This window comes from Schistosoma haematobium, chromosome ZW, assembly GCF_000699445.3.
Source record: "Schistosoma haematobium chromosome ZW, whole genome shotgun sequence".
In the NCBI taxonomy this organism is placed as follows: Eukaryota; Metazoa; Platyhelminthes; class Trematoda; order Strigeidida; family Schistosomatidae; genus Schistosoma; species Schistosoma haematobium.
Genome location: NC_067195.1, coordinates 5,681,833 through 5,753,921, shown reverse-complemented (window position 1 = coordinate 5,753,921; position 72,089 = coordinate 5,681,833). Strand labels below are relative to the sequence as shown.

The window sequence follows — 72,089 nt, the reverse complement described above, 5'->3', positions numbered from 1 at the left end:
TTCACCGTCAGCTAAAAACCGCCCTTATATCTCACTCAAACCCCAATCAGTGGACAGAATTCCTACCATTAGTTATGTTGGGAATACGAACATCTGTCAAAACTGACGCACAGTGTTCAGCTGCGGAACTGGTTTTCGGAACAACTCTGAGACTACCAGGTGAATTTATTAACCCCAATACTAACAGTCAAAAACTTAATTTAGGAAACTACGTAGATCAACTACGGGACCATATGTCCAAACTTAAGCCAATTAATACTCGCGAACAATCGCGTGCCGTATATGTACCTAAAGACCTAAGCAATTGCACGCACGTCTGGATAAGATGTGACAAAATAAAAGCACCACTTAGCCCTCCATTTGAAGGTCCTTTCAAAGTCGTCTCAAGAAAATCTAAATATTTCGTGATAGAAAAACACGGAAACATCGACACAGTAAGTATTGATAGGCTAAAGCCGGCTTATCTAGATCATGAACCACCATACGTGTCGTTAGATCGTTTAACTAACAAATCCATTACGGAATCGAAATGCAAAAACGATAAATCTTTACAAATGACTAAAACGGTTCGCTGGGCACATCCGATTAGCCAATCAAGGATGTTGACAGTTTCAGCTGCAGGATAAAATCTAACCACGTAGCTAATCAGACCCTGCATCTACTTAAAAATAACTTTTCTCCTCATTCCGCCTCACCTACAACTCACCAGACCTTTTGCCTTTGATATATAAGTGTTATGTTAAATTTTTTTAAATACTGGACACATAAGCTAGGTATTCCGAAACGATGGCTGCGGATTTTAATCAAATTCATACAACTAACACTGGCAAATACAACGAATTCAAAAAGCAACCCAGGCGAGTTTTATAATTTCTTTTTCTGGTTAATTAACTATGTTGGCTGTACTTCTTATATATCTATATACATTTTTCACGTAGACTGGCTATACATATATACCATATGAACTACTTCTAAAAGTTTTCGGTTGAGGATATGTTTAGTAGCTTGATACGATTAATACTACCATTAATAAGTAGTTTTCTAGACAAAACATTTTGGATTAAACCATAGTCAAGTACTTATTAAAGTTCTCATCATTTTTTTCATGTTTAAGAAACTTACGTAATGACTTAACCAGTTTCCCTGCAGCATGCTTTTTAGTGTGATCATATAACCCATCTTTATTGGCAATATTCAGAATTTTTTAATTTCTGACATTTAAGAATCAATAACCGTGAAGATATAGTACAGTGCGTTACTGTAAGGTTACTATGTTAGCCGCATTGATTCCACATACCTAATTTTAAACACAACTTATAAGGGAACTGTTAAGTAATCACAACATTGAACTAATATGAATATCACAGCTATGCTAACGTTAAACCAATTATTATTAGTGGTCCATACAAAATCCTGGAACTTAACACTAGCGTTATAAAAAAACATGTTATGTCAATAACTTATATATATATACTTTTTTTTTTCTCGTTGGTTTAATTATAACGTAAAATGGAAATCTACCACACTTGTAGTTTTTTTTCTATAGCATTATTATTAATAAAAACAAAGAACTTGTACTATTCCAATATGGCACTTTGACATATCAATCCGTCCTCCTGTTATCTTTCTCTCATACCTGAGCAACATATGGCCAACAAACATCGTATTGAAGGGGTTTTGGTGAACGAAAACACTAGCCCCACACGCACTCGAACCTCTGCCCTCCTGGATGCTAGACCGTGTGCCTAGCCATTAGACCACATCAAACCACGGGCGAATGACTGCAATCTTTCCTTTTACCGATTAATCATATATAATACTAATGAGTAATAGGACTTACACATTTCTAAGGTGCAGACAAATTCGTTACTTGGATGAATTGACGAAATATTGCTTCAATATACCATACATACTTAGATCAAACCAGAAAAGAGTATTTGACACAATTGTACTTAATCCTCATAATCTACACAATTTTTTCTCCTCCTTAACCGTATATTCTTTTCCGTTTTGTGGAGTACAACTATGCACCCTTGGTTACGTACCTGGTTATAAAAGGCGGTCGTCATAGGCCCAAGGTCATACAATTGATCGGGTTTGACAATGAGTCCAACTTCTAGCAAGTTTACACTTTTACATATATGCATTATAAAAAAGTATTTTTTTTTGTGTTCATACCTTTTCGTACATAAGATGGCTACACTATGTCTATTTTCTTCCAGAATACCAATCCTTTCTGGAGGCCAATCACTTACGTGGAACCGAACAATTATAAATTATATTTTTGTATTTCCATTTTGTATCTTATTATTTTTATGCAGGCAGTGGAGCAGTTCTTCAGGTGTGATTGGTTTTCACCATTACCTTTGAAGTAGATTCTTCTTTACGTTTTACTTGAGGGCGACTCAAGAGGCAGGTGAGTAAACACCTGATAGCCGGTCTGAGCACGGAAAAATCGTACCTCACCAACATGGTGTTGGGTAGCCCGCTCGCGGCACTTCCTCAGATATTCTTATTCCACATTCTCACACTCTCTTGAAAGCACGCAGTAAACCGTCAGCGATAGTTGTAGAATAGATCACATGCTACAAAATAAGATGACAAGCTAGTAAATGAAGAGACATCCATGGACTATCGTTGACAGCGTTAGTCGTCACTGATTGTAAGTCAAATAGTGAGCGAGTTGATAATTTTCCCTTGGGATGAGAAATAGAACTAAGGTGTTTTCGATAGATAGGTTAATCGAACCGACGTTCCTACGGAAGTCGATTCTAGGGGGAAGCTAATGTAACAGCTCAGGTTGGTTGGTTAAGAGTTGACCCCAAACAACCAAGCTTATGCCAAAACAGTATTGTTCAAGTATTCATTCACTTCCTTATTTTTTATAAGCGTTATATTCCCTATTATCTTGAATGTTGGGAGCCTTTGTTTGTCTGAACAGATAATCCCGCGCTCCACTGTGACTGCGCGAAGATCGAAATAAAGACATATTCACTACTTCTCTGGTTTCTTCTATCAATAGCACGAGGGTTACCTTAAGGCACGAAATACTTATTAGTGGTTTTCATTATTATTTTTACAGGTTTATAGAGATTATGTTCTAAGTTAACTAGTACTGCTGCAGCATGATTTGTAATGTAATCATATAACTCAATTTCATTGGCACCATTCAATTTTTTCAAGTATATTTTTGATATTTGATATTTTCTAATCAGCAATTATGAACGTGTTTTGAACCATCAAAAACCTAAAACATGCAAAACAGCACTACCTATTTTATTTTCCATAGCTAATCCCCAAATCAAAACTATTGATAAATGGTTTCTCGACAGTGCCACAAAGGTTTTTTACGATTTGACAAGTACGTAATATGAAATTAAGAACTAAAGCAGTCAATGACCTGACTAATAACTATTTACACAAATAGTGATGTTTTCTCACTGGCTAAAAGTTCATATCTTTATCGTAGAGATGGGTTAAGAGTTATACTCCCCTTGACTAAGACCTATACTCACATGGTTTGCACTCACTTTACCAACGTACGAACACCTATTTAATTGACGATATCGTACAGTACGTTGCCTGTAGGGTTACTTTATTAGCTGTTTTGATTTAACGTGTCTAATTTCAAACTCATTTTATAAGTGATCCGTTAGGTAATTAGAAAATTAAGTTCACGATATGACTCTCACGGCTACGCTCAGGTAAAACCACTTATTGTCAGTGGTCCATATGAAACTTTGGAACTTACCACTAGTGTTATGTAAAAATACCATACCGAATGACTGAGTTCAACATAGGTCGGTCCATTAAAGGTGACTTAACATCCACGGGTGTGAACTTATTCGAAAGGCACTCACTAATGACTCTATCAAAGGATTTTGACAAATAGATATATACTATTTTCACCTTCCTCTCTTCTATCAGACTTGAAGTTTTGTCTATCAAGTCCAGTGGACAGATTTGGGAACGGCCTTTTCGTGTCTGTAGGTAACCCTCGTTCTATTGATAGAACAAACCAGATCAGTAGTAAGTAGATCTTCATTTTCACGTTGGACAAGAACATAGTGGAACGGGAGTTTGCCTGTTCAAACATACAAATCCTTTCAATATTCAATATACGATAGTAGGAAATATAATGCCTATAAGAAATAAGGAAGTGAATGAATACTTTAGCTCTACTGTTTTGACATATACTTAGTTGTTTGAGGTCAACTCTTGACTAATAAACCTAAGTTGTTACAGCCTTTCCTGAAACTATGATGTAGTAATATAACGGAGTTATCAGATGACAGATGGTAGATTATAGATTCTACGACCTGTGACTGTATCAGAAAATTTTCCGGCTGGCATCGTATAAGGTCCGGTCGTGCACAGACAGATAGCGACACTATGAATCATCGTCGAACTATCAATTGGGTGGAACTCGTTACTATACACCAACTTCATTGACTATGAGAAGTCGTTTAACAGTGAAGAAAGGAAAACATTATGGAAACTTCTTTGACACTATGGAGTTCGTGGAAAGATATTCAATATTGCATAGAACTCACACCACGGACTACAGTGCAAAGTCGTGCATGGAGGACAGCTGACAGATGCATTCCAAGCGAGGACCGGAGTCACGCAAGGCCGTCTACTCTCTCCCTTCCTCTTTATCCTGTTGGTCGACTGGATTATGAAGGCCTCGACACGTGGAGAAAAAAACGGAATACAATGGACATCTCAGAACGAATTAGACAATTGATACTTCACAGATGACCTAGCCCTCCTATAACATGCATATGAACAAAGGCAGATTGAGACAACCAGTGTAGCAGCAGCTTCTGCATTAGTAGGCCTCGACGTACACAAAAGAAAAAGCAAGATCCTCAAATACACCACGAAGAACACCAACCCAATCACACGTGATGGGGAAATTCTGGAAGATGTGGAATTCTTCACGTACCTGGGAAGCATCATCAATGAACAAAAAGGATCGGATGCAGATGTCAAGGTAAGGATTAGCAAATCACGGACCATATTCCTATAACTGAAGTATCTATGGAACTCGAAACAACTGTCAACCAACACCAAAGTCAGAATCATCAATACGAAGGTCAAGACAGTTCTACTGTACGGAGCTGAAACATGGGGAACAACTACAACCACAATCACGAAGGCGAAAGTATTTATAAGTAGATATGTAGTGGCACCGGGCCCTGACTATACAGTCCTTAAAGTTGAACAGGAGACAACTAGAAAAATAGATATTCAACATTTAACGCGGAGAAAAAACCCAACGATGGGGAAGCCGAGAACAATGAGTTGAATTAATTCGGGTTGATCGGATGGAATGGCTCGGCCTTGCAGGAGTGGTACCTGTTGAATGTTGCCTTATATCTTTTTTTCATAACAAATATATTGTCCTATTTATAGCTCTAGTTTGTTCTCTATCATGTATTGGTGATTATTACGATGAGATGAGTTGGTGTAGACAATGATGTGACTTCCACATAAGATCTTATAGATCAAGCAGTTGCATCATTACAAATCCACAATTTTAAGATCAGATCTATTATTAAAGCAGTACTAATATCATAGTAGACTATAATTCTACAGATACTCAATATCCATTGGCCGGATACCATCAACAGCAGCCTTCTGTGGGAGAAAACATTGCAGCTTCCCTATGAAGAGGAAATCAGGAAAAGACGTTGGAAGGGAGTAGAGCATATATTGAGGAAATCATCATACTGTATCACGAAGCAAGCCCCAACTTATAATCCTGAAGGTAAGCGGAAATGTGGAAGGCCAAAGGACACATTACGTCAGGAAATAGAGGCAGATATGAAAAGTATGAGTAGCAACTGCAAAGAACTAAAAAGGATTGCCCAAGACAAGGTTGGATGGAGAGTGCTGGTGGACGGCCTATGCTCCTCCACAAGGAGTGACAGGCGTAAGTAACGTGTGAGATCATTGCTTCAGTCCCACTTGAAAACCGTGGTGATTTTTGATGAAGTTTTGTTCTCTGAGCTGGATAGTTTGGTCGTGTCGCTTTCATCGTTCTTCTGAACGATATCATCCACCTGAGCTACAAATGTTTTTCACCATATGGTGTTGTTTGTCATCTCCCATTAGTTTGGGACTACTACCCAGTTGAGATAATGTAATAATAGAAAACCACTGCGTTTACTCCGAAGTAAGACCGCTTTACTAAGTATAATGGAATGAACCATGTCCAGTCCCGAATGCATACTTGTTTCTGTACAGCACTTTTTAGCACACCACTTAAGTAATATGGTTCACTCTCAAGATTCTCAGCTAGTTTAAAAACACCGCTTTGTCGATGAAGGTTGTAAGTGACATTCAGGATGCTTATAATTCATGACACGGAAAATGTGCTTCGTCAGCTTCTCAGTTAGCCCATCAAGATCTGAAGTACGAGAAAGTCTGGCTTCGGCTTGTCGAATACGATTCCCATGAAGATACGGGACCTCAGGGTAGGAGATAAATCTGCCAATCAGCTTGCACGGCACTAGTGCGTCTTCCCTCAAGATATTTATGCAGTGGTTACTTGATTGTTTTAACTTGTAGCAGTCTTAATAAGTCGGTTAACGGCTAGCCCATAACCTCATCTCAGGATCAAAACATTCAATGTAAAATTCTTATTTGCTTCCTTCTTCCAATAATAGTAGCCATGATATCAGTAATTTATTCTCAAATACAAATATATTACAAAAAGAATGCCAGTTTACAGACAGGATCAAAATGTTACAGATACCACGGAATTTATTGTAGTAAGTTACTAAGTTGTTTTGCTATGTCATAAAGCATGCTGATCATAGGAACGAGAATAAATTGGTGTACATAAGAATGTAAATAAAGTTGTTGAAAATCGGAAGCTAAATATAAAAATTGGAGCGCTTTGTGGAGTCTGCCTTACGATGAACAAGTGGTGTACGACAATTAATGGAAGTATAGCCCAGGGGTGTCTATATCAAAACGTTATATGGCAGATGCATAATCTATCAATTAAAACATCAACTACAATGCATTAGCTTGTCTCTTCCGATTGTGTTTTCCAGATAACAAATTGGAAAGGGGTTATGATAAACACAACTGGAAATCTTTCTAAAATATTGCAGGTATTGATGAGGGCTTAGGATTGAAGTCATACGTTCTATATATGCGTTTCATAAGTATATTACCAGGGTGCTGAAAAAGAGGGGAAATTGAAGGACTTGAAGCAGAACAGGTGGTCACACTTTCTCAAATGTCGGTCCATGGGGTGGACTGATGGTGGTATTACTTTTAAAGCACACAATCTTTGAAGCAAGACATGATTACTAAGAAGATTTACATTCATCATATAACCCTTGGAGAAAATTAAAAATAGCTGACGCAAAACACTTGACAGAAACGGCAGGACTTGGCTATCCAAATTTAGTCACTCTATGTAACCTCTTCATCCTCACACTAAATACATTATTCTTTTACCTGACTGAATATGTTCTTAGAAGTACTTAGCAGTAACCATCAACTGTAACGATAAGATGAATCGGCACAGATTATGATGTGACCTTTGCATAAGCTCCGATAAGTTGGGTTTAGATCTATCATTCTTGTGGCACAGTGAAATGTGTTTATATTTACCTAGACCGAAATCGAGTAAAGAGCTAGTTTATTTAGTGTCTCGGAGTGGTCTTGAAGTTAATTTAACTCATGAATAGAGTGGTTCGTCATGTCCTTTTCACGTGACCCAACTCGTGACCCATTCCAAATGACAGAAATCTTACTTAGGAAGAGGTTTGTCGTACATTAAATCTACCATATTGTATTGTGATCAACGCAGCGTGATTTTTTAGTTTAATGTTGGCAAATTGTTGAAGTCTGGGATTGGATTACAGCAGTGTAGTTATTGGTGTGTGAGTTTGGAGTAACATGAAAGATGAAACTCAAACTTCCGTTACTAAAGCAGTGTAACGGAAAGAGAACGATGAAAATCCTGCCGCAGCATTTTTGTTGGACAGTACTGTCATTTATTTGTTTCTTCTCCCTGTCGTGTATTTTAACGTTTGTTCAGATCTCGTTTAACCACACCTTTTGCTCTTTAGTCTTTCGTGCCTTAAGGTAACCCTCGTGCTATTGATAGAAGAAACCAGACAAGTGGTGAATAGGTCTTTATTTGGATCTTCGCGCAGTCACAGTGGAGCGTAGGGTTATTTAATTAGACAAACAAAGCCCCTCAACATTCAATATAAGATAATAGGAAATATAACACTTATACAAAATAAGGAAGTGAATAAACATTTGAACTATATTGTTTTGGCATATGCTTCGTTGTTTGAAGTGAACTCTTAACCAACCAACCTAAGCTGTTACAAGTCTTCCACGTCTGAGCCTTTATTATGTGGTTTTGATTAAAGGATTATCTTTTGTCACCTAGTTTTCCACTGCATGTTGCCCACCTATTGACAGTAAGGTAGTGTTTGACTACGCACAAGGTCACAGCGTGTTTCAGCGGGTATCTGTTGACATTTTGACTGTCCGCTTGGGAGGATTTCTGGAATCCCTGCGGACAGACATTTGATCCTTTCTTGTTGGGAATATTTTTATTGATTCTCAGGTATCGTACCCTTTAGTACCAACTGTTTCTTTTGTTGCTTAGCGCGCTACTTTGAGTCGCAGAAACTTCTGACTGTATAGCGCTGGCTGTACCGTTTGAGGTATTTTGTACTTCTGATATAATTTGTTTTATTTCCTAAATTAGAATCGTTTAAATTGAGCACAGAGTTTATGTTTTGATATAATTTAATACGAGTATTTCAAAATCGCTTTGTGAGCTATACAGAAGAACTTAGTCTGGCCTATTTGAATAAATTTTGGTTCGTCAGTCCTGCGTCCAAATCGAATACTGGCGGTTCGGTCGTTACAGAGGTTCTAGCCCTTGTATGTTACATCGTGTGAAGAGGCTTTGATCGCGATCCATTCCTAGAGTCATTTTTATGTCACATCGGTTTTCAATGTGTAGCTTACATGAAGGCTATTAAGTAGAGATGGACAACATTCCATTACTGGGTGAACACATAATTTATATAATAAGAGCCTAAACTCACTCTGCCAGCAACTACCCACAATATGACCCATGAGTTTACGAGCCTTGTAGGTGGCCAACGTTATCTGTTCTTAAACATTTAGGTCATTCGAATATCTTAAGCCAAAGCCTAAGATTTAATCACATATGTATATTTGCGCAACATCCACTTCAAAATGGAGTCCCATAGTGCCACATCCTATATCAGTCCAAATGAGTTTGTTAATATTGAACTGGGTACTCACTGAGTATTTGCGGGTATATTGTTTCTAGAATGTTATCTTTAGCTGGTGATCTAAACAAACTAACAGAAGTGCTAGCCTCTTGATTATTAGAAATTAGTGCCACCATATCTCTTACAATGCACATCACTGAGTCGAATGCAAATGAGTACATAATGAATATTATTCAAGTGTTCTATATACATAGTTATTTAAGGAAAACGAAAAGTCAGAAAGTAAAAGCAGTAGCTACTGAAGACCTAATATCCCTTTGTCGTGTGAGCTGCTGTGGTGATTACGAGTATTTGAATTATAGTATGAACTAAGAGTCCCAGAAATAACGTAATAGGATCAAGAAGTACCAGATAACTACAAACGAATTTACTGTATTTAGAATTTGAAATCAAGCATTCAACAAGTGCAAAAGTATCATCAGTCCATTCAAACACCACAACTGCACACTTAATCGACAAGGAGCATATGGCGTTGTTTTCCGTACTTTTGTGGAAACCCAGATTAATGTATGCAACCCCATGGTACATGAGTGAAGGAGGACTGTAAACATTTCAGAGAAAGTTATTGAAGTTTTCGTCCACGATCTCTAAGACTACGTCTAATGATGGTCCAGTCTAACTAATCTTACTTTCACTTGTTGCCGGAAAATTATGTAGTCCCACGTAATCTTATCAACGGCCAAAAGTCTCTTTCTATGAAGGCATTAGCGTAAGGAGAATAAATTGAGTCAAAAAAATACTGCAGGTTTATACGTGTAATATTCTGGTGAACATGAACCTTTTTGATGGAGCTCATGATGTCTAGAAGTAGAAAATTCACAATTTTTTCCTAAATGCTTATTGGCATTCCTATCCAAAGTGTCGTTCGATTGGATCAAGAAGAAGGTGATGCTAAACCTTGACCAATGAAAACTATTCTCTGATAAACACAGATGGCGACTGTCGGATGTCTACTGAAACCCACACATGTCGATCTTTGAAGAGTTAGACTCGGTCTTCCTAATGTCAACGTCACTGAACACGCGTACAACAGGAGTCAGCCTGCTGGTTCCCGCTTCTTGAACTCCACTGAAGAACTCGGGTTCTTCGGTTTGAAGTCAGAAGTTCGGTTCACGGAAAGAGAGACACTTCCCTACATAGATAGTGTCTTTACTTACAGTGGATTCCGAGTTGATAACCTCTTGATTTTAGCTCGCCTATAACAGTGATCACGCATCCATAAACGTCAACGATATTTATGTGATCTAACTGAAACTCTCTAAGGAAATCAGGTATTGGAATTTAAGATGTTGGGATGTATCATCTCTAGAAGACCGTTAGCATCAAGTAAATTTGGAAACCTATCCTGTTTGGTTCAAATACTTGCTGGAATCCTCTCTCCACACGTTCCTGTGTTACTTACTTAATTACGTCTTTTACTCCTCATGAAGGAGCATAGGCCGCTCACCAGCATTCTCCATCCAACCCTGTCCTGGGCTATCTTTTACAGCTTCTTCCAGTTGTAACTCATCCTCTTCATATCTGCTTCTATTATCCGACGTAATGTATTCTTTGGCCTTCCTCTTTTTCGCTTCCCTTCAGGATTCCAAGTTAGGGCTTGCTTCGTGATGCAGTTTGATGATTTGCGTAATGTATGTCCTATCCATTTCCATCGTCTTTTCCTAATTTCTTCTTCAGCTGGAAGTTGGTTTGTTCTCTCCCACAGAAGGCTATTGCTGATGGTTGTTCTGAGTTCCATATGTTCTTCAGTTGTAGGAATGCGACCCTTGCTTTCCTGTGTACATGGAGATAAATAAATCCCCGAAATGAATAGTTCCATAAGTCCTCGGCATTGATACTGACCTCAATAGTTTTAATAAACACACTCTATCTGAAAGGGTTGGGTCGCGCATCCGCACCAGGTCACCACTGTGTACGCCGCGCCACGAACCTCTTTCAACTACTGTCCAGCTTGGCTCACGCACATTTTGACACGTCGACACCCGGAAAACATACTTTTGAAATCATTCGTTCCTGACTTCTGATTTTACTGGGTTTATATCCTTCGATTATAAAGGTGTTAAGGACAGCAGCGTTGTCAAACTCTGAATATCTGTGGAATCTTTACTCATAAATTATCATCAGTCTCGTTTTACCCCGATAGTATCAGGAGTTGGAGAGCGATAAGAATCGAAGGGGATAGTTAAAGGCTTCATAGTGACCAAGTGAAGTTATCTGACTGGTCTAGAACTAGGTAATTGTTGATATATACTTCCAACCGCGTTGTGACTAATATCGTTTATCAATGGGAATAATGTTATTACGTATTGACTTAGAAATCATTATCGTCTAAGGCTTAAAAACAACCACTCGATTGTGTATGATTTTTGATAAGTTTTTAGACACTCTCGTAAATATGTGGGGTATTTGGCCACTCGGATGTGACAACCTTCGTGACTTTTCAGTATGGGATTGTGGAGACTGTTAAATTTCACCAAGATCACCCATCGATATAAGTTGGAACGTCATCTAAAACCTGGAAGCACTGAAATGCTGTTTCGTCCTTGTCTTTGTCCGAGCAAATGACACTAACCTCACGATAAATATCGTCATAACGTAACCGGACCTCTAAAAAGTGAGCACTTCAAAGATTATTACACTTTAAGTGACCTACCGTTATCCTTATTAAGGAAGATTTAAATCAGCTAACGAGCTTTGTTTGAGCGTATGAAGGTCGGGCTTAAGCCAAGTGCGGTTTCTGTTTTTCGATAAGGATGAAGGCGGAGGACGAGACTAATAACAAGTTGGATATGAGCTTAGGTAAGATATTTCTATGCCAGGTGAATCGTTTTTTCAGTTAGCATTGGTTAAACTGGGCTATTTAAGTTGTAAACTGGGGACTAGAGTATCAAAGTAGAGTCAGGCTTGTGTTGCTCATAAAATTCGGTTACTACGTAATTATAAGACCCAATATTTTTCAAGTGCAAAATGTTGTTTCGGGATTGGTCGAAGCCTGAGTTAGTGATAGGGAGTGGATTAAGTGAGTGTATCGGCTTCTTCACTCCTCTTAGGTTACTCACCAGTTCTAATGAACTGGTGTCTGACAAAATCTTGGGATGGATTCAGCCCAATTGGCTTTTGCCAGCTTGGGTAACTTGTTGCAAAAATGAGATATCCGTCTGTCAACCAAAGGATGAGTTTACTACGTAGCAGTTCGCTCCATTCTGTGTGGAAGCCATTCAAAATCGATGATATCCGGAGGTTACTGGTATTCGATCATAGGTGTCCTCGAAGCATTGCTCTTGTATTTTACTACCACCATGCAAGTAATGGATAGATGAGGAATAGGGTGCTAAGTAAAGATAGCAGATAGATTAGCGAGGTACTAAATGCTCACCAACTGAGGTGGTCGGAACATGTGCTACGCCTGGGCGATGTTTTCGGGTACGAAAGTAGGCTGGAAGAAAGCCAAACGCGACCAAACCAAAAAATGGCATCAATCGTTAACAGTTGAACTGAGCCACGTCAACAGTTGTAGACCATCTAATTGAGATCTGTGTCGTCGTAATCAACGGTTAGATGCATTGAATGACGTGACTCAAAATTGTTTGGAATGGCGCAGGTTCGTCCACTATTCGTTTTTCTTCAGGTTCTAAGGTTCTAAATTCTTCGAAATTTTTTCATTAGTTTATATTTTATGTCGTTGATGTCTAATCTTTTATATTGCTACTCGTACTGTTACCAATTCTACAACTGGGATTTGCCCTAACAACTCATCTCTGTGCTAACGAGTTATGGCAACGTGAACAAATGTACATGCGTACCAGGGTTCACGTTGTGTTCGGCTGACTGGAAATATAACAACGATTCACCTAAGAAATGAGACGTAGTGAATTGAAGGAAAGTTATTGTCACTGATTAACTGGACAAGAGTAGTGTTTATTAAATATTTGATTTAAAGGCAGACAGCTTTCCAGTGAAGTAGATTTGCTTTTTGTAACATTTGTGCAAGAAAACGACGACAGGATTACCACTAACTGTTGTGATAAACTCCTAAGGCAACTAACTACGAACTCATGACCTTTAGGACTTCAGCCTTAGTTTCTTGATAAACTGACAGCTCCATGCCATATACAGCTGTTTTTTACTACAATTAATGATTGCTAATAAACAGGATGTGCTGCTCATTTCTAACAATAAAAAACACTAACATTGGTTTGTTATTATCACACGGTTTAAAGTTTTAGAGCTCTAATATCTTGTTCAAAATTCACTTCCAAACAAACCACAGCAACTATGAAATTTCATAAATTGTACCGTATGATGTTTCCAGACATAAGTGCTTAAATCTTGGCTTGGACAAGAATGAACTTACAAATTGGCATTCCTGCTTTTTTGGAATTCCAAGTGCTTAGTATATATATAGGTGAATGTTATGTATGTTCACCAAAAAGGGTTTATTGGTAACGTAGTTAATCGGCGTAACTTAATTATTTCAATTATAGCAATGAAACTTAACTAAACCAACGCATATGCTTGGTGACTCTATCGGGGCTTACAACTACAAGAATATTTATTTAGGATACTTTGTAGGAAACTTTTGGTTGCAGCACACTCTGGTCTACTTAGTGAATAAAGATACGCAAGTGTTGGGAGATTCATTGAAACTGTGCGTAGTGATAAATGCCAAACTTACATCGATTTTATCTTGTCCTCATTGAGTTAGTCAATATTGGACTTAATTCATTAGTCCACCCTGAACAATGCTTGAGAAACCCTTGATTGGTTTTCTGAGCCTTTTTGCCTATGTAGCTGTCACTGGAGCTCCTTTAAAATAAGTATTCTACTACCATTACATTTTTATTTTTTTACTCGAGACAAATTGGATACTTGTTACATTAAAATAACTAAAACGTCTCTTCGAACCCCAAGAGTAGCATTAGTAGTTTTATCGTCCTAGAAACGGGAGCACAAATCAGGTGCTCAAAAGCCAGTCATATACATATTTCTGGGAATATATGGTTTCAATTTTGAAAAACCACATCTATAGCCTAAAGAAATTCTATCGTTAGCATTGAAACCTAACAAGGCAAGAGAAAAAATCTATGATTTGTAATAAAAATCGCCTGGAGATTATCTATATGAGTGATTGCAGTATTAATTGGTTGATCATGTGTAATGATACGATGTGGCTGAATGATGACTACTACTAGCCAGAATTTGTTTCCTATCTAATTAAATAACATGCATATACAAGAATTATTAGCAGGAAGATAAACGACTAGATTATATCGGTTTTGTAGGTCAGTCACTCACCATTGAATTAAGACGTGATTGTTTGGCCTAATGCTTGCTGGTCATATCAAGAGTGCATCCTGTTCAGAAAATATTTCTTTAACATTTGAGCGGTTATGCAGATTAAACTGTATAAGTAGTCTGTCTAAACTTGTGGTCCAACTTAATGTTCCGTTTCATTTTCATTCATTTCAAATCCTTTAGCACCTAAGTTTCATCAAATAGCTTGTAGATTTTATTCCCGATCACCAAAAATCTCGAACAATTCGTCACTGAAGTTCGTTTCAAGATGGGTACACCGAATTATCACCGTGACGGAATAAATATTGATGAACCTATGGTTACTAACATAGCGCTGCCACTGAATGTCACTAATCCTTCGAAGGGAACGTTGATCGACATGGAGTTAAAGAACACTCAATTCAGAGAAACTAGTTTTTTCAGACTAAACTACTTTCACTGGGACCACTATAAATCTGACATTTTACAACTAGACTAGTATTAAGATGATTCCAAAAATGACTGAAATCGCCATAAGCCATCTTGGCTTTAACTATACGTAGATTGGTCCTATCACTCGTGCCACCACCAGCATTTACATAAATGCACAACTTTCCCGATGATTTTTCAAGGCTCCTCACCAAGGGAGAGCATAGTCACAGTTCCCTACCTATCTTGTAAAAACGCTTAGGACTTAAAAGATTCAGAGTACGTGCTATACCTACGGATGCTGATTGCCAACTGATTAAGCGCTACTTACATATCTTGTGTCATCACGCAGTAAGGTGAATCATCGGAGTTTTTCTTCAGGCAACAGACCCACACCACTACCACCTACACCCATCAGAGCTGTTTCCAGTATGTTACTGATGATAAAGTTGAAGAGAAATGGTGAGGTTGGTCAACTCTGTCTAATCTCACTGATAGAATGGGATAGTGGAGAGGTAGTTATATATCATCACTTCGTTTGAGTTGTTTTTTTATAAGGCTTTCAAGATACTAGTAGACTTCTCAGGCACATCCTTCTTCAGTAGGCGATCCCATAGAACGGTCCTGTTTAACGAATTGAAGGCGGCCCTGATGTCAAGAAACGCTACGATTGTTGGCCTGCAATAAGTTTGACGGTGTTCTAAAATTTGGCGGAGGGTGAAGATACGATTAACACATCCTCGACCAGAACCCAAACCAGCCTTCTCGTGGGTCAATCTTCCTCGGGTTTTGAACAATCTACAAAGTGTGACGGAAGCCGATTGTTTGGATGCAGTCGGAAATGGACTTATCCCCCCGATAATTTGTAAGTATAGGCACAACTATCGACTTATTCCACGATGTTAAAGCAGTCTGATAACCCGACATTAGTAAATAACTCAGTCTGTTCCCTAATCAGTAAGTCATCCACCATCTTTAAAAAGGGCCGGAGGTAAGTCATCTGGGTTTGGTGATTTGTGGCGCTTTAAGAGTTGGAGTTCTCTGTGCACTTTCGTTCCGTTAGGTAAATCAATCGTCACCGGACAGGTCAGCAACTAGTCCCACTTTTACTTTGCCGTTTAATGTTGCACCAGCCCAAACCAAAGCGGACGAAAATGTTACAGGACTACCGGGTAACCACATATGAAACAGACTTCTCGAATCGATTAATAGAGAGCAAACTGGTATTACTTCAGTAATTGTAAACACGAGCCTCGAGTGTACACCATACATTGATATCAAGACTTTCAGAAAACATACTTAAACCTTTTTGTTGTCCGATCTTCATCTGTGGGCAAATGTTGAAGGTGATCAGTCTCAATGGCACATGTGGTTTCAAGGAAGCTTATTCTGATTCTGTATTCCATAGTGACATTCAAACCGACCAATCAGTGACTTGGAGATCGTTCAGACAAGGTAGAACTCATCATAGAAGAGCAGCTGGTTTAGCTAAAAAAAAACAAAAGTATACACAAAATGGAGATGAAAAAGAAAAGTGAATTTATAATAAATTTGTTTTTAATCAGGCATTTGTAAATACCATTTGTATAGATGGCAAAGGCAAGCTGGAACACTTCAATATTAATCATCATCATACTCTCTGAAGACCCAAAACAAAACAGGAGACCACTTCGAGCCTATGACTTAAAGGTCTAATCCATTAGGCAGTAGTGTAACGTCAGGAGACGCAATCCCCTAATATTTGTCGGGTATGCTATGTTGTCCGGTGGTGGTATGACGTAAATAGAGGAAATGTTAAGCTTAGATTTTTTCGTCGAATATCATGGTGCATAACGTCCATGTTCAACAGGATGTGGGAACTTGTACCGATGTGCACATGTCCGAGATTCTACAGTGGATATGACTGACGACTAATTAATGCACAAATAATGCCTAAATTGTCTCCATTCATTCTATACTACTTGTTCGTGTGTTTTAGTGAACAAAAAAGTAAAGAACTTGTCATAATAAAAAAATAATGGTGTTCTAAGAATCAGAGTAGTTTATTCATGATCATTATCATAGTTACTTATATCTTCTCTTAGTGGTGTTCAACTTATTTCAACAATAAACAAAAGTCCCACTTGAAATCTGTCTTAGTTCGAATGAAGTTTGGTTACTCGTTAATAACCTAGTTTATACTGGATGTTGCAATTATAACATTGTCTAAACTTAATCATTAATTATACCAACTTCTCACGAATTGTCTTCCTCTTTTCTTGTAGATGAAATTATCAAATTGGATAAAAAAGAAGCTCGTAAAAATAGACGAGTTCAACAAACGCTAGCTATTCGTGGTAGACGCCAGAATGTTTCTCAGTATCAACAAAAACCTCGAATATCTGCTGCTGCAACTCGATTACGTGGTTTAAGGCAGAAGCGACTTTCTCGAATCAATCGTCCTATTCAGGGGTCTTCTCAACATCAAGTTTTAACGAAAAACAAACGTGTGTTCACTGTAAAAAATATCCGCTCAAGTAGATCGACGGCACAGGCAGTCCTTCGCCGAGCTCAGAGAACCGCCGCTGCCGCTGCTAGGACAGCTGCTGATGCCACTGCACTTCTTCAGCGCAATCGTATTCAGCGTCAGCAGTTGTTTAATGAACGAAGAAACATTCAACCAACCTCTCGCATTGGTGCGCACTGGTTCCTATAAATAATTTTGTTTATGATCATATTATTATTATTTTTTCAGTAATAAGTTCATAAAGTATTTGTCCCTAGAGGTTGGCACTTATTCAAGTGTTAGATTGACTGTGCAAGGTCACATGCATAAGCTTAATAATGATTGGGTTTATACGATACTGGATTAGCTTTTCTCGGATGAATCATTCTTCGTCGTTTCTATTCAGTAGTGTTCCTCAAATGATTCCTACAACTAATTTAATTGATGTATTCTCAGTGATATCCCCGAACATGAACGATTGGAAGCATTTATTTCTTCTTATAGCCTATGAAAGACGTCCCTCGAGACGAAGGAGCGCTCCTGCTTCAATAGTCGGTTCCCGAGGAGCTTACACTACACCTCAAGTCACTGGTCGTTCGTGGCAATCAGAGCAGCAATCACTTAATTTTCAAAGACGTCCACGTCGTAGATCCCTTCAGGTATTGGGATCACCTCAAGGTAAATTAACTTTTCGGTGCTTGCTTTTCATCATTTTTAATTACGGATTTCTAGGAGTATTTCCCGATGATGCTTATGTATCATACTACATAAAAACCTGAACACTAAGTAACATTTAGTAGCGTGTCTTGGCTTATCACTGACTATTTAAATTACAAGGAATTTCTGAACCGGCTTCGAGATACGACTTACGATTTCCATCTAATTCTTGTATAATAGATTAAATCGATGGCATGAAACGCCATATAATACTGATTTGGATTTTTTTCTGATGCTTCATATTAAGCTCTTGTTGCTCATACAGACTTATACAGATTATAGCATAAAAACATTTGTAGTTTTCTTGAAGGTGTTTTGTTCAATGGGTTGAGTTGTCAGATTTTGTAGTTTTAATTTGTCTTTCTAGACAATATCGTCAGTACAAACTTAGGAGAAAAGAGCTTTTATAATTTCTCCATCAGTAACTAACAGTTTATTCTGTCAATAGGGATTTTGACTTAGTATTACGTATAAGCGTATTGTCACAGCCCGTATTTATTTTGATGGTTTTGTTCCAGGATCTGAAATCAGACTTTATAGTTCATTATCATTGTTTTGATTAACCAATAGATTAGGTGTTTTTCGATGTCCATTGACCATTAAGTGTTAGGTTTCTGTATGGTTTCTATGTTGCTTCTGTTCACTACTTTATAACGTTTTCTTAGCTGATATTACTGTCCATAGTTTTCCACATGCATAAATATAGGTAAATATATGTCATGAGTTTGGTTATGGCAGCTTTTAATGTTCACACAAACAAAGATAGAAAACGAACACTGTGTGTTCTCTAAATTTTTATGGCATGCATATGATATTGATCTTGTTTTCTGTAGTGTATCATTTGTTTTGGATTATATAGATTATAGAAATTCCATGTGCTTGTTAGCTACAACCATTGTTAAAGACCGTGATTTGGCCGTGATACCTAAAACGTCTTGTATAAATAGTGGCTTCTACAGTCGATTTTATATGTTGTGATGAATTCCGTGTAGTATGGGTGCTCCGATGTTTATTTACTACCTTGAATACAAAAACTTGAGACTTAAGTATATTAGAAGCCAACTCACACAGAACGTTTAATTGTTGTAGTAACAACCCAATTCGCTGGATTCAAAAGTGTAGAAATTCTTTCAACGCCTTCAATTTGCTAAGAATTGGAATAATACCTGATGGTTATCTTTTAGAAGAATGAATACCTACAAAACCCGTGAAAATTGTTATTATGTGACCTATTACGAAACTCGAAGTCAGCTGTGAAAACTACTGAAAATTACAGCCGTTCCCTACTTATTCCCTACTTGAAGAACATATCAGAGATCAAGCTTAGTTTGATAGTATCGTAGTTTAATTTTCTCTCTCTGATGATCTTATAATTTCTATGGGATTTGATTAATGATCTTTTTCATATGGCATATAGGTAGAAGGACATCATTCCGTGGAGCCTTATCCCGAAATAATTCCTTACACAGCAACACCTTTGTTCGTAACCAAAGGTGGAGTCAACGAACGAATTTCCGAATTAATAGCCGAGGTCAACAGCGTAATGGTTATACGCTTACACCAACTGGTCGTCCAACCTCACGGGCTCGTAATGCAGAATATCTTGCTCAAGCTCGTGCCCTTATCCAAGCACAGAATGAAAACGCTCAGCGGTATGATCTTGACAGTCCAAATACAACAGTGTGGAACCCTAGAACCTACAGCGCACCACACAGAAACCTGAATTATTATGCCAAATATTGGGACAACTAATATAGTAATGGAAAATCTTTCATAAGTTCGTTTTCTTCATTAAAATGGCTTTTGATTGCTTTTAACAGTACGTTAAAGTATCCCACTTGTACTCACGTGTAAATGTACAATTTCTATCAAAAGCTAACTGTCATCAACAATAAAACTAACAGGCGCGCGTGTTTTTTATTGCCCTTGATATTCACAAACCCAACTCATTTCAGCTATATCTTTTGTATGTAAAACCAAAATTTTTAGAATTACTTACTGGTTAAATTTTGTACTTTATGTAAAATTTCAATCACCAAGCATTTCATTTGGATTATTGCACTGTAGTGATGTTATTTCTGAACTGGTTGCTTTTTAAATGTATCAGTAAATTTACACTGTTGTGCTGTAAGGAAGTTATAATTACAATTCCATATCAATCATTTACTTTTATTTATTTCGTAATGTTGGTCTGTGAGTGAGTGGCGGAATGATCTGCAGTCATTTAGCTACAACGTAGGACGAGGCACATATATGCGTCGGTCCAAGTTGTCACACCTCATTGGCACAACAAGGTGAACACCGAATTCATAGAAATAGCTACTTCAATGGTAGTAATATATAAAAGAAAGATTTTATATAATGATATAATACAGGAAGAAAGAATTAGTTCGTAGAAAGAAAGATATAAAGCAACTTTAATCCTACAGTTTAGCGGAAGACAGAGAGTGTATACACCCACGCCTTTGTGGTCGATTCTGAGCCATGTCACCAAGAGTCTCCAACCACTGGTTATGATAGTCATGTGGACCCCAACCAAGTAGTCTGCATCTACCAACATGGCTCATACTAGAAGTTAGTGACTTCAAAGACTGATGCCACGTTTTGGTTTGGCAGTCCCTAACTTTCTTCCAACCGTGTTCAACACTAGTCAGCAGCATTGCGCGTCGTGGTAATCGGTATTCAGGAATACGTAACACGTGGCCCAACGATCTGAGTCGGTGGAAATCTACAACCTCATCAACTGATTTACCATCATTCCCTAATACCCTGCGTCTAACCACACTACTAGTTACCCGGTGATGCGAGCAATATTTCTAAGACATCTGTGATCAAATACAAGCAACTTAATAGTATCCTCTACCTTTAATGACCACGTTTCGCAACCGTAAAGTGGAACAGAACGAACTGCCGCGCAGTATACACATCCTCTAATTAATACACAGATATCTCGCCTTCGCCATAGGTGGCGTAAGTTGGTAAAAATCAAACGGGCTTTCTGAACTCGTGCAGAGATTTCGTCAAACACCAACCCATTAGGGCTGATCAGACTTCCAAGGTAAGTGGATTTGTTGACGCGTTTGACTACTTCGCTCCCTATTCTTAGTTCAGATGTTGACGCAGGCCAGTCCTGGAGCAAAAACTTGCATTTAGTGGAGGAGAAGCGCATTCCAAACATCCTGTCATTGTTGCTCAGTGCTACCAAAAGACTACATTTTATCAGCGTCTTCGCCAAACAGGACTATGTCATCTGCGTATTCTAACTCGATAAGTGGACCTCTTGGTAAGAGATCGATGCCCGAAAGTTCAGTCGACGAGAACGCTATTTCCAGCAGTAGGTCTCAGATGAAATTAAACAGAAATTGAGATAGTGGACAGCACTGCCGGACACCACTTGAGGTTGCGAAGTCAGATGAAAGTTCGCCATAAGCTCTGACTCGACTGGTAGTGCTCGGGTAAGGTTTATGTACTTCTGAGGTACGCCTTTCAATAACAAACACTGACACAGAACCTCTCGTTCTGCAGAGTGAAATGCTGCTTTTAAGTCAAGAAAGATTATCAATTTCGGACGCCGAATAGTGAATATGTGGCTGATGCAACCACGACCAGGTCTGAAGCTAGCCCGATTTCTTCGTGTTTGCAGTCCACGAGTCTTTGTTAGGCGTCCGATGATTACAAAGGCTAGTATTTTAGATGATATGTTAGTCACACTAATCCCTTTATGTTTGTCACAGGATGTTTTTACCCCTCATATATTGGGACAATCAGTGATTGCGACCAGTCAGATGGGATTATGTCCAGTTTCCAGATTTTAGCTAAAATGTTAGTCAACCTAGTCGCTCAAACTGAACCTCGTTTCAGATTAGCTATAGCTTTTTCAACTTCAATTGAAATCGGGGGGCCTACTTCGATTTTCCATTCAGGATGTCTGGGAATGTTGGGTAGTTGTAGAGCAGCTGAACCGCTTCTTAAAGTGTTCCGCCGATTGTTCTAAACGTCCGGGTTGAGAGAGGATAAGTGTCGTCATTTTCAGAGATCATCTCACTCACTTGACTTCTTAATTCCAGTTTCTTTTATTGGTCCGGAAAGTTGTCTTGTGTTACCTACAGCCCCTGCCTTTTCCATCTCTTTTGCTTTCGTTGCCCACCACTGCTCACGGTGGCTTCTTAGACTTTTGGTTAACCTAGATCTGATTTGTTTTCCTCTTCGTCGTATTCAGAGCCTGATGGGATGAGTTTATGAGAATCTATCAGTGCAAGAGACTTAGTAGATAACCATTGGTTTGGTTCAAATCACTAGTAGATGTCGCTGCTGTTTCCACAGCTGCTCGTATATTTTTCCAAGCAACATCTGAATCAGCCTCATTTTCAGAACTGCTTAAGTGTGACCTCAGTCGTCCTCGCTACAAGTACTGTCTGAGCGTTTAGTTTTTTGAAGAAGTCCAGAACGTCTTCTGTAAAAATCATCTTTCACTTCATCCGGGCTACAGTCAGCGGGAGCATGCGCAGAAACGACAAAAAGGCAACGACGTGTGTCTCTATCCTTCTAACTTCTTACAGAGCCGTTTAGCTGAACAGCAGATAGTTGACTGTTAAGAGTGATCCATTCTATACCAACATCCGCCAGTCCACGAGAATTAGTCATCGGGTCGCCAGATAAACGGAGAGTATGTCTCGTCGGCTCTCCGTTTTGGCTAGGTGAGGTCAAGTGAATGACCACATTAGGATCCTGTATACGTGTTTCGGCGACACAGCATGCATCAATGGTACGAGATTCTAGGGTTTTAGCTAAGGAGACTTGCTGGCCGATTTGGAATAGGGTGCGTACGTTGAAGGCTGTAGTTTGAAGATAGGTCTCAGCAGACCTGAGACTGTTTCTCTCACACCGAATCGTTGGCCATGGTGACACTTGAGGAGGAAGTCAAAAGAGCAAGTACAGTGTTGAAAGTCGATGCAGGAGAAATAATAGGAATTGAAGAGGGAGATTGATTATGAATACAGTGATCTTGAGTGCTGTTAGAGGTATGAGGGTGGTTATCACTTCCCAGTTGCCCACACCGTGGAAGGGTTATTCTAGAGGTACCTGAAAAGGAAATTGGGTTAGAGGTGGCCTTGGTGACCTGAGAGCGTGACCACAGAACCCAAGGAACAACTGCCTGAAGTCGGCCACACACGACCTTTTTGTGAGTAGTTTCCGTGTTAGCTCCGTACTTGCTGGAACCTTACCGCCGGGGACGGGAATCTGTGGGGTAAGGCGAGGTGTGCATTTATAGGATGGACCTTTCCTAACCCCACTCTTCCTTGTGGGAAGACAGCATTGCTGTTATGCTGGATGTCTGAAGGAAACACCTTACTGCCAACACACCTCTGTACAGTCGCCAGTAGGACTTCGCTTTCGGAACTTGGGTTTGCTACTTTTAGTCTTACCACTCTTCAACCAACCTGTCTGACATGATAGGACCTTGAAGAATGATAGTTCCAACCAGTATAGCCCGATTGGTTCATAAAAATAGGTAAGACCGACCACCATGTCAAGGTAGCAACAACGGTCGGAATGTGTAGTCTAAATAAATTATTTTGTATATTTGACATATGTAACAGAATAAAAATGACACAATTAGTTATTTTGATTATATGCAACAGACTTTTAATCAATAAAGAGATCTTTATTTCGAACTTCACATGATAATGAACTCTTCGTATTTATATGTGTTTTAAAAGGAGAGAAAAAAAAGATGATGAATATTGACGTACATTGAATATCCATTTAACAAAGAATTAATCATTTAAACAATACTCTTAAGACAAATTAAAACTCGTACAATTAATAAAGAGGCTAAATTCAAGATTGAAATGTATATTATGTGTATTGATGTATGTATATACGACGTGTAAAAGAAAAATAACATGAACAGAGTGGTTATTATTATTATTTTATCAGAAAAAAACAAGATAACAGATTATTTTGTATAGGAATAAATGTCATAATGATTACCCACGAAAAAAAGAAACAAAACGGGAGAAGGATTATTATATATATATATATATATATATATATATATATATATATATATATATATATATATGAGTGGTATTAAATAAAAGACGAATCAGATAAACTTTAATTATATGTAAAGAACTTCCAAATTAGCTGTGATTTTCCTGTTGACACAAATTAGACCAAGGAAAGGATTAATTAATTGAAATGATTCTCATTAAGAAAACACTAAATGAAAAAAATGGTTATTATTTTTTTTTATTAAGTATCCATAAGTGATATATAGTTTCTGTATTGGTTACACATTGAAGTTACACTTTTAAATTAATATCTTTCTAATCTTTTCATTACTATTTCAAATAGTAGAATAGAGCCCGGCGAAATGAGTAACTGATAAATATAAGAAATGCACAATTCGTAGGGTTTTGTTGTATTGGCTTTTTCATTTGTTACATATCATTCTAAATGTTTTATTATTCTGTGGTTAGAATATAATCCTGTTAGAAAGATAGGTAGGTAGGTACACTAGAGGAAAATAGTGAAATAAATTGTTGAGTGTATTGTTTGAGTTTTCTTTTGCAATTATATATATATTTTAACCTTTTTCAGGCATTGGTTGCAAAGTGTGCCATTGTGCAATAGGTCGACGAGGATTGGCTAACATGTCTGACCAATGACGTAAACCCGCTCCTGTTTCATTGCAACCTAAAACAACTCGGCCAATTGCTTCTGATGTACCGATTCGATCATAATCTACCACGATCACAATCAATGTTACTTTCTGCAAATAAATAAATTAAGATGAAATGTAGCATGAAGTGATTCTCTGCAGAAAATACGTCTCTGATTTACTAATACCAGTACAATTCTAATGCATAGGAGGATGTTACATCTGAAAATGGCTTTAGTTGTTTCTTCATCAAAGTTAAAGTGTGACATTTTAGTTTTTACGTACGAGCTAGTTAAACTAATCAAGTGAAAGCACAGTATTGAACTCCGATCCCAGTAGCTCGTTGTAACTATAGGAAAAATCAGAGATTGCTACACGTGTATCTACGTTTTAAACAGTCGTCTGGCTTTCTGTTTCAGCATTTTCAAAAGTAAATAACCGACCCAGTACGACTAATACAATTCTGGATATCCTCTCAAGTGTCACCAAATAATCTAGTGGTTTTTCCTAAAGTTGTGAATTATGCTGGGAAATTTAGACACGGTGGTGTATAGTTCTAAGGTAGCTTGTCGGTTTATCAGATGAGAATAGTATGACATCAGAATAAAATTTAAAAGGTCTAATTCTGTTTCAATGTAAATAATGAGTCGTCCTTCAAGTCAGAATTTACGGGGGTTTCTGTGTGTCTCTAAAACAATGTTATGGTAAATATTTTCACAACTTATTGTAATGACGTTATTGATCACAGAACCAACAGGGTTTTCACTAATTGGTTTACTTTTAGTTATGTAGATGATCTAGTTAGACGACTTGGTTCAATGATTACAAGGTCATTATTCTTTTTTCTGGAAGGTTTGGACTTCCCTACTTCCCTGTTATACTGTTATTTGTAGTAATTAAATGTTATTTCAGATTGTGTATAAGCTTGGGACATTGTCTTGTGAAGTGGAGAATGATAAACAGCATACAAAAAAAACTCCTTCAGCATTAAAAAGGTTGATTTTTCTTGTTTAATAATTACTTACTTGGATTTGTTCAAATGGTACTTCAAATGCAAATGATTCATTGTAATAGGGATTTAATGTGCATTTCTTAATAGTAGTCTTCTTCTTTTTAATTCTCTTCCCTCCCAACATTAGAGAAAGTTTAACATATGGATCTACGAACAATAATGTTGGGATAAATGATTAATAAATTTAGTAATTCAATATTATAAAGAAAACAAAACACTTCAATATGGAACCATCATGAATGTGTTAACCAGCAACAGAGATTTCTCTGTTTTGATACCCATTTTAATTTAGCATCTATCCAAACATTATCAAGCAGTTTTTGAATTCAGGGAAAATATAATAGGATCTTATATAAAACAACGTTTTCTCACTAAAATGAAAACATAACTATTGATCTATATTGGTTTTAGAAAACATGCAATATCATCCCTGACTGCCTAAGATGTCAGTCATGATTGTAGATGCTCCAAGCAAAATCAAACGTTTAATAATTGACCTTAGTCAGTATAAATGTTCAAAGGTACAAGAAGAATCTATATTTTATTTCTATATGAAAATTTAACTGTCTCCTTATGAAGCCTATTTTACGTGAATAGATTATTTCGTGACCAGAGAACTATTTCCATGAGTTTATAATGTGTATCTAACAAAGTGATTGCATTCAAAAAGTTCGGTATGAGGTAAGAATCTCACTGAGAACTCAATCATTAGAGAGATCTGTTAAGATTCATCAAATCTATTAAACTGTCAAGTCTAATTACGCCTACCTATGTTAGTAAGATAGACATTTCAAATTATGTTTTTGTTTATTCACCAATAACTCACTGGGTTACTTTGGTTATCTCCACACAATTTAAGTTAAACACTCTACATATGATAAATAAATTAATATATTTGTGATATCCCAATGATTAGAAAAATTAGATTTTCCGACGTTTCGTGACTCAGTGTAAGTTCCTTCTTCAGAGAATATGTAACCAAATCAAGATGGATTTCCTGGAGTTCTATTGCGAAGCAGTGACCAGTATTCAACCGTGTCTGTTGTGAGGCAATCACTTTTGTTAGATTTAAATAGGTAGGATATTCTTTAGAGTGCAAGAGATACTCACATTTTGATGGAGTTTTGTTCTTTGAGCTGGATGGTTTGGTCGTGGAGCTTTCATCGTTCTTCTGAACGACATAATCAGCAAAAGCTTCAGAACAAGCTGTGAAACGCATATGGAGAAATTCGAACACTTCCCTTCTATCTGAAGTTTGTGCTGATAATGTTGTTTAGAAGAACGATGAAAGCTCCACGACCAAACTATCCAGCTCAGAGAACAAAAGTCCATCAAAATCATCCACCTGAGCTACAAATCTTATCCACCATCTCAGAGATACTCACATATTGTTAACTCATAGAAGTATTTCTCTGGTCAGCAAATCTAATTTTTCTACTCATTGGGATATTACAGATATATTAATTTATCTATAACAAGCTACCCAATACTTAATTTATTCGAAATGATCAAGTCAAACCTTGGTAATGATACCTATTTCACATGTGAATTTTAACTGCTTCAGTAAATGTTATCATAAATTGTAATTAACCACAATTATAGATTATATCATTTTAAAAAAATATAATTTTAACAAACGTTTATATTCGTTCGATGTAACTTAGCAACTGAATTGCTTATGTAGAATTTATTGTTGCTAAGATATGTCATTTTCTCATACTGAAAACAGAGAGAGGAAAAACTGTACCGCTATGTTTGAAGCGATTACGAGTTCACTTAGTCTACTAACGGAACAAAGGCTTGTGACCAAAGACCAATAAACTAGCTATTCTGTTGCATCTCAACCCCGTTAACTAGAGAGAAAAGTCGAAGTTCGAACGGGGAAGTATATTCCGCAAAAAGCCAGAAGCATGAGCGATAACAACAGGCACAAATCAAGACGTATATATGCAGCACAAAACCGTCCTTGGGACGCGTTACGAAATAGCATACTTAAAGACACAATGGACCAATAGAGTTTAAGATTCTCCCAAGTGGGAAATACGATATGAAGGTGAAAAGAGCGCTTTTGGCGCGAAGACAAAGAAATTCAAATTTCCAAAATAAAATTACAAAATTAGGACCTTTTCAATGTGAGTTCTGGGGATCTAACATCCCCAACATGTACTTGTCAGTAGTTTACCAGAAAATTTATCTTGATTTACATTACTAATTCACTGTATAACTGATTTGTTTTTGATTTGTCCTAATTGACCATTAGCGCTAAATGACCTACAATCGATTAATCTATTCAATACTGTGTTGAAGTTACTTTATTTCTCAAATAAAAAAAGAAGAAAAAAACCAAATTTATTATTTAAACTAACCAGATAATCCACCAACGTCCATTTTCTTGAGATTTTTAGCTTCCAAAATATTGATAGTTAATTTTCCAGCAGTTGGAACATAACGTAATGAGAAACAAATATCACCAAGACGATTTTCCTTCAAAACATGAAATATGAACCATTGTCAAATTATAAAGGACAGTAATAGTCTACTGATTTTCAATGTTTTATTTAGAAAGTGAAAAAAATAGTTCTTATTATTTTATAACAGTAATTACTTAGTAAGAAGGGGTTTTGTGGAGATTTTAGTAATTTCAATAGTTGAAACCAAGAGTCACTTGAAGCTAGACCACCATGGAAAACTTAGAAGCACTGGACTGCCGTTTCGTTCTATTATGGGACTCATCAGCAGTGCGCATCCACGATCCCACACTCAGGGCTCGAATCCAGAGCCTTCGGTCTCGCGCGCAAACGCTTAAACTCTAGACCAATGAACCGGTACCCAACGGTGTTAATGTACAATTTCAACCAATCCGCGATATTGCGCGACTGCCCACCATTGTCTTCAATGAGTCACTGCCTCACAACAGACACGGTTGAACTCCACTGGTCACTGCTTCTCACTAGAACTCCAGGAAGTCCACCTTGAAGTCAGTCACTAATGAGCACATGATAATGACGAGTATAGGGTTGTGGAAATTGTTGTGTATAGATTGATCCATTCACGATATCAATGTAAACATTTAGTTGTGATCAATCTGTCTGAAAGAATCATTACAGTTCATAGAAAAGAAGTACACTCTACGAATGAATTCAGATCATTCTGAAATCCATATGGGTTTATTATATTGAACAGTAAGTATGAATAAAGTTTGTCTAACTTAGAAAAAAGAAACGCGATAAAACCTAACAGAACTTATTGATTGTTGACTCAAATTATTCATCCAATATAATAAAATGTGAAGACTATGATGTGATGATTACAACTTGTATTTGAAATATAACTGTATATCTGAACAAGAAATTGATGTTATGCACGGTACTAAGCATTGCTTTTACTTTTGGAAATATCCTAAGTTTTGTTTTATAACCGGTGAATACCGACCCACTTGATGATGTTGAAGAAAGAGCTCTAACTATAAAAAAAACCCCACTCACGATCGAAAATGAAGGGGAACCCAAATCAGTGATGTCACTAACATTTTAGAAAATATGATCAACTTTAAGAAAAGTTATCATTGTCCCCACCTGCAAAATAAAACTTACCTAGTATGTGAAAAAATAATAGATATTTTAACAGCTATCATTGACTTGGAATAAGTAGTTGCTTCACAATACCGTTACAAGCCTACTAACCACCGTTTAAAGCCAATATTCTATTAAGTTTTATATTCTAAATAGAATATTTCTAATGGTTTATGCAACAACTGAAGCACTCAGAAATCTTTCAAATGACAGACATGATTAACTGTCTCTTAGCATTACCATTATAATGTTTGAACGTTAAAGTAGTTCTGGAAAAATCCTATTTTTTTATTTTTTGAACAAGAACAGGATTCACCAATGAACATTTCAGTTTAATTATGCCTGTTTAATCGAACTATTCGGAATAACCAAGTTCGATCAAAGAGCTGAAAGTTTTCCTAACATTCGATGTGATATGAATGATTGAGTGTAAACCGATCAAGAGTAACAGGTCTATATTACATAACTGAGGTAATAAAAAAAATTGCTTCGTGCACAAAACTACTGATCAGTGGTGCCAAAACTAAATGAATTGAACACAAACTCACCTTTTCATCATCGTCAGGAGGACTTAAATCACGCCATTCCTCAATTACGCGTGCCAAATCAACAGATCCAAGTGGTACTTGAATTTGACCTATTTGATCATGTTTCGAAAATCTGTCGAAATCATAAACATTGAACACTAAAGTTTTCCCCCCAACCTCGGCATATGGAACCTTAACAGAATGGGCAGAAACACAAAAATATTATATAAGAGACTAAGCTTTATTCGGTTACACGGAGCATTTAAGAATTATACCGTAGAAAAAATGACGTACTAACTGCCACTGATCGTATTTTCAAAAATATTCATTAAACACATTAAACAAAGGCAAATCATAAGCCTGAATAGAGTAGTACCCCACCATATAGATAATAGTTAACTAAAATCCTAATGTATTTTCGGCGACATTGCAACCAGGTGGAAGTGACAAGCGAATGAAGCAAAACTAAGCTGTAATCGTTTGATAGTCATTCCAAACAAAATTAAAAAGTAAAGCAAATACACCTTATAGGTAATTAAAAAAGCGACTCTCCACTTGTAATTCTTCCAAATAAAAAAAAACCTAAAGTTGAACTAAAAACTTCAGATGATTCAGGAAAACAAAAACAATTGATTAACTTCAAGACAAAGCTAGTTTAATCAACCCCATTAAAGCTAGTGCTCTTCATTGTCAGTAAAGAAATGTCAAAGTGAATAGATTTGGATAGAAGCTGAAGAAAGTTAAAAAAAGAAAAGACAAAAGACGTGGACTATGTCAGTGGCCCATTAAAATAAAGGAGAATAAATAAGATTCAAGGTGAAGGGAATCCCAATAAAGCATCAGATGAGCTTGTAATTCCGATTAGGTACACACAGTAAATCAGAATAACTTGTAGTTAATGAAAACCTATTCAATTGCTAATTAACTATTAATCTTTCTTTTTCAATAATAGATTTTATTTTATATCGCAAACTGGATTGAATTTAGCTAGGGAACCACTTTAAACGGAGAAACACTGAACAGCTCTTTTGTCTTAGTATGATACTTCTATGAAAATTCTAAAAAAAGTAGGTGTGTAATTTCTCTGTTTATTCTGGTTAGCGTTTTTCAGCAAGGTTGTTTTCTGTGGGGTGGGGTTGCTGACTACATGCGTAACCATCTTCCTTTACCCGGGCTTGGGACCGGCAGTAACCCTCGAAGAGCTACAGGCGGATGCTGGAACTTCTCTGAGACGACCATAACAGTCTCTCTAAATAATTGTTTAATCTTTCAGAAAGATCCTTGAACTGAACAGAAATATAAGCTTTAAAATTTAGGAGAATCACTATGTTCTTCATGCACCTGTTCTTATTATACTACAGTTGATTATTCAATATGATTTGACCTTGGGTAACTTATCGGCTAGTCGCGAAACACTGTCTAGTTATCACAATTGATTGATCACTGGGTGGTGATCAATGTCATGCTTGTCTAGTCCTTATTAGTGCAGATCGAATGCTATCGATCATGTTGCAATGTGGCCACCAGTCTAGGTGACTCGACACTGCGGGCACTATGTATTGAGATTTAGATGGTGGTTGGAGGTAGTCAACAGGAAACCCTGGACCCGGGTTTCGTGCTACTCGGCACTCGTCAGCAAGGTGTACCTGTAATCTTGAGGGAACTGGTGCTCCCTGGTGGATTCGATCTCGTGTCACCCAGCTTCACAGTCAGAGACGTTACCACTGAGCTATCCGAGCCGTGACTAACCTCCTGTAGGACTGAGATGTAATCACTAATAAGGACTGACAAGCATGACATTGATCACCACCCAGTGATCAATCAATTAGTGATTACATCTCAGTCCTACAGGAGGTTAGTCACGGCTCGGATAGCTCAGTGGTAACGTCTCTGACTGTGAAGCTGGGTGACACGAGATCGAATCCACCAGGGAGCACCAGTTCCCTCAAGATTACAGGTACACCTTGCTGACGAGTGCCGAGTAGCACGAAACCCGGGTCCAGGGTTTCCTGTTGACTATCTCCAACCACCATCTAAACTGTCTAGTTATAAAACAATTAGTATTACAAACAATGAGATAACAGCAAAATAACAGCTTTGATTTGAATAATTGATCCTTAAATACCAAAGTGACCCTCGTAGTAAAGAAAAATGTCAAGTTCACATACGTACATTGATAGGAGTCGAGCTAGTGTTGTGAGTTAATGTTGTCACCCTATAGAGTTTTCTTCACAAAATGACATCGGTTATAAAGCAAAGAGGTTAGAGTTAGGTATATCGAGTTAAACTGAAGTTTTGAATTAGGTTTACGAATTGAGTTCAGGATTTTGAGCACGAATTGACAGCAATGCTTTGTCACCCCTTCTATTTATAAACCTGATAAACTTATAGTTGAGATTTACAGTTGGAGTAAGAAAGGGAAAATATTATCTAGCTTCACTAAATACTCTTGATTATTCAACAAACCACATCAAGTACTTAAACAAACAAGTTTTCTTAGGAGAAGGTATAATTAGTTATTTGGCGTTAGCACCGTCTAAAATTCGGTTTTCGGATATATAAGAGATATTTTTATTTATTTCAAGCGTTTTAGGTACCAAATACTGCCAATTTTCACTTTGTTGATGTCGACATACACGTTATCCAACAACGAACTTTAAATTTCGCGCATAATTCATGAGGTATTATCTTAATTCTGATTGATCGACTGAAGGACATCAGTTAACAATACTTTTTCCATAATTATTTACACCTGTAGAAGCCTAATAAATATCACAGTTCCTAATAAATAACTCCCTAAATGCCCTGGTACGGCCGAGGGCGGAAGAGTCAGCTTTCGGTCTCCAAATGCTCTCACATGGCCACGCGTATACAACCACTCTCAGGGAAGTCCTACTCACTGCCTTCTCACCGCGGGGGTATCGTTTACGAAATTGAGAGGACAAAAAGAGAATGTACAGTGCTTTAACTGGGTTGGTGGACACGAAGAGTTCACCTAAGGGAGTTGGAATACCCTGATTCCAAACCACTGGTGCAGATGGGTTTCAGGATCCTAAGAAAACAAATAGCTTGTGAACCAATCGTTGGTTGCCGGCTACCATGAAAGTGCATCTCCCTACGTTGCTCCACTGTCTTGTGGATTAGGCATCGAGGTCAAAGGCTCAGGGTGTGGCCCTTTAAGAAAACCACCTGCTTCTGTTTAGGCACCTGGGCAATATCAAGGCCCTCACACAAATAGAATGAGTTATGTGGCGCTTATCTATTTGTTGCCTTCTTTTACCTATGTTTATATGTTTAAATAAATAATAATAAATAAACAGTTTACAGCATCATCTTAAAAGTGAATTCAAATAAATCACAGCAAGAAGAAAATGAATGAGTAAATCTGAAACATCTATCTACGAAAATATATTTTAGTTTAAATTAATGACCCTATCATTCTTTCAACATAATGACTATAAGTCCAGATGAATGCATATTACAATATCTATTCAAAATCATCCAGTTTGGATAGAGTATCCATGTAGTTACATATCGAAATGCTTAATTATAACACAACTAGGTGACCTAGAGAAAGTTGAATTTAATAATAAGAGTGTAACTAAGTAATAATTGCACATTTCTATTTTAGAACAAAAATGACCTTAATGTCTAATGAATCTCACTTAGTTAAGTAATATCATGATTTTAATAGCCTTTCCTAACCAAAGAAACACTTGAAAAATAGATAACAAGAAAGGTGTAATGCTTATTTCAAATAAATAAAAACAATCTTATTATCAGAGAAGGGTTTTTGTGGATATTATAGTAAGTTAATGGTTGAATTCATGAATTAATTGAAGCTAGACCACCATGAAAAACCTGGAAGCACTGCTGAGGAGTCCAATACTAGTACGAAACGGCTGTCCAGCTCTTTCAAATTATTCATAGTTGTCTAGCTTCAATTGACTCATGAATTCAATCATTAAATCTTATTATTAGTGAAAACAGAAAATGAAAAACTATTCCAACTGAACAAATTTTATTCATATAGTTATACGATATAATCACAGACAACAAATTGTATCTAAACTATCATTTATCACAGACCTATACTTCTGTCATTTATGAATGACTAATTTTTATGCGTAGGCAGTTTGTCAAATTGTATAAACTTTCAAATGATAGACTACATTTATTAAATTATCAGTTGTCCACTAGCTCTAACTCATTTCTCTTAGTTGGATTATTTCATAATATGCAGTCAAAGTGTCGAAAGTGAAAAACAAAGTATGTAGTCTATTTTAAAGGGAACTAAAATAAACCAATAAAATAGACTAATTAACAATGTACAGTAGTTTTATGTCACAAAAATATCCATTTTCTTTAATCAGAAAGCGTAACAAACATAAAATATTTCAAAAGAATTAAGTCAGATGCAGTTCGTTACATTTGTTAGCTAAATCTCTTGGGACCAATGACTAACAGACATTAACCCTCAAGTTAGCAAAACGATAAGGCAACTGTAGTGAAGGAGAACACAGGTGAGGACAACCGATTATATTTATCGTAAAATAGAAAAACCATACTCTGATAATTAATTTGCAAAATGTTCATTAATTGTCCCAGATTTCATTGTTCCTGCATTTCCATACCAATTACTTTCTGTTCCTGTTCTTTCCTCTTCGATCTTCTGCTGCCATACATTCTATTTTTGACTTGTGATATATACTACTTATTTCGATATAAGTAGCACACCACAGGATGTCTAATCATCACTTGAAATATTTATTCATCAATGTAAGAGGGACAGATAGAATCTATGTTTGTAGATTCCGCAGCGTGTTAAGTCTCATTCGCATATATCATGACTATTGTCAGTATACACCTTAAAAAAGCATCCACAAAACATTAAATTAAAGCTCACTATGATCAAAATACGATAAAAGAACCTTACTTTAAACACAAATGTTTCATTGAATACTGGATTTAATGTTTTTCGATGTACTTTAGTTTCATATTTCTTTTTCTTTTCAGGCAATAGAAACACTTTTACATATGGATCAGATGTTCCAGATAAATCCATTCCAGGCAAATCGGTTGCTTGTATTACACCAACTGTTAACTAAGTGATACAAGAAAAATTAACAAATAATCAATGAAGGATAAGAAGAAAAAACGATCAAGCTCTTAATCATTATTAAAGAAAAGAAATGCAGAATCAATAAAGTCTTTAATGTATACGAAAAGAATTGATAACACTACTCGTATGATTATTTAAGGAAGTAGTATTAAATGCTGATGAAAGATATGAAGATGCAGGTAATTGGCATTCTGAAGAGAAAGACATAACGGTATTTTGATGATGTACTTCACTATGAGTTTGTATTTTCCATCTCAACTTAACATAAATATTGGGGAGAACAAACGAACACTGTTTATGATTGAATAATTAATGATAAAAGTTTTGTAATAATACGGTTTTCAAGTTGGATAGATAGATGATTTTCCAATGAGTCCCTAGTTGTCAATCTAGACAGCATAATCAGTACAAAATTTAAAATCAAGAGGTAAGTAATGAAAATCTATTGGAAAGTTTCTTGATAGGGTTGATTAATAATCTGAAATGTGGTCAAATGTTTTAAGTAGTGATATTACTATTTCCTACATATATACTTCAAATCATTATGATGATGTCCTGATTTCAGAACTTGTTGCTCATTTACAGGATGGCTTATTCACAAATTAAAGTTCAGTAATCAAATACGAATAATGAAAAACGAAGTCTAATGAACGCCGCAATTTATAACTTCATAGTGTAGCAAGGCTAGCTGATCGAAAATCCCTTTATGCCGAACAATTTAAATCCCATGGAATCCATTACACAATCTGCTCATAGAACTCTCTGGGACATTAAAACATATAATAGAGCTGTTTAGCCTCCTCATATCTCACTCTCCCTTGTGTGTAATATAATTTCTGAATCAAATTGTCGGTGACTATAATTTATGGACGACCTTTGAGCGACGCTAAAGTGACCTTGAGAATGTTCACCTATATACTACGGCTAAATGAGGTTTATTTAGTATACGTCAAGCTACACGACTAAACTACAGTTTTGATTGAAGAACTGATAAAACTATATTTTAATAATGGCATTGATCGATTGTAGAACTGGCTGAGAGAACCTTCTCCACGTTGTTGGCTAATAAGAAAATGAAAATCCTTTGAACTTATTCACATTTTTAAAATGATCAATATACTTGTCGGGATTGACAATAGGTTCTTCCATCTTAAAATAAGACCAAGTTTGATGTAAACATCCGGTCACGTGATCCGAGTTAATTTTCCATTTGGTGACTTTATAAGGATGTAGTTGAGATCACATGGCCTTCACATTATGTTGTAAGTACAGTCGTCGGAGGATAGACAAAACTATTCTTGTGAACAAATATTCCAGATACAGAAAAACTGATTAAATGAAATGAACTACTATCTACCTAGTAGTATCTCATTATTTATTCTCGCATTATGATTCATTTGTTTAATGAACGTCTTGTAAGTAATAAATTATTATGTCTTCGTTGAACTTCACCTTGAGACAATCGATGATGATCCTCGTTATTTTATGTGTACACTATGACTTTGAGACTGATAACTCTAACTGGTTACTACAATATAGTTTTACTGAATAATTATACAGTCATAAATATATAATATCAGAAAGGGTTTTGGTGGAAATTGTAGTAATTTCATAGTTGAATTCATGAGTCAATTAAAGCTAGGCCACCATGGAAAACCTGAAAGCACTGGAAGCACCGGCTCATAAACTCAAATAAATATATATATCTGAAAATCATCGTAAATGAAATCATTTATCACGGATTAATATTGGTCCTTAAATTGTGAGTAGTGAATAATTGAGATTGTGCTGTCAAAGTTTCTGTAAGTCAAAAGAGACAATATGAAATTCCTGTGACACACAAGGTGAGCTGACTGATAATAATCAGTTTACAACCACTTACTGACAATCAAATATGAATCTCTTATACTACAATGTAGGTAAACGTACTTTATATTTCAAACAAATAATTCACATGAATAAATTACCTCTCCTTGGGTAAAATCGTAATCAATAGAATATTGTAGTTTGCCCAAATTGACTTCTTCCTTCTCTTGTACACCTTCATTATCTTCCATATTTGCTTCTAATTCATCTAGATCTCCCTAAAAGAAGGTGAATTGTGCGTAAGCGAACTTATTATCTTTCAATATATAACATTATGGATATTCATCTCAATGTGACAGAAATACCTAACTAAGAGGTTACAGTGTTTGAATGACCTTATAGACCGAAATAAATTGGATAATCAATCATTCAAAATACTACTTATAAACAACAAAAATAAGATAAGTGAACTAGAAAATAGTAAAACTATTGGGATATCTGGAATAAATCTGAACACTACCAGTACTAATTTCATAGAGAAATAAAGCTGTGAGAGGACTGGTGTTACGGAGTGCTAACCCTGAGTTGAATTGATTATTTACAATAACAGTTTACTTGACATGATGAAATCATTCTATCCTAAAATTCAATCTGTTGCAAATAGATTGTATTCGTATGTGTATTAATTGAGTTGATTCCAGTAAGCTTAATAAAAGCCTTTTTCTCTGAAAATTTAGACTTCTAAGAATTCCTTCGGATCGGTTCATGCTATGACAGCTACTCACAATCCTATTAATCTGCAATAAAGTATAAATTCCATTTAGAACTCACAATCGTTAGTAGAAAGATAATTTGAAAAAATCATCAAATAAGTGATAATCAGCAGACATTTGATCAATCTAACAGAATCGATAATAAGTGATTAAGAAATTAAAGCTAAACTCGATTTATTTGTTCAAAAGGAAATGGTTATTCACCTTTCCTTGCCCTAGTGATAAATATATCTTCGTTACATTTAAAAAAAATTCTTCTCAACTCTTTTTTTTCATTTTAAATATCACACATTGCAAGTAGCTGACGAGAACCGAAAGAACTAAAATGAATTCATGCCATTCTGCTAGGATCTTTGTTCTTGTTCTCTTCAAGATAATAAAGGGAATTATGTGTATGAAAGTTGAGGGTACCTTTAGCCAGTTGAAATAAAAGCTGCAATGAGAATTACACTATAATGTGCAGCATACAGCTACTAAATTATAAGAGAAAGGACCGAAAGCGTTGGATAAAACGCACCTTTTGTATATAGAAGAGGTTGTAAAGTACCTCTGCTTTAAATGATACATCTTTCGTTAGTTTTATAGATTTGAATTCTTCTTTGACCTACTGTAGTTTATTATATGGTTACGCAAAGAGAGACATACTCAATATCTAAAGAGATTCTTCCATAGATGTCCGCTAGAAAAATTCTGATTCTTCTCAACAAGGGAAGGTCCTGCGTTCGATCCCCTGTAGTGAGCTTGTGGATGCATACTACTGAGTCCCATATCAGGATGAAATAAATATCAAGTGATCCTTAGTTTCGATGATAGTCTAGCTAAGATCATTTCGTGATTTGAACAAGTAAAACGATTTAAGTTTAGATAGACCGACACTAATTTTACTGAATTTTTACAGTACAATTAGTGTATCACACAAACCCATGAAACCACAAACTGTTAGTAAGGTTTGTGTGGTGAGGTGCAGCATACCGGCTACGTCTGATGAATAATCCATGGTTTTGAGAAGTCAGAAAAGCTGACTTGAAATAAGGCAAAAAAGAGTAGGTGCATTTATTTATTATCTTTTTGCAAATCATAGATCTAATTTATCAATAACTTATCCAAACATCACCTTCTTTCGTTTTTCTAGAGAGAATTTCAAATTAGCTAGTTTCATATCAATGCTGTGAGCTAGGTTTCATCTAGCTCTATCTATTTGATAATCAAAAGCGCATCTATCTCATACAAGCTGGACAGAATAGTATAAAACCGTCCAACTATATGGAGATAGAGACTACATTTCCTAACGGAAAACATGTAGGCTTTAAACGACTTATTTATAGGTGACTACTTGAGTTACATCTCAAAATTCTCCCTATGATTAATCTATTTAGACAGCAACTGTTGATCAGTAAACAATATTCGCAAATCAAACAAAAGTCCGTCCATATAGTAAATGGGAAAAATATCAAAGATAGTATTGTATGATGGTCAAGATATATCGTAGATTAAGTGAAGGTTGACATGTATATTATCTGGGTTCCAACTCAATGGTCTAAAGGTATTGTGTTGGCCACCAAGACACGATCCATAGTATGGTCATGGGAATATTCCACTGAATCAGCTCCCAGAATATGAAAACATAACTACTGAATGTTCCTTATTTTTTTAGTGTTTCTTTACGGTGAAAACAAATTTTAATAAAAGAATTTTACAACAAGCCATCATAAACTATTTCTAACATCTATGTAAAACATAAATACTTTTGAACATTCAATTATTAACCAATGACTCATATTCCTACACCCATTACAATGAGATCAGTTGACTTGGTCATTCACAAACGATAGGTAATAAACAATTTCTTAAAGGTGACTTAAAAGCTCACTGAAACATTAAAAAAAGAAACAGCATTGATAGACATCAATAAATCTCACTTTATCTTTAGCTAAACCTTTGCCTAAAAGTTGTACACTTTTTATATCCGCTTTGCTTTTTTTCGCTCCACGATCCTTTTTCCGACGTTTGAATACGCATCGTTTACAAATACAAAACAATATTAATAAAACAAATAGGATCACACCAATAACCATAGCAATCACAGCTCCTGTTGGAACTAGAAAGAAAAAAGTGAAGCAGAAGGTAATTGATGAAGAGTGTCAAAAACAGATAACAAGTGTGAAAGTAAATTGTTTGGTCACCAATTTCATGCTAATCGAATTCAGTTCAGACAGTGTAAATATCTCAGTTTTGTAGTCAGTTCCAACAAAAATAGCTGAATAGCAATATCTCAGAATATGAAGCTGGATGATGAGTGTCTTAATCCCACATGGAGAATTAATTTCGTTAAAACTAAAGGCATGCCTAGCTGGCGAGTGCCAACTAACATGCGACTTATATCCGGAGTTGGCATCTGGCCGCCTACAATCATCTAGCATCAAAAGTATATGATTCAGAAGTGGATTTTCTACCGGATATTATTCATCAGTAAGGGTATATCCCAGCCAAGATTCAAAATCGCATTGCTCAACATACTAGCTAACCACGTTCCCACTACACACTTTGCTATATAAGTACATACTTCACTATGTATTACTGATAGTCTTTCTGGTGCCACAGATATTCAGCCATGGATACCTTCGAAACAGCCAAAATGTGGTTGAATCAGTAGGTGCTTAACGCTCAAGTTAGACCTAGGATGCAGAGTATAGTAGATAAGCTAACAGATAAGTAACTTAACCACCATCTAACAAGAGGGTTATAGCACATGCCTCATATTGCTAACATTTATCTTACAGTAAAAACACAGAATTCAACACTAGTGGTAGACAAATGTTTCGATAAAGTAATTCTCAGTTTACTTTCTTTTTCAAACTTTATCACTAGTCTGTCTACTCTCGTTGTAAATCACAAGTACCTCATGAAATTTTGTGAAGGAAAAGCACCAAGAGTTTGTAGAAGATATCAGGAAGACCTTAGTTAATTTTATTATGTCAAAGATCAGTAAAGATCTTATGTACAATTTCTCAGTCAATAAAGCTTGATGACTAACTTTCAGGTATCTCAGTGTTCGTGAAAGTGATTAGATCAACCTGACCGCAAAAACAATGTTGAATTTAACTTACCATGCATTTTTACTGCTAATTCTTTGATAAAATCATCCATCTTTTGCTTGAATTCTTCACCGGACCCTTCAACTGCAACATGATCGTCGGGGTCCACTCCATGATGTGCTTTTCCATGGATAGTGGGTGGTTCTGACTCCATTCTAAAATGTAAAACAGGACAATTTTTAAATGATTCCAAAGCATCACTTAGGATTTAACTAATTTTACAATGGAGTGAAATTTGTCCTGCAATCCAAAATACTTTAAAAATACAACACAACTATAACCACCCCAAAATTACTATCATCAGCATTAATACAACAACTGATGATTGTAATCACAGAACAAGAATTGTATATTGTTTTAACATAAAATTTCTTTGACTCTATAAATTTTGCGTTTCCTCAAGGCTATAGTAAGTTAAGCAAAGTTGGACAAGTAAAACTTATTGTTATATCCGAAGACTAAAAGAATGTTAACTTCCAGGAATAATTTAGGGACTATTATTATATGAATTTTTATTGTATAATTATTAAGTAACTAGATTATTATGTATAGATTTCTTTTATCATAGGCTTTCGATTGGCACATTAACTAGTGTTATATCATTTACTATATACTGTCTCCCCCATTCACGGCCACGCTTGGCTCGTTCATGCATAATGATTATTTTGATGTAGTTAGGTAAGCCTGAATACGAACTACATTTTTTTAAAATATAAAATAGCTGAGGCTGGCCAGAAAGACAGGAGCTGTCAGATCGTGAACCAACATGGACTTAGGAGTTGGCTCAAGGTGCCAGTTGGACGTATAATTGGTCAAATCAAAGATACGAAGTAGTACTAATCGGGATTCTGATTGGTGGTTTTGTCACAGAAAGACATAACACTTTTAAGGTGCACAAGTGATGGAAATCTTATATTTTTTCTCTTATTAAGTCGCCTTTGATCAATATGAAACAAACACTTCAAAAAATAATACGCGGTCAGAAAGCTTCCGTAGTGTTTTAAGCTGAATATCATCGATAGAAAATTGAGCAGCATTTTATGCAAGTCTTTCTTATACTCGCGACTGCAGAAGCTGATAAGTAGTGAAGTTATCGGAAATATTATACTTAAAGCTGTTTTTTTCTTTACATAATACCATAAGAGGAATACTGACTGATATAACCTATTCTAACTCAGTCCATTCAAACAATAACATGCTATAAAAGACTAGTGTGAGAATATAAAGAGAGAATATACTGTAAATTCACTAAAAATGTGTTTCAATAAGAACTCAACCTCAAGAAACATCTTCAATATAGGCTGCAAATGACGGGAATAGAGATTCAAGGCTTGTTCAAATGAGTATCACATTGAATTGTAACAAATCTTATGGTAACAAACACAAAGTAATGAGGAAATCGGCTTTTGAATGGAAAGAAGAAAAAACACTGAACTTTAATATTCATTGGACTACGAATTTGTTCAATGAAAGTCTATCGATAAACACTGCTGAGTTCCATATCGGATACGACAACTATCCGATGCCCTTCAATATCCTGAATTAAGTCAATTTGCAATGATACCCAACTAAAATATTCTTTCATTTATTTATTTCATGAAGATCACAGATAAAATTCAAATAAATTGGTTCCAAATCATAAAGGACTGTATTATAATTGCGCTTGAAAAGGTTAAAAGCATTGGGAATATTTGAATTTCATAATTTGTGAGCCAAGAACATCGAAAGCTGAATACAGAAAAAGTAGGAAAATACCACTTCACTGTCATATAAGGAATTTACAATAAAACTACAAAGAGTGGCATTTATTCAATTAAGCTTTATTATATGTTCAAGGTTTCTAAGTTATAGAGATTGTGATTCTAGTTTACACTTTAATTGATTGTAAGTTTGAACAATCTAAAATTGTCTTCATCAAGTTATACAATAGAAAATGTAGTAACTGATATATCCGGAAGAAGGATAAGTGAATGATAACTGCTAGGAATTATTTATGGACTGTTATTATATATATTCTGATTGTATAACTATTAAGTAACTATATTGTATCTATATTCATTTTCTTATTATTATAAGCTTCCATTTAACCTATTTATTACTATTATACAATTAACTATTCTTAAGTTATTCCTAACCTATTAATTACAGTCTCTCACAATCACAGCCACATTTTGGTTTGATCTTGTATAATTGTTATTTTCTATTTTATGGTACGATGTGATCTGATTTGTTTGTATATAAACTGCGTGTGTTTGGAATGTATGATTCATATGGCGGAGGCTGATATTGGTGCACTGGAGTGAACCGACTGTGTTAAGCAAGAAGTTACTATCTCAGCGGACCAATAAGAACTCAGTGTTGACTCTACGTTGCTCGTACTGGTTTATGCATCATTGGTCTAGTGAATAAATCGGTGTTCTAATTGGCGATAAGCCACGTGATATATTCGAAGGGTTATAGGGACATAAAAGTAATTGTTTAGTTTTTTCAATTATTCAATAAACGTCGAAATAAGAATTTTCGTTATCCTATTTATGTTTAATTGGTCTTCAATCACAAATAAAACCAATGTTAAAAGATGTGAACGAAATTAACAGTTAAGATAGATAGTGACTAGCAGTGAAATACAGTTTGACGCGCACTTTATCCTATTCGAGACTCGTCAGCTGGATGTGCCTGCATCTCAGAGTTGATGTTCAACCTGGGACTCGAACCCAGTATCGTTCGTTTCAAACACCATAGCGTTATCCACTTAGGACGAAATGCGCGTCCTGGATTCCACTACTAGCCACTATCCATCTTTGTTTATAAAGCTTGTTACTTAAGGAAATATCGAGATAGTTCGCATAGGACGCACATATGCCAACAAGAGACAGATCAATTGTAGTCCTAAATAACAATGAGAAGATACAAGTAAACAATATCAAGTGAATTTAAATTAATAGTTAGTTAAATTTAGTGTATATATCTAAAGTAAAACTTTAACAAGAGAGAAGTTGAAAAATGATAAAATCCTACTGATACTTAGTGAAAACATTATAGATTTAAGTATGAAGATATGATTGGAATCATGATAATGTGGATGGTACAGGTAATGTTCTTCATTAAAGTAAACAGTTGAAACAGTTATGTCAACGTACTGTATGATATTATCAAGTCAGATAAAAAAAGTGAGTACTTCAACGTATTATTTAAATCGACATTTATAAGTTTTCTGTTAATTAACAAACAGAAGACTATTTAAAAAAAGACAACAACAAAAAAAGAAAAGTCTACACTCCTACTATGATAGTAAGATTCGTGTTATATATGTACAGGGATGGCTAACGGTGAATTCAAGTAAGCTCAGACAAGCTATAAAAAAGCCAAAGACAATCCATCAAATCATCATTTGAAAGAGCATTCCAGGATTCTGACGTGTAGCATACAGATTGGACAAACGCTAAAGACCATCGCATATGGACTGGATGACTGTAATCAAGATATCGCTTTTATTAAAAATGACAAATACTTGAGTGTATTGTAACATAACTGAAAGCTAATTATGTAAACCTGTACCATTTTGATTATGGTTGTAGTGGCTCTCCAAATTTCAGCTCCGTACAGTAAAACTGTATTGACGTTCGTATTGAAAATTCTAACTTTGATATTAGTTGACAGACAGTTGTTTTGAGTCCCATATATTATTCAACTGTAGGAATACTGTCCTCACTTTGCCAATCTGGGCATTCACATCAGCATCAGTTCCTCCACGTTCATCGATGGTGCTACCCAGATACGTGAATGTTTCCACCTCTTCCAAAGTTTCCCCATCAAGTGTGATTGAGTTGGTGTTCTCCGTGTTGTATTTGAGGATCTTGGTTTTCCCCTTGTGTATGTTGAGGTCTACTGATGAATAGGTTTTCACTACACTGGCTGTTTTCACCCGCCTTTAGCTCTTATCGAACTACTGCCGGTATCGAGCAGAACAGAGAAACTCAAGGCACAAGCTGAATACACAGAAGCAAGCAAGCAAGTGGAGAGGAGCATTAGAGCCGACAAGAAGAAATATGTGAAACACCTAGCAAGGATAGCAGGAGAAGATACAAGGGAATGGAGTATGAAACAACTATATGACACAACGCAGAAACTGGAGGGAAAATATGGTGAACCGGAAAGATCGGTCAGAAACAAAGAAGGTAAGTCAATCACCGAGATCCAAGAACAGCGGAACAGACAGATAAAGCACTTTGAAGAGTTATTAGGTAGGCCAGTTCGACTGAACCCACTGAACATCGAAACAGCACACACATACCTTTCTATAGATTTCACCCCGATAACAATCGAATAAACCGTCATGACCGCCAGACAAATCAAGTGTGGAAAAGCAGCACGACCAGACAACATACCACCCAAGCACTGAAGTTAGACACAGAAGTAAATGCAAACATAATCCACGTTCTGTTTAGAGGAATTTAGGAGGAAGGAGAGTTGCCGACAAACTGAAAACAAGGATAACTCATAAAGATATCTAAGAAAGACCTGACCAAGTAAGAGATCTATAAAGACATCACACTACTATCGGTATCAGGAAAAGTCTTCAACTGTGCCATTGAACCTAACGAAAGATTCAGTAGACACCCAAATTCAACATCAACAGACCGGGTTCTGTAAGGATCGGTCGTTCACAGACCAAACTGAGATACTAAGGACCACCGTTGAACAATCAGTTGGATGGAATTTGTCACTACATATCAACTTCTTTGACTGTGAGAAAGCATTTGACAGTGTGGATAGGTGACGTTATTTGGCATTATGGTGTACATGACAAAATCGTCACCATAATATGGGATTCATACTACGGACTACACTGAAAAGGTTTGCATGTAGGACAGCTGACAGATGCATTTCAAGTGAAGACCGGAGTCATACGAGGCTGCCTACTCTCTCCCTTTGTCTTTCTTCTAATGGCTAACTGGATTATGAAGACCTTGACATCTGACACGGAGCAGGGAATAAAATGGACAGGTTGGATGCAACTAGACTATTTGGACTTCTCAGATGACCTGCCCCATCTATACCATACACATCAACAAATGCAAGTCAAGACAACTATCGTAGTAGAAACTTTTGCGTCAGTAGACCACAACATACACAAGGGGAAAACCAAGATCCTCAAATACAACACGGAGAACACCAACTCAATCACACTTGATGGGGAAACTTTGGAAGAGGTGGAAACATTCACGTATCTGGGTAGCACCATCGATGAACGTGGAGGAACTGATGCTGATGTGAATGCTCAGATTGGCAAAGTGAGGACAGTATTCCTACAGTTGAATAATATATGGGACTCAAAACAACTGTCTGTCAACTAATATCAAAGTTAGAATTTTCAATACGAACGTCAATACAGTTTTACTGTACGGAGCTGAAATTTGGAGAGCCACTACAACCATAATCAAAATGGTACAGGTTTTCATAAACAGTTTTCTACGCAATATACTCAATGTCGTTTTACCGGATACCATAGTCTACAGCCTACTGTAAGAGAAAAGAAACCAACTTCCATCTGAAGAGGAATCTGGGCAAGGAATTGTTGAGTGGATAGGACATACATAGTGGAAATCATGGAACTTCATCACAGAGCAAGCGCTAACTTTGAATCCTGAGAATAAACGAAAAATAAGATAACAAAGAAACACTGCATCGAGAATTGGAAGCAGTCATGATAAAGGTGAATAGGAACTGGAAACAAGTGGAAAAAATCGATGAGGACAAAGTTGGATGGAGAATATTGGTAGGAGGCCTATGCTTCTTCATGAGGGTTAAGGGACGTAATGAAGTTTATCGATGTCATTTTATTTGAGAGTAAAGTAAATAATTTGAAATTTAATCAAACACTACTGAAAGTTTTCGAAATCCGTAAACTCATTATTCACTACTTTGTATTACATGAAACAATATCACTTTTTGTGAAACGTTGTTCGTCAAAAAGACTCTGTATTCCAGGGAAGAAAACTGGATTATAGAGTTCAAAATCTATCAGGTTAATAGAAATGATAATTAATAATATTTCTTCAATAATAGCTTTGACAAATAATGGTTACATTTACTCAGCAAATTTTTTATATGCAACAGAACGATGCATATGTAAGCCTTCAGACTGTTCATAATTTATGATGAGATCTTTCATAGTATGGCGACAACACTTCATTCAGATGAGATCAGGAATAAGTACTAAAGTTTAACAACATCAATGTATTCACTGATTGATTGCAAATGTCCTTCATCCTACTTTGTTACTTTTCTCCACGATTTCGCATATGACTACAGTTCATTTCATTAATCTACACAGCCAATTAATCATGAAACTGTCAATGTCTTATTTTAATTGCATTTTTAAACATTTATATTTCATTTAATAGTTGACATCATGAGTCAATTGAAGCTAGACCACCATGGAAAACCTGGGAGCACTGGACGGCCATTTCGTTCTAGTATGGGACTCCTTGGCAGTAATCGATCTCATTAATAAATTCATCTTATTTCCCTGAGTTTATGTCTTAAGTTTTGTTCAAAATTTAAGAAAGTAATTAAATGAATAAAATGTATCAATAACCATATAGAAGAAAGACAATATAAACTATCATACTCTATCCATTAACAATTCAATAGGAAACTTTTGAGTACACTACAAACATCTTCATATCTAAAAGTTCTTTACTTATATAATCAATAATAGTATCCTTTCTCAACTGTTTTATTATTGGCTAATGAAGTATGTGCCTCTCTCCGCTACCATTCATTTATCATATTGTCAATATTTGAAACTATGACCGTTAGTTAATTAACAAGATAAAAATTAGTTACTTATCACGGTTTATTATATAAAATACTTATTTAGTCATTAAAACAAAATAATTAAAAACAGTCTTTGAGTTTAAAATACTTTCAGAATTTAGTTACTAAGAGATTGCAATTAATAAGACATTGTACATAAAGGTTTATTGTATGAATACTTGTGCATTTTTACGTATTTGGGCAGCATCATTGATGAACACGGTGGATCTGATGCGGATGTGAAGGCGCGGATCGGCGAAGCAAGAACAGCATATTTACAACTGAGGAACATCTGGAACTCAAAGTAACTGTCAACCAACACCAAAGTCAAGATTTTCAATACAAATGTCAAGACAGTTCTACTGTATGGGGCAGAAACCTGGAGAACAACGAAAGCCATCATCCAGAAAATACAGGTGTTTATTAACAATTGTCTACGCAAAATACTTCGGATCCGTTGGCCGGACACTATTAGCAACAACGTACTGTGGGAGAGAACAAACCAGATCCCAGCGGAGGAAGAAATCAGGAAGAAGCGCTGGAAGTGAATAGGACACACATTGAGGAAAACACCCAACTGCGTCACAAGATAAGCCCTCACATGGAATCCTCAAGGCCAAAGGAGGAGAGGAAGACTAAAGAACACATTACGCCGAGAAATGGAAATAGACATGAGAAAAATGAACAAGAATTGGATGGAACTAGAGAAGAAGGCCCAGGACAGAGTGGGTTGGAGAATGCTGGTCGGCGGCCTATGCTCCATTGGGAGTAACAGGTGTAAGTAAGTAAGTAAGTAAGTACTTGTGCATTAAAATGTTGATTTCATCAATATGAATTTCATTAGTTTGTGACCAGAATTAAGATTTAAAGAACAAGTTTTTTTATGTATTATACATTAGCTGTGTTTACTTTCATCCAAGTATATTGACATTACTGATAAGATTGAAACATATGATTGATCAGAATGTAAATAGATTCTTAGATTCTACCTATTTAATGTTACTGAATAAGAATTAAAAGGAAGAGGCTTATCCATTTCGTCGATCATGAAGGAAAACACAATGCATAGTGACAATCAACTTTGAGGCTTTTAACTAACTACCCTAGACTAAAGAGGTTTATTCATAAAGCACTATTTACTATCAACCTATTTCCCTAATATAACACATTATGCTTAACTTAATTCTTGATTCGAATCTCTAAGACAAATTCTGTAGTAAGTGTGTTTACAAATTTCATTCGACCTATTTATAAGAAAGAGTTTTAAGAAAGTTTTTTAGAAGGAAAGGTAACTGTAGTTTGTCTAGAATTATAAGCAAAGATGGATAGTGGCTAGCAGTGGAATGCAGTTTGATGTGTGTTTCATCCTATTTAAGACTCTCCAGCTGGATGTACGTGCATTTCAGAGTTGATGTTCACTCCGGGACTCGAACCCAGTACCGTCCGCTTCAAACACCATCACCTTATCCATTTAGCTACTGAATCTTGATAGCCATTTCCTTGTGCAATGGGGTGAAGTTTAATTCACTTGGTATTGTTTTACTTGAATCTTCCCATTGTTGTTTTAGGACTACAATTGATCAGTCTCTTGTTGTAATATGTGCGTCTTGTGCGTCTTGCCTCGATATAGGACGAAACGCGCGTTAAACTGAATTCCACTGCTAGCCACTATCCATCTTTGCTTATAATGCTTGTACATTAAGGCAATATCGAGGTAAACGCACAGTATGCACATATGCCAATAAGAGACTGATCAATTTCACTCCTAAAACATCAATGGGAAGATTCAAGTAAAACAATACCAAGTGAATTGTCTAGAATTTTTAAATGTGATTTTAACCAGAGTTATCATGTATTGTTGTTCACCGTAAAATGTTGTTGTAATCACTGGGATGATCAATTTTAATCAGAAACACATTAGTTTTCAAGATGTCTACTGATCTACATATGTTTTTTATGCTTCAGGGTTTAATTTCTTGCTATTTACATTCACAATTGTATTTCAAGTTTATATGAATTATATAGTCCTTGTCAATATAAACATTACGAAGCAGAATTTTTTATGAAGTAAAGAATTTTACAACAGTCAATTAGAAATTTACAACAGAAGAGGTATCATGTTCCATGAAAATTGAATTAAGAAACGGTTAAAACCTAAAAGATTCACAGGTTTGTGATAGGGGCTTTGTGTCTAGTAATATCTTAGACTTATGACTATATTAAAGATGGATACGAATTGTGATAATAAGAGACTATCAACTCGACATTCAACCTATGACCTATCCTTAATTCATTGGACTAATGAACACAGCTATCATCCGCGTAAACATAATACAATGTTCAAACGTGATAACTGTACCCCGACACAAACAAACAAAAAAATGTTTTCAAGTGAACGGTGTTGATATCTGAAATGTTATCAAAATGGTCTTCTAAGTGAATGCTAAATTCAGTTCCTAAGCTCTTCCATTAACCCCCAGGCTAAATCAACGTAGCGACTAAAACACGAGGGAAAAGGCGTGAAATATGAAAGAAACGCTTCATTTTAAGGTTCGTTTATGCACAAAAAATCAAGGGTATTTATAGCATTTTAGATGACCTTGGGTTTTCTGAAAATTCTGGGACTCTATTAAGCATATTAGCAGTATAAGTAATCACCCAATCAGAAACGTGACATGTGATTTTTCACTTTCTAGATGTTTTTGGCAAAACTTCTATTGAATGCTGATTGAATAATATGCTTCTCAGAGTTTCCAGAGCCTCTTTTGGCTTTCCTCGGGGAATTCTCTGGATCTTATCCACAAGGGCGATAACATGACTATTCTGAGTAGAGTACAGACATATAACTAAAAGCTACGTTTGTTATGCAAAGATTGAAATTTCATTCTATCAACTCATTTTAAGAAGAAAAAGAAATTTGAGAGCCCGGTTATTGCTTTTTCCAAGAACTATTGTGTCTGGCAGGAGTACAGCAAAGGGGTAAGCTGAAAACAACCTCAATGGAGTTTTAGACAATTCTTAGCCAGTCAAAAAACAGCTTTGTAAATGGATAATTTTCGGCAAAGAAAATAATGGCGTTACAAAGTGTAAACATATTTACACAATCACTTTTATCCTATTGTGACAAAAACTATTTTTGTTGACATTTTAAACGTTCTGAGCATTATGCAAAGGTACTCACACTTCTTATTATGCGTGGTACTTGAATATTGTCACACTCTGGATGTTGATTGGCCTGTCAGCATACCATACTTTCATCGTGTATCTATTAGTGTTAAGTTGCATAATATGACATGAAAGAATAGTTTATACATTACTTTTAAAGGAATAAGTGGATAACTCTGCTAGAAAGTAGTAAACAATTAATATTCTTCACATTTTACATTAAATATACTGCTAGATTATTCGAAATTTCGGTGTAAAAGGGTTTGATTTGGTTGGATCGAACTCAGCGACACACTTGTTTGGTGGATGATCGCAGTTATTCAATAAAAAGATCTAAGTTAAGCTGTTTGCTTGTCATTTACTAAGATAATGTATAGATGACCTAACTGCCAGTAATAGATTTGGTATTCGAATCGAAAACGTCCGTTACCAGGCCTAAATATATCCCTGAGAGGTTATTTCAATGATACCACAAGTAGAGTTGTTTAATGTGATTTCTTTTTTTAGATGTATTATGACTCTTCGGGTTACAACTAACTTTTATCAATAATATGCTATGACCTTGTATTTTGTCGGGGACCCTAATTCACTGAGTAACAAACTTTATAAACGAAGGTTCAATGAAGTGGTATTTTGGTGAATGGTTAAATTTGTATGTTAAATTTGAAATAGAGTGATCTCAGTAGAACATGACAGTTGCTTCGTCCCAGTGTAGGACTCCTCAACAGTGGGCATCTGCGGCCTCATCGGAAATAGAGACCAGGACTTTAACGTCTTGAAATGAACCACCATAAAATACACTCAGTTGTCGTCCAAATGGAATCAGTCTGATATAAATACAACTTACGAAATATATACTGGATTTAAAGGACTTCTGGTTTGTATTTCAGGTCAAATACTTATAAAAGTACCCAGATATTCACCAGTTTATATAACAAACAGCTTGAAGAAAGTTGATCGGATTATTATCTTAATAGGCACAGGCCCAGCTGAACATCTGACTAACCGTTAGTAATTTTCATTTTTCTAGTCCCAAAAAACAATGAGTGACTCTCAAGTCTATTCATCACTAAATAACATAATTACGAAAATCAGTATTTGTAGTCATTAGTGCTCATTGATTACTTATCATTCACTATTTCTTAAATCCAACTTAAGTTTAGTGTTATTATGAAATGCAATTCCGGTAAAGCAGTTTTTAATTGGGTTAGTGAAACGTACCATTTTATTTTTATACGTTATGGGAATTCTAAACTATTCCTAGTTTACATATGAAACGTGTTGTCGCCTATATTACTGATTAATTTTCAGTCAGTTGGCGCACTTCTGAGGAGTCTCACATTAAGACGAAACGGCCGTCCAGTGCTCCTAAGATTTCAGCAGTGATGTAATATTGATCGGTTTATGATTTCAATAAAACCCTATTTGAATTAGACTCAGAAAGATATCAAAACGCTATTAATTCCCTCGAGATCAATCCGTGAAAAACAAAGTGTAAGTCAAACAAGTTTTAAAGCTATAAAACATACTGTAGAATATTTTACGACACTGACTCTTTCAGATTATCCTGTAGTATTCATCATGTTAGATGGAAGCAATAAGTTTTAGTTGACTGATTAGATTTTGAATCGCTACACGTTCAAATGGTCAAAATATCTGTAACACCTGTCAACTTATCTTTGATAGCAAAATGTCATCTTGACTAATATAAATTTTATAAAAAAAACGGTGAGACTGTGGTGTGCACTATTGATGTCGACAGATATAAGTAATATGTATCACCAATGAAAAGTAGAATGCCTGACTGCAGAAGGTTGAGAAAACCGAAGAGAAGAGAACGAGAATAGAGAGTGATTGATATGAAGACAAAGGAACAAAAAAGTCAGAGACAGTTGATTAATATTTCACAAATGAAGTGTTTACTGTATGGTTTTCAGATTCTACCAAGATATCCTGTAATGTTATATTCAAATACGCTTGATTGTCCTCGCCTGTGTTCTCGCTACCTCATAACGATAATTATTATCAGAATAAATTTAAATTTTTTATCAAACATTACTCTGTAATTATTTACCGTGAGACTATAATTTGAAGATGACCTTTGAGCGATGTCGAAGTAACCTTGAAAACGTCCACCTACTAACTAAGACTAAATGAGGGTTATAAACCATTGTGAGGAATTAGAATGACGATTTACAGTTGATTGTTAGGGTTAGGAATTAGATTTAAGGTTTTCATCACGAACTGATGTTAGATAAAAGGCCGAAACGCTATTTAGCCAAGTGAATGACTTTCGCGCTAAAATTCATGACCTACTATCTTATATCTGATTGACTTGTCCATAAATCAGTCTCCTCGATCAAATCGCCAAAAGTACCACAACGACAAAATTAAATCTACATTCTAAGTCATTTTTTCTTTAGATTTGATTTAGATTATTTCAAATCAGTTAAGTAAAAATATCGAGTAAAGATTATAATTAGGGGTTTGAAAAAATGGGTTTCCCTAATTTATAACAACTAATGACAAATGAGTTACACTAGTTGCTACAAGATGGAATGTCGACAAAATTATTGAAGATATAATCAATCATAATCTTCTACTGATAGTTTGAAATAATTTTTTTAATTCAAACAGTTGAGATCATGAGTCAATTGAAGCTAGACCACCATGGAAAACCTGAAGCACTGGATGTCCGTTTCGTCCTAGTGTGGGACTCCTCAGTGGTAGTACGCATCCACTATCCCGCCTCGCGGGATTCGAACCCAGGACCTATCGGCCTCGCGCGCGAGCGTTTAACCACTAGACCACTGAACCGGCCGGCATCCAACGGTATTAATTTCTAACTTCAACTAATCCACGAAATTGAGCGACATATCCACCACTGTGATCAGTAAGTTACTATCTCACAACTGACCCTTACTAATGTTTTTAAACAGAATTCGGAATAAAAAAAACACCTTCACCTCAAATGTTCGATTTCTGATCATTATTTAAAGGTGAAATATTCTAATATACAAGTGATAACAAGGTAAACAGATTGAAAATGTTATGGCGATTATTTAAATTCATTCAGCTGAAATGGCTGAGAATAACTGTTGGAAGAAGAAAGAATAATCGGAATAGTTAAGGCTTGATAATGTTTGAAAAACAAGTTTAATATATACAAATAAAGTAGATGAAGTCATAACACGTAATAATGATCAAATAATTATTCATAATTGATACCCAAGATTAATTTAAAGTTTCAGTTAACATTAAGTACTCAAATAGCTAGGATAAACTAAAATATCGGTTGTCTAATCATTTCATAATGAAAATTAGAGTATAAAATTATATATTAATGTATTCACACTATAATCCTGGTTCATTTTTTTCAAACAACAATTAAAATAAACTAATTCACAACCACAAAAGATACAATTATCATATAGAATTAACCTCTACCACTATGGGATTTGAATCGATAACTGCATTTCTATGCTGGTATGGTACGACAACTCGAACTGATGTACGTACGTACGAAGTTCTATGTTGTTACTGACTGACTGAGAGATTATAGTAAAAAAAGAACTAGCCAAATTAACCTACAACATTCAAAATGTTGAAACGTTAAACTTTATTTAAGATTAACTTCAATATTGTTAAACAATTTTTAGTCAATTTAGTGTTTCATAGATTTATTCCCAAAATTTATTACGGATCACATACATGGATTTAAATACTTATTCACCAAGTCTTTTTTTACTGAAATTACTTTTTGTTTTGTTCCTTACTATGAAGGCAACCAAAACAAACCATCTTTATACCTAATAAACAATTTCTTTGTCTTTTTCGAAAACAAACAAACAATCATTATTTCGATTAGGCAATTTTATGAGAATTTCATCCAAGTTTCAAGATATTTTTACACAACATAAATGTATGAGAACTATTCAACTTTTGATACATACATAACTGCTACATGTGAAATCAAACTTAGGATATAAACAGAATGGGTTTTGTGGAGATTTTAGAAATTTCACAAATTGAAATCATGAGTCAGTTGAAGCTAGACCACCATTGAAAACCTGGAAGCACTGGACGGCCGTTTCGTCCTAATATGGGACTCCTCAGCAGGATATAAAGGTTTCATAATGAGTAATATATATTAAGATCATGAATAACCACTGATGAAGTGTCTCGCAATAGAATGAAAAAGAAAAAGAAACTATTCAATGCTTCTAAGTTTTCCATGATGATCTTGTCTCAATTAAATCATGATCTCAACTATTTAAATCATTAATAAAATATCCACTAAATAAAACCCCTTATTCTATACAATTAATCAATATAAATTAAACTTACGGTGATACAGTTTCTTCTGGCATTTTGTCAATGAATTAATCGGTTGTTTATTTATCCTAATTAATACATTAAAATATGTTCCGTTGATGAATTCAAATAATAATGAAAACTAAATGTGAATTTATTGTTTGCGATTTGAAAAACTTTTTTTTTTTTGTTGTTGTTGGTGTTGGTGGTGGTGATGTTGTCGGCTGTGGTGTTTTTGTTGCTGAGGGAAACACACTAATGTAAATCTATTAAGTTTATTATAAAATTATAAAAATTTACATTAAATTTTCGGATAATTTTAAATCACTTAACTAAATGTAAAATATAAAATTTCATTTATCATTTGCCCAGCCCAATTTTAATCAATACAACCAATCAAAATAAACTATTTATTTGAAAGGTATGAATATTTTTATTAGAACTAATATTAGAATGAAGAGAGTTAATCGATACAATGGGTCATATCTTTGAGTTGTTGTTCTTTCTGTATGTGTTTTTTGTTGTTGTTGTTGTTGAAGTTTATCACTCTTTCATTCTTATAGTAACAGTCTCTCGTTTTGTAATCGTCTATAAAACTAATCAATAAAATTTTTTTCCTTCTCTCTCTCTCTCTCTCTCTCCCTATATAGATATATACATGTTTTTACGTCTATCCTGTGAATGAATTCAACTCATAGGGGAAATTTCTATTAATGATTGAGTGGGAGGCTTATTCAATATGATAACATATCTGCCCTGATTATTTTGATTAGCTGACAGGATCAGTTTTCTTTTAATAAAAAAAAAGAATGTCTTTAATAGTTGATTTTATGAGTTGATTAAAGTTAGACTACTATTGGAAAGCTGGAAGTAATAGATAGGCGTTTTTTCCTAGTATGAGATTGGTGAGCTACGCGTAACCACGATCCTCCATACGGAATTCGAACCCAGGACATTCAGTTTCGCGTGAGAATGTTCAACCTGAGCCGGTATCCAACGGTGTTAATGTTTAACTTCAATCAATCCACGATATTGTGCCACCATTCACTATTGTCTTCATTGGGTAATTGCCTCATAACAGACATGGTTGAACTCTATTGGTCACTGATTCTTACCAGAACTCCAGGAAATACTTCTTGAATACAGTCATTAGTGAGCATCATGGTTTTCTATGGGGGTCAAGCTTTAATCGACTCATGAATTCAAATATTAAATTACTAAAATCTCCACGAAACCTCCGACCCGATAAAAATGTCTCACTGAAGACAATGGTGTACGATGGCGCAACTTCGTGGATTGGTTGAAGCTAGACATTAACACCGTTGGATGCCGGCTCAGTGGTCTAATGGTTAAGCGCTCGCGCGCGAGACTGATAGGTCCTGGGGTTCGAATCTCGCGGGCGGGGCAAGATCTTGGATGCGGACTGCTGAGGAGTCCCATACTGGGACGAAACGGCCGTCCAGTGCTCCCAGGTTTTCCATGGTGATCATGATTTCAACTATTGAAAAATGTCTTTCCTAAGATAATAAGAAAGAAATCTACTACTGTTAACATTAAAATAAGTATTATAATAAAAATAAAAGAAGATTCAGTGGAGAAAATTTTCTTTTCGACGAAATCATTTATTTAAGTTGTACATTCGTATTTATAGTTGGATGGTAAATATATATGTCTATAGAAGGATATCTGTCATATCTGTCAAGTGAACAATTATCTTTTTATAATTCTGATCCGTAAATTATTTCCATCCTTCTGTTTTTCGCTTTATCCCCCTCTCCTAATTATTATGCAACCTTATTTAGTATTTGAAGTCGCGAATCACTTTATACTCCAATCTTTTCTATCCTTCTATAGACATATATTAGCAATACAACTATAAATACAAGTGTACAACTTAAGCAAATGATTTCATCGAAAAGGAAATCCTCTTCACTGAATTCTCCTTATTTTGATTCAGTGACACAATGGGTAATCTTAAGCATTTAAATACAGTAATGTTTTGCTGATATGACTGCTGATAATTGATATTATTAAAACAACAAGTGTATTTTTAATGGAACCAAAAACGAATTCATTGTTTTTCTAGTTCATGCATGCATTGAATATTTAGTCTATTTGTTTAGTCAAGATGGTGATTGGAGGTAGTCAACAGGAAACCCTGGGTCAAGTCCTTCTCAGTGCAGATCGAATGCTATCGATCAAGTTGCAATGTGGCCACTAGTCTAGGTGACTCAAAATTGCGTGCACTATGTTGAGATAAGATGGTGGTTGGAGGTAGTCAACGGGAAACCCTGGACCCGGGTTTCGTGCTACTTGGCACTCGTCAGCAAGGTGTACCTGTAATCTTGAGGGAACTGGTGCTCCCTGATGGATTCGATCCCCTATCACCCAGCTCCACAGTCAGACGCGACTGACCCCCTTTGGGACTGAAATGTATTCACAATTGATTGATCACTGGGTGGTGATCAATGTAATGTGTGTCAAGTCCTTCTTAGTGCACCAGTTCCCTCAAGAGTACAAGCAAACCTTACTGACGAGTGCCAAGTAGCACGAAACCCGGGTCTAGAGTTTCCTGTTGACTACCTCCAACCACTATCTTTTTTCAACATAGTGCACGTAGTGTTGAGTCACTTAGACTGGTGGCCACATTGCAACTTGATCGATAGTATGCGATCTGCACTAAGAAGGACTTGATGCACATGACATTGATCATCACCCAGTGACCAATCAATTGAATTTTATTTGTTTATCTGACAATAGATGAAAGTCACATTTAACCTTTCAATTACCTTCGACGGTTATATTTTTTATTTCGTCAAGTTAGGTTAGTAAAACTAACGATAAGTAGAAGTAGCATTTATCCCAACAGTTACATTTCAAACGGCAATTTTTTTAGTTGGATATCTGGAACTATATTGTAAAGGATGTAACCACTGATGGAAGATACCCAGTCAGGAGAAACCTCGATGATAAAAGAGTGTAATAATTTTACTCGTCACTCGCTGTTTTTTTGATGATTTTTATGTACACAAGCTGAAGAGCAGTGACTAGTTTATATAGGGAAATACCACGGCAAATTAATCTCTTCATAATTTAAGATATCATCAGCTCATTAGTCGTTACTTGCGTTACTGCGAGAGTATCCATGATTTTTTAGAATTGTCCATATTTCTAGCGATCAAGCCTATTTACCTCCCGTGTCTACAGTTTTCAAATCAACTATATGCTTATCACTATATTCTAAAATCTTCTTCATAGAAATAAGTATTATATCTCTGACTTTAAGTATATCATCTTTTAAAGCTATCTAACCTAACTAAAATAACCTATTTATGTTGTCATTGCTTATGGGTATACCCAAGATGTTAGGAATAATAATCGAGATTGTGCTCATCCCCTTAAATCTAAAGAAGGTTAGCTAAGCTAGTTACAGATAACTCAGTACAGTTCTTGTTTTCCTTATTTTTATTCTGTAAAACTTATCCGATTCAATTCACTTGGTATTGTTTACTTGAATCTTCCTAATGATGTTTGGGAATGTAATTGATCAGTCTGTTATCGGCATATGTGCATACTGTGCGTATTGCCTTGATATTGCCTTAGTTTACAAGCATTTTAGGCAAAGATGGATAGTGGCTAGCAGTAAATCCAGGACGCGCGTTTCGTCCTACCTGGGACTCGTCAGCTGGATGTGCCTGCATCTCAGAGTTGGTGTTCAATCTGAGACTGTGTTCGGTCTCGATGACCTTGTAGATTTGCTTTGTTCTACAGACATTCTACTAGAACTGTGAACACGATCCTGGTGACCCCAGAGTCTATGTGAAGGCTATAGTCAGAACAAGGACAACTTGGGTTTAAACTTTATCTGTTCCTAGACGTAAACACAATTCGATGAGTACAATAATTAGTAATTTTCTCAAATCTCCTGGATTCAGCGAGTGACTAATAGTGTGGTTAGATGCAGTGTATTAGGGAATGATGGTAAATCAGTTGATGACGTTGTAGATTTCCACCGACTCAGATCGTTGGGCCACGTGTTACGTATTCCTGAATACCGATTACCACGACGCGCAATGCTGCTGACTAGTGTTGAACACGGTTGGAAGAAAGTTAGGGACTGCCAAACCAAAACGTGGCATCAGTCTTTGAAGTCACTAACTTCTAGTCTGAGTCATGTTGGTAGATGCAGACTACTTGGTTGGGGTCCACATGACTATCATAACCAGTGGTTGGAGACTCTTGGTGACATGGCTCAGAATCGACCACAAAGGCGTGGGTGTATACACTCTCTGTCTTCCGCTAAACTGTAGGATTAAAGTTGCTTTATATCTTTCTTTCTACGAACTAATTCTTTCTCCCTGTATCATATCATTATATAAAATCTTTCTTTTATATATTACTACCATTGAAGTAACTATTTCTATGAATTTGGTGTTCACGGAATTCCCCACAACATATAAAATCGACTGTAAAAGCCACTATTTATACAAGACGTTTTAGGTATCACAGCCAAATCACGGTCTTTAACAATGGTTGTAGTTAATAAGCACATGGAATTTCTATAATCTATATAATCCAAAACAAATGATACACTACCGAAAACAAGATCAATATCATATGCATGCCATAAAAATTTAGAGAACACACAGTGTTCGTTTTCTATCTTTGTTTGTGTGAACATTAAAAGCTGCCATAACCCAACTCATGACATATATTTACCTATATTTATGCATGTGGAAAACTATGGACAGTAATATCAGCTAAGAAAACGTTATAAAGTAGTGAACAGAAGCAACATAGAAACCATACAGAAACCTAACACTTAATGGTCAATGGACATCGAAAAACACCTAATCTATTGGTTAATCAAAACAATGATAATGAACTATAAAGTCTGATTTCAGATCCTGGAACAAAACCATCAAAATAAATACGGGCTGTGACAATACGCTTATACGTAATACTAAGTCAAAATCCCTATTGACAGAATAAACTGTTAGTTACTGATGGAGAAATTATAAAAGCTCTTTTCTCCTAAGTTTGTACTGACGATATTGTCTAGAAAGACAAATTAAAACTACAAAATCTGACAACTCAACCCATTGAACAAAACATCATCTTGTTTTGCTGATGAGGTGTGGCAACTTGAACCGATGTACATATGTACCTTGTTCTGCGTTGCAGCTGACTAACTGACTGATAGTTAAACGAATTATAGTCATTTAGTGGAACATAGAAACATACCGACAGTATTGCGTGTCCTATTTAAGTGAATAAAATTCATGAGTCACACTAATATAATAGGATAATAATGTCCTTCAATTTGCAGGTCACATGCATGAGGGGTAGTCTACAGGCACATCCTACCAGATTGACGTGGTGGGAGCTTAAGCAAACATTTGATTGGTTAGTTATAGACATAACTAACATACTCCATAATGACTATTATCATGTGCTTATTGGTGACTAACTTAAGAGGAAGATTCCTGAGTTCTAACCAGAAACGTTGACCAGCATAGGTAACCATGTGAGATGTGAGAAAGGTACCTACCGAACACAATGAAAGATATTCACGTAATATGGTGAATTGATTGACATTAACACCGTGGTCTAGGGCTTAAATATTATCGAGCAGGATTCAAAGTCCTAGGTTAGATTACCGCGTGAGCGGTTGTGCATGAGCACAGTACTCAATAAGAGAGGTATTCATATTTAGTAAAACTCAAATGTAACTGAAATGAACTAAACAATGAATATAAGAGTTGAAAGATCTAACAATAGAACATATATTTATTTATTCATTTATTGATAAGTATTAGAATGAAAGATAAATTTAGAATTTAGTGAAAAAAAGAAGTAGGATAAAAATATATTACGGCTATTTTGTTACACAAGACATACGGAATAGATAAGCATATAGTGGAAAAAAAGAAACTATTGAATGGAGAAATAAAGCCATGAACTAATCCAATTAAGAACTAAAGTGAAATAATGTAGTATTAAGAATAACAATATTATGTTAATGATTGAATTAAAGAACTTTTGGTTACCTAATTTTTACAACTTATGGATTTGTGCTCCTATCAATGTATAACGTAATGATACCACCAATTAGAGAACAGTGATTTATCAACCGGACCAGTGACACATAAAACCTGTACGAGCAGTCTAGAGTCTTTATTGATTCTTCTGCCTGCCTAGCCCTGCCTGTTAGATTCAGAACACCAATCTCAACCTCCACGATAAGAATCACGTATTTCAAACATATTGGGTTTATATACAAGGTAAACAGACCACATCGTACAATAAAATAGAAAATGATTTAGCCAAAAGTGGCTGTGAATGTGGGAGATAGTAATTGCTAGACCAGGCATAATTCAAGAATGGTAAACCGTATAATAATAGTTCACAGGTCAAAATAAAGCTTATGATAAGAGGGACACGCATATGAATAGGTTAGTTACTTAACAAGTATATAATAAAAAACTTATGTACAGTATTGGTTCAGAAATAGATACCAACAGTTACCATTCATTATTATCATCGGGATATAGCACTAATAATTTAAATAGCTGAGATCATGAGTCAATTGAAGCTAGACCACCATGGAAAACCTGAAGCACTGGACGGCCGTTTCGTCTCAGTACGGGACCCTTGCCCCCGCGAGATTCGAGCCCGGGACCTATCAGCCTTGCGCGCTAGCCCTTAGCCACTAGACCACTGAACCGGCAGGTATCTAATGGTATTAATGTCTAACTACAACTAGTCCACAAAATTGAGCGACACATCCACCAGTGTCATCAGTAAGTTATTATCTCACAACTGACCCGGTTGAACTGCACTGGTCACTGCTTCTCACTAGAACTCCAGAATATAAACCTTAAAGCCAGTCACTAGTGATACTAATAATTTACTCTTGTAGGATAAATAACCATTTCGATGTGTATTCTATAAATAATATTAAACCTTAAAATAATGTCACCTTTGATCATAATATTTCTCATACATATTATACTTTATATTACTAATAATTCCAGTACAAATGGTCAATCATAAGAATTTATGCCTGTAACTATAATGAAGGGATAATTCTGTGTAATACCTTGAGATTTTGAAGCTACTTTTAAATTATAAGGGTAAAGTCTATGTGAATCAAACAAATTTCTCCAGCTCGTAAATGAAATGTACAAAATTAAAGTTTTAAAAAGATTATTAGTTTTTTTAAAAGCTTATAATTAGTTTTAAGCAGAGATGGATAATGTTTAACAGTGAAATCCAAGAGGTGTATTTCGTCCTATTTGGAATTCATCAGCTGGATGTATCAACATCCCATAGTTGATGTTCTCTCGGAAGCTTGAACCCAGTGCCATTCTCTTCAAACATAATCGGGTTAAGCAATTCGCTACTGAGTTCAGATAGCCGCTGGTTCTTTGCAATTCAGTAAATTTTAATTCATATATGTGTATATTAGTTTTCTGATATGAATGTAATAGAACTGTTGTTATAGAATTTCATTTATTGGAATACCTATTCAATTCAGAATACTTTTCATAACCGTATATAGTTACATAGAAAGTCACTGAACGCTTAAAATATCTTTATTAACATATTTGCTCAATAATTAACGATATGAGGAAGTCATGTTTAGAAACAACTGGCTATTTTAACATTCTTACGTCTTCAGCTCACCCGTCACCAATAAAGTTATTTATTCAAGGGTTTGTGACAAACAAAAAGGGAGATTGTGATAAAAACTCATTGATTTACGTATTATTTTCAGTTTGAATGGGGAGAAATAAGGATCTCTAAGGTGTATTGCTTTTCTTTTTCATTCTATGATAATAGAAAAATAGTTTTTCTTTCTATTGACAAACGTTTTGACTACTGTACTACACAGCTTTGCATATGATGTAATATAAACTTTAAGGTTGTGCTAGCCACTATCCATTATTGCTTACAAATAGCTTATGAATTAAGGCAATATCGAAGCATACGCACAGTATGCACATATGCTGATAACAGACTGATCAATTGCAGTCTTAAACCTCAATGGGAAGATACAAGCCAAACAATACCAAGTGAATTCAAACTTTAAGATTATCCACTAAAATTTAAAAATTCAACAGAAACCCTAACGATCTATCAGATTCAAAGGTTATTAATAGGGATTTGTGGTATATTTGTACTGATTAATAATTTCTTTGTACTTGATTGCACGCTTATTACGAATTGCAAATAGAATACTCCCAATTGTGTTCATCTATTTCTATCCGCCTAGAATTGCACTATTTCGGGAATTTTTAGTTAGCTTATCAGTTTGAATACCTCTAATTGTCATAATTTTCTATTTTCACCATCTTTGTAATCTATGATGTGTGACATTCCTCATTTTCAGCCAATTTTTCGTTTGTTTTATAATATCGTTGCCGTTGCTGTTATTACAGTGTTCCATAATTGTTATATATGGAATATTAAGTGTATACTAAATTGAAATAGACTTTATAATAATGATGCTTTTTCGTTTAATTTTCAATCCATTGTAATATCTTTCATTTTTCATTGATTCGTCTAGTTGCGCATTGAGAGATGCTAATTTTAAATTTCTTGGATCATCAGTAACCACTTGTAGGACTGGTATATTTACATCGATTTATAATACATATTTGTTACTAAGCAATGATTAACAAGTCGTAACTAGAACAAAATATAAATGCTGAACTTTTTGTTGATTGTCTCTAACCTTCTGATAGCTTTAGTTATGGTGATTGACAAAAGACTATTGATGAAAGTATTAATAGTTTCTTTAATCCTACTGTCAGGTTTTTATGCCATGTATTTAGGTTCTTTATGATTAGTTAACCCTGTAATTGATGCTAATAATTAATCTGTTAATTTACACAAGATTATCTGGTTAACTTGTTAAAAAAACTTTGAAAATATAATATTTAAACAGAAAGTAGATTACATACTACCAAATGAAACTAAAGTCCTGTCAAATAATGAATTTTCGACAAATTTATGGGAGCTGATAATAAAAGATTATAGGTTAATGTGTGAGTTTCCCAAAATCCTAATTAGATTATCGTGCTACTTAATACTTTTTAAGTATTTTCAAGTAACTTGGAATTTATTTAATGATTAGGTTAGTACTTATCAAGAATCTTAAGCACAATTTCAAATTATGAGATATTAGACTTTACAAATGAAGAGATAATAACTATGTAAGATTTATACTCACTTTAGTTATGATTCTAATATGATGCAGTTAGTTTTTACTTATGCCTGTATTAAATTAACCTGAGTGTTTACATGTAATTTTTTCACCTTCTGTGATTTATGATTTTGCTACATTTATTCACCGTAATTTATCGTACAAACGTTTATTCAAAATATACGATCATTCAAAGGATCTTCAGTAGAAGAATTTTTGATAAAAAATAAGTTAGTTATATCGATTCAATAGAACAATACTAGAGGAGTTGATGTCTTTAATGATATCTAACTCCATTGAACAAGCTACGTTAACTTCCTGTTCACTTGCAGTAGTAAACAAACCTTTAAAATAAGTAGTTTGCAAGTCTTCAAATTGAGGTTGACCTCATCAGTTTTTCTGCACTTACCCTTAGCTGCAGGCGCTCGGTCAAGCATACACTTCAGATCATGTTTATGTGCGTCGTTTTACGCATCTTTTACGACAGTTGGCCAGCGCAGATTGCATACACTTAAACAGATCGACCATTATTCAAATGTATCTTCGTATCACTTCATTATGGACTTCTGGTTTGGTTGGATTTGATATCCTTGTATGAAAAGAGGTTATGGACGGTGGCATTGATAAACACAACGTCTCTGTAATATCATCATTGACGTACCTTGACATGATTCGGTACGCCAAATGATTCACTGTGAGCCATATTTTCCCCTTATTTATAAATTTTATTTGTAAGGGATTCCTTGTATGCAGGAATGTACGTGGAAATTCCTCAGGCATATACTCCATATGACAAAATTTCTTCGTTCCTCTTTGTACGTAATGTCTTTCTATCGTCCACTGTTTTTTGGATATTACGTCCATATTTGTTAATTTATTCTTAATTATCGTGCAATTGTAGTGCTTACAGATTCCCAAATTGACCAACCCATTTGTGGCATCGAATCTTTTTATAACTATCTCATCTTTATTCTACCTAGTATTATTTAAGTGGTTGCCATGAACTATACTTTGATGGTTACTTTATGAACTGACTTCTCCTGCTCCAAATAATTCGGATTGAAGCACGTTCCCTGCTCGTTTTAAGAACGTTTGGTATGAATAACTAATAGTTAATTTTATTTTTTGTACAATTAATATTTTTTAGTTGATTGTTCACATTTGGATTAAAGTGAACTGACCTATTGTTATGTTCGTTATCTTCATCCTGATTACTGGGGACTAAAGGATCAAGTAAGAACCACGATACAAATGTTCCTGAATATATAGTTATGCAATTGCATTAACTAGCACACACAATAGTAATAAACAAACAAAGGATGCTACTTACTAACTTACGCCTGTTTCCCCTCATGTAGGAGCATAGGTCACTCATCAGGATTATCCACCGAACTCTATTCTGAACAAATCTTTCGAGCTTCTATTCATCCTTTTCATGTCTACTTTCAATTCTCGACGCAGCGTGTTATTTGATCTCCCTCCTTTCCCTTTCCCTTCAGGATTTAGTGGCCCGGTATATCTGACTCCAGTTAGATCAGATGAGTGATTGTTACTGAAATACACATGTCGTCTATCCTCAAGTATAATTATCGACTTAACTCGCGTTGGTGAATAACAGAATTAAATAAGCCAAATAGGAGAATAAATTTTGACCATGTATATTTCATAAAATCAGTGATTTGAACAGGCAATCAGGAGGACAAAACAAATAGGGAAGAGCGAAGCAGAATGAAGGAGACAAGTGAGCCAACTCGATTTAGTCAAGCGTTAATCCATGTTTATAGCCAAATAAAAATAAACTGCTGACATGTGATGAGTAGGAAGAGATGTGCACACACATACGCTCATCTAAAAAGTCAGAATAAACAAGCCAATAAATGACAGGGTCAAAACGTGGTTTAAGAGAAATGAATAGATTGACTTGTCCGGAAGCTAGAATAAACTATGTGTATTCGACATAGCACATATTGTTACACTATCCCCGACAAGGATCTCAAGTTAGTGCCTGTCTCGTGATGCAGTTTGATGACTTCCACAATGTATGTCCTATCTACTTCCAACGTCTTTTCCTAGTTTCTTTTTCAGATGAAAGCTGGTTTGTTCTCTCCACACTAGACTGTCACTGATGGGATCCAGTCAACGGATATTCAGTATCCTGCGTAGACAACTTTTTATAAATACCTGTAACATTTTGATGATTGTTGATGGTGATGATTTCAGCTCCGTACAGTAGAACTGTTTTGACGTTCGTATTGAAGATTGTGACTTTGATACTGACTTGCAGACAGTTGTTTTGAGTTCCATATATTCTTCAATTATAGAAATGTTGTTATTCTTTTGCCAATGCTCGCCTTTACGCTCGCATCCGAACATCCTTGTTCATCGGTGATGCTTCCCATGGTACGTGAAAGATTCCACATCTTCCAGAGTTTCTCCATCAGGTGTGATTTGGTCGGTGTTCTTCGTGTTGTATTTGGGGATCTTGGTTTTCCCCTTGTGTATGTTGAGGTCTACTGATGCAGAAGTTGCTGCTACATTGGCTGTTTTCATCTGCCTTTAGCTCTCATCGGGTTACCGCAGGTCCCAAGCTCGGGTAAAGAAGGAGGGTTAGGTACAGGGTCAGAAACCACATCCCGTAGAAAACAACCTTACTGAAAAAAGCTTATCACAAATATGATATCCAACAATTGAATTGTGATAAAATAAATCCAGGAATGCATTAGACTGGTCAAATATGCATCGTACTGAAGCGAATTCAAATTGTTTAAACTGTAAATTACTCAGTGTATTCCAAGTATGGTGGAATATGAACTATCGATGAATAGACAAGTAATCAATCAAAAATATATTGAAAAATTCCATGTATAAGGAATTTTCATTAGTCAGATAACCAAGCAGACGTTAACCAACAGAGTTGGACTACTTCGCTTGGCAATCATATGCTCAGTCAGATATCTTGTTCCAAGATGAGTTCATAATTATGTTTATCTGTAGTGTCTGCATTAAATACTACACTTATCCATTCGTTTTGAGTGGAATATTGTTCCTTTGACTAATATGAATACTTTTCAGTAGTGATAAACTAGTTTTATCAAGTCTTTCTACCCTTTTGGAAAGATATCTTTCAGGTACAGTTAGTTTTATTTCTACCTACATTTTTCTCAGTAGTATCCCTTCTGTACCCTTTCCAACGTCAACCACGTTATTACAAGGAAGCTGCTGATCATTATCATTTTTGATTTGCTTAGACCGGGTTCTTTAATCACATATCACAGGGCTTCATAAACATTGACTTGGTTATTCGAGTAATCTCACGTGATTGAAGGTGGCAATTAAGATCGTAATAACACTACATAGTGACTACTTGAAAGTACAAAAGACGAGTCTTATTCTCTATCGAGAGGTCATCTGATTTTGATGTATAGAATACCAAGAAATGTTTTTGGACCTGATATACCATCTTTTTTTCTCCCCACTAGATTGGGACATCTCAAAGGACATGGCAGGCGAGTAGAAAAGCCGAGGACGAACAAAACACACTTGGCGTATAAGTTTTCACACCGAGTCATCAATTCTTGGAACCTATTACATGAAGCAGTAGTGTCCGCACATTCAATTGACTTATTCAAGAGAAGACTAGACACTCACAGAAGCATACTATAAAAAAATAACACGAACGGTAGGTCTTCTGCATTTACTACACAAATCCAAATCTGAATTTGAGACATTCATTTCTAAAACAAGTTTCAGTGATATCACACTGGACATTAATTGACTCATAATATCAATGAAGAGAAAGTTTAATGATTTTCTTCCACAAATGCAAATATATAAAAACGGATGATCAGAGAAGAATAGTATGGTAAATCGTAAAACCGTGTATCTAAAAAAATTAGTTCTTATAAACAACTGAGGTAAAGTCCTGAATGGAGTACAGAATGTAGAAATCGTTTGGGTACAGCTTCAAAACCAAATTCATGAAGAAAATGTATTTTGCAGTCTGTGAATCTATTACTTCAATATCAAGAAGCCATACGTTAGAGACTATTTGTAAGTGAATGAGTCGAGAGTGATTTTGAGAAAGGAATTGTTACGAAACTGTACATCTGATATTCACCTGCTTGTTAGTAGTGGTACGTACCACCTTGCATTGAGCATTGATCGAGAGATTTTGACAACTTGGTATTAGGTTGTCGTCCACCATTCAAGGCGGCCATCTTGCCCGTTTATCAGTGATAGCCTAAGAGGCAGGGTAACAAATACTGACATCTCTAGGCGAACTGACACACTAATCCGAATGCACACATTCACATAGCACAGCATGAACGAAAGTGATGGACACTACGACCACGTACTACGAAATCCACGACTCCACCATACTCATCGTCCCCAATGACCATGATGGAGAGTTGACAATACGCCAGGAAGGCGGAATCGAACCGCTTCAACACCAACCGGCTACAAGTTTGAAGCCTGCACCCCGGACCACCGTGGTTCATCCCGGCGGCTGAACTACAGTTATTCGCGCTTCCAGCAATCGTATTTTTAATTATTTAATAAGATACTCATTTGCACACATGTACTAAAGCACATAGTATTGTAGTGTAAAGTGAACTCGAATCAATAACAATATAATTTTACACTCGAAATAATCACAAAATACTATTTATTCATTGTTTTGGAATTCAGAAACCACCTCATTTATTTTGTACATTTCAGTAGTATATTGAGAGCAACACAAATATCTAACCGTATGGTGAACATTATGAATGACATCTTGTTGTATTTATATGAACTAATGTTTCCTTTGTACTTGATGACTGTCTGATTTCGAATTCCAAATACAATACGTTCGTTTGTGCTTATCTAACACTTCTTAGTTAAATTGCGTTAGTTCTGGGATTCCTAGTTCATATAATAATTCAAATACTCCTAATCATCACAATGATGTTACGATGGATCTTATGACAGAACAGTTGGATATACATTCACATTTTCATGCTTTTGAAGACCACATGGAAAGGTTCGAAATCTGGACTATGATCAAGGAAGATGTTGGGGATGTTAATATTGTGGCTCATTTCCTTACATTCATTAGAAAAGAAGCCAACTTTGTCATTTCCAGAAAAGTCTATTTCACTTTCTTATGCAACCCTCAAGGAACTACTGTTAGACCATGTAAACTATATTAATTTCGAATGCGGTAAAGGGGGAAAATGTCGTAAAATGATTCATCAAGGTATCAGAAACTCTGCTACATTACTATATCACCCCAATCCAATGTGTACTCAAGGTTATGGAGATAACAATTCATTGAGGTGTTGCGATGCATGTCGCGAAGATGGGCACACGTTTGGTCAATGTTTGTCCTGTGGCTAGTTTCACTCTTTCAATTCATGTGTATTTCATAACCCTAAATGCATCAAATATGGTGTGACTGGACACATTCAGTCAGTTCGTAATACTGCTATTCATTTCACTGCAAGTAATGATAGATTTTGTAATTCCGGTCCTATTAAGTTCAGTGTTTCTGACGATCATTTATCTTTATCCACGACTTCGACAAGCAGTATATAGTCATATAGCAGACTAGAATTAAATGACATTCAGAATCATTGTGAGACAAAGGTTTCTAATCAACCAACTTCATATCGGATTTCTCATGTTATTGTACCAGATATCGTTTGTCCTAACGATTCGCATATTTTTGATCAAATTTCTTACAAATCTGAAGAAAATATGTTAAATGAATCAAACTATGATCAAAAATCCAATGCTACTTTAATAAATGCTGATTTTTTTTGGTAATCCATTATTCTCCAATGAGATTTTTAATAAATTTGAGGAAAATATTTCAGAAAAATCAAATCCTGATGCTATATCAAATGTTATTTGTCCTCATATTGCATTTGTTTCTTGTTGGAAATTAATTCAATGAGAAGCACAAGTCCCAAATAGGCTTGATTTTGATTACAATTCGGATGATTTATATCAAGTGTTGTTTATCCTTATCATAATGTCACTCCCAATGAATACTCTAGTCAATGTAGAAAATAAGTCTGAATGAAGCTACACTATTTATAACTTCAGGATATGACGATCTAACATTGTTTCATGGAGAGGATACTGTTGGAAAATCTATGATTCAAATTCTAGATATCAGTGATTCCAGTACACAACCAACATGTTGATCATATACGATTCCAGGACCCAAGTCAGTCCATTTCAACTGCAGTTGTTAATTCTAATACCAATGAGCACATTCTAGACCAGACAAAGTCTGTATCCAATGCACAGTCTGACAGACATACAATGAAGACGTCCAATCGACTCCAGAATTTTAGATTCTAATTTAAGCTGTGGCGGTTGTGATGTTTGTATGAACTAATGATACATTTGTACTGGATGGCTTCCTAATTTTGAATTCCAAATACAAGATATTCGTTCATGTTCATCTAATACTTCTTGGATAAACTGCGTCCATTCTGGAATTTGAAGTTTGTACTATGTTTCAAATATTCCTAATAATCACATCAGGCTATTCCTTTGTGGATATTAAGTCCGATACGGCTTTGATAACATCTTGCAGTTTAAAACTTGGAGATCAAGCATGTGTGATGATTTAGAAAATGATTTGTGACTGAAGTAGCGAGGTCTATAAGGCAATCTTTTAAGTTGTTCTCGTAAGACCAAACAAAGCATGCTGATAACGAAAATTGCTGGTTATCGAGAGGATACCAGGGTCAAAACTAAGACGTTCCGCAACAAATACCCTAACGGACTATAGGTATATGATGTTCACGAGTATTTGAATTACAGTATAAACTAGGAATCCCAGAAAAAACGCAATCGGATCAAGGAGTACTAGATAACCACAAACAAATGTATTGTATTTAGAATTCGAAATCAAGCATTCAACACGTACAAAGGTATCATTAGTTCATTCAAACACCACATCCGCCACAGCTTAAATTGGAGTATAGGTGTCTGTAATCAATTGTACGTCTTCTTCTTAAGTTCATCCTGTATCTATCGGAAAGTGCATTGGATAAGGATTCTGTATTATCCAGAATGTGCTCATTAGCATTAGAATTAACAACTGAAATTGGAAATGACTCACCTGGTTCTTGAAATTGTATTTGATCAACATGTCGACTGTGTGTACTTAAGTCATCGATGTCTAGAATTATCACCATCGATTTTCCGACATTCTTCAGAACAATCCCCATAGATGGTCGAAGATCATTTCCTCGATAATATGTAACTTCTGCAGACTCCAAACATCTCATATTCGACCAAAGAATTCTTCCTTTCAATAGCTTCGCTGGAGTCTCTTTTGTCACCGAATGTCTGACATTTCTATATTGCAATAGAAAGGTATCTACTCCCCTCTCCAGCTCATTAAATATTGGGGCGGCAATAGAATCAATAGCAGTCTTTAATATCCTGACAAAATTTTCTGCCTGATCATTAGAACAAGGATGTCTGGGAGCAGTAAACGGATGTTTGCACCCTTTACCATTCAAACAGGTAGCGACTGCATCTGCAGCAAAATGAGAGCCATTATCGGTCACTAACACCATAGGAACTCTTTCTCTACTAAACACCTTTCTTAATGCTTGGATTATGAAATCAGAATTTGGTGAGGTTGTGAAAAAACTTCAGGCCACTTTGAAAAAGAATCAATGACTACCAGTGCATAGTATTTGCCAAGAAAAGGACCACAATAGTCAGCATGAATTCTCTGACAGGCCTCAGACGATACTGGCCATAGCGTCCACTTCGAA

The 72,089-nt window shown here is 35.7% G+C and overlaps 2 protein-coding genes across 3 annotated transcripts; one reads left to right on the top strand and one right to left on the bottom strand.

Moving 5' to 3' along the window:
* Positions 1 to 11,998: 11,998 nt before the first annotated feature.
* MS3_00002648 (uncharacterized protein) lies at positions 11,999 to 22,892 on the top strand (the record flags this gene model as incomplete). 2 transcript variants are annotated; one of them, XM_012936271.2, is made up of 4 exons in its annotated part: positions 11,999 to 12,110; positions 17,279 to 17,689; positions 18,004 to 18,177; positions 19,634 to 19,968. In XM_012936271.2, the coding sequence occupies exons 1-4, from the start codon at positions 12,065 to 12,067 to the stop codon at positions 19,966 to 19,968; spliced, it is 966 nt and encodes a 321-aa protein (XP_012791725.1). In that variant the 5' UTR covers positions 11,999 to 12,064. The 2 variants fall into 2 exon arrangements, with proteins under 2 accessions (XP_012791725.1, XP_051070226.1); XM_051210252.1 differs by having other exon boundaries at positions 11,999 to 12,912; positions 17,279 to 22,892.
* A 981-nt stretch (positions 22,893 to 23,873) lies between these two features.
* SYT1_1 (Arf guanine nucleotide exchange factor syt1) lies at positions 23,874 to 55,658 on the bottom strand. The gene is made up of 10 exons (XM_051210251.1): positions 55,392 to 55,658; positions 55,125 to 55,357; positions 40,803 to 40,945; positions 39,615 to 39,793; positions 37,084 to 37,200; positions 34,931 to 35,098; positions 30,016 to 30,186; positions 28,262 to 28,379; positions 25,909 to 26,042; positions 23,874 to 24,994 (listed from the first exon to the last, which is right to left on the bottom strand). The coding sequence occupies exons 2-10, from the start codon at positions 55,145 to 55,147 to the stop codon at positions 24,809 to 24,811; spliced, it is 1,239 nt and encodes a 412-aa protein (XP_051070225.1). The 5' UTR covers positions 55,148 to 55,357; positions 55,392 to 55,658; the 3' UTR covers positions 23,874 to 24,808.
* Positions 55,659 to 72,089: the final 16,431 nt, after the last annotated feature.

What these genes read in the sequence shown, in the direction of transcription:
- SYT1_1 (XM_051210251.1), bottom strand. Translation starts at nt 55,147, where the DNA reads ATGCCAGAAGAAACTGTATCACC. An exon ending in CCAGAAGAAACTGTATCACC is followed by an intron (nt 40,946 to 55,124) that starts GTAAGTTTAATT and finishes TTTACATTTTAG; the next exon opens with AATGGAGTCAGAACCACCCA. An exon ending in GGACGTTGGTGGATTATCTG is followed by an intron (nt 26,043 to 28,261) that starts GTTAGTTTAAAT and finishes TATTGTTCGTAG; the next exon opens with ATCCATATGTTAAACTTTCT.